Source organism: Juglans regia, chromosome 3 (assembly GCF_001411555.2).
Source record: "Juglans regia cultivar Chandler chromosome 3, Walnut 2.0, whole genome shotgun sequence".
Lineage (NCBI taxonomy): Eukaryota > Viridiplantae > Streptophyta > Magnoliopsida > Fagales > Juglandaceae > Juglans > Juglans regia.
Window position 1 is genome coordinate 23,185,295 of NC_049903.1, and position 72,089 is coordinate 23,257,383.

Sequence of the window (72,089 nt, forward strand, 5' to 3'; positions counted from 1 at the left end):
TTGCAAGTATGTCATATTAAGTTAAGTATGCCATCTGTTACATGTATTTCATGTCACGTAATATTCACGCTCACATGTTACACCATGTTAAGAAATGTTGGCTGTTATATGGTATGCCATGTTACAAAATGTTGCATGTTACATGTATGCCATGTTATGAAATGTACTCTGTCACATTTATGTCTTGAAGTATGTCATGTCTGTCATCTTACGTTCATGTCACGTTATGCTACGTCAGGACTTTTGTCTTTTATGTCACGTTCATGTTACGTCATGTTACGAAATGTCATGTATGCCAGTTAAGTTATTCATGTCAATCACGACCCTAAGCGCTAGGATGGGGTAATATCCTAGTGGAACTCCTTTGTTCACGCTGGAGTGTCTAAATAGGTGTGAAATTCCTGGGTTGACGAAGTACAGTCAATAGGTTGCAAATGGGGCCTAATTAGCTGGTCACCGAAGCGCGCCAGACACTAATGCCGATGGTGCCACACATTATGTTACGTGTGTCCACAGCAAGTGTGGCACAAACAAATAAGTCATGGGGCCATAACAACTGTGGATCATACACTACGTGAGACACAGCAATTGTGACACGTAGAATACGTGGGGCCACAACAATTGTGGAGTACGTATTAACGCACTCACAGCTGGTATAGACACTTGTGATGTGATGCGGTAATCGGTAGGGACACACGGCTCAAGGGGACCTGTGTAGCACCCATATGGTCACTTTAATGATTAAGTCTATTGAATAAGACTTCAAGTTCATGTATTTCACGTTCAAGCCATGTTTCAAGTTCACGTTATGTTATGTTCAAGTTTACGTTCACGCAATCATGGTAATCCCATGAGACAAGAATATGTTTCAAGTTCATGTTATGTTATGTTCACGTTTACGTTATGTTCCAAGTTCACATTTATATTATGTCATCCTCAAGTTCATGTTCAAATTATGCATGTTCACGTTCATGTTATGTTTCAAGTCCATGTTATATTTTAAGTTCACGTTCATGCTACGTTTCAAGTCCATGTTATGTTTCAAGTCACGTACATGCTAAGCTTCAGTTTCAGTTTAAGTTATGCCAGTTATGTTATGTTATATGTCAAGTTATGCTATGATTACTTATGATTTGATTATGCATTCATGCTTTTACTGTCATGCATGCATCATTAACCTGTGTGGAAGTTTTCTATTAACTTGCTGAGATTTGTAATCAAATCTCACTGTGGTAGTCTCAACTACCATTCCCCCCGAATGATAGATTTTGTTATAGGATCTAAAGGAGAACCGAGAATCGACCAACTGGAAACGATTGACTAAGCGACGGTGCGATGTAGATGGTAGTACAGTAGTTACCTCAAATTACTACTTGTATTTGTGGAGTTCAATCTCCAGCACTCTTTTGATCACAACCATATGAACTATTGTTGTGATCTTAGTTATTTAACATGTCATTAAGTATGAAGTATATTTTAAGTATTTGGGATATTTCAATTTGGTGCATAGTATTTCTAAAGAAAGAAAGAAATTTATTATCCGCTACGAATATTGCATAATGCTAGATGCATGTTAAGAACATTGCATCTTATATGTCATGAACGGGGGCAAGTAACCTCGTGTTGCATGTCCTGATGCTTCAGATGTCCGTCCGATCCCAAGCAGAATCTGGGGGTGTCACATTAACTGTATGAAGTAATGCTTATGAGTTATCGGCTCATTTTAATTTTTATGCATGCCCCTCCCCCAGAGAGATTGAATGAGCAGCACGCGTCAGGACGGACATGACCCAAGGGGAAGAGCACGGAAGTCTAGGCATTAGTGTTTCAATGTATGAGAGGCCTTTTATTGTTAAGATTGATGTTTTCCACTGAAAACCTCTTTTATTCTCAAAGCACATTTTATTTTATAACGGAGAGTCTTGCGCCCTGGGTATAGATAAAAAGTTGAATCGAACGGTAATTCCAGTCGTCCTTTTCTAAAGTCATATTATAAAAAGTCCCACTATCAAGGACAGGAGTTACATGGTGGTATCAGAGCAAAGCCCAGGTTATACTAGACTCTATAGCATTCTTTTCAAAATAAAAGAGAGAAAACTCTTTCCAATGGGAGAAAACTTTTTCCAAAGAAAGAAAACTTTTGAAAAGCGAACTGCAAGTGAAGGAAAAACCTAGACTGACGTCTTCCCAAGGCATGTCTCAACCTGCAGTAAGTATGAGAAAGTATTTTATTCTAATGCTATGATATTTTCAAAGTATGACCTAATGAACGCATGCATGTCAGACTGGCAACTAGAAAGAGGTAGTAATGCTAGGTGCATAGAATGTAAGAGGTATCAGAGACTGAACGTAGTCAAAGGATAAGGAATGGACGATGGAACGTTCGGACATGTAGCAATAGTTGCTTGCTAATTGAGGAACCGATTAGAAATGTTAGAAATATTGCAATAGTTAAGAAACGTATGAACAACTACGAGCTAGGCTAGGACCGAAACGGAAAACGAGATGGCAACTTCAAGCCTTGCTGGCAAGAATCTTATTATCGAAGGTATGAGTGCTACATGATGGATGGGCTCAAGTGCTTCAAACTGACTTTAAGCATGTCGATGGTGGAGTGACAAGACGTGAGGACAAAGTTTTGTACAAGAAGTGATTGAGATGCTGAACGTGAGCGAAGATGCGTGAAGACAACGAGAGGACTAGTATGAGCGGGCCCATAGTAAGGGTAAGCAAATTCTTAGAATACTGTGCAAATTCCAAGAACGCTAAGCAAAATCCCTAGAACATTAAGCAAATTCTGAGGATGGAATTTATTTAAGGTGGGGAGAATGTAACACCCTGCTCCTTTCGTCTGACGTAAGTAAGTTCTGAGGATGAAAATTATATAACAGTCTGCCCCTTTTCTCTAGCAACTGTGAGTCTCATTATGCGTGCCGAACCTCGATGGCGTGTTTCTAAACATATTATGTGAGTTCTAAAGTATGCCCAATGTTTTAAATGCACTGGAAATATTTATATGGGGCACCTCCAGCCATCATCGGCGATCGCCCTACCAAACCCAGCCCCTCACGGCATCCCTCCCCCTCTCTTCCCGAAATGGGTTTAGGCACATGGGTTCCTTACCCATCCAGCCACCGTGCGCGTCTACCCAGGCTAATGTACCTCCACCACCTCAAACCAGTGACCACCTCTCACAAACCCAGCCACCACGAACCTCCCTCTCCCTCTTCATCACACAAATGCACAACACCCATAAAAATGGGTTTCACACGGGTTAAGGCCACCCACAGCGCTAGCCGGTTTTAGCCCCACCAAGCACCTCCCCTGGCCACCGTGACTCCTCCTCGAGCTCCTCCAAGCCAAGCAAGCCCTCCACCTCTCTCAAGCCCTTTCTCTATCCAGCAGCTCCTCTCCACCTCACAGCTTAGATCTGCCGCCGTGTCGCCTCCACCTCACCACCATTGCTCCACCGTACCCTTCTCTAGCCACCTCTAGGGGCCAAAACAGCCACTAGACATGGGTTAGCCACCACGTACGACTCTTCCTATGTTCCACCTCGTCCCCACCACCACTAGGCCACCATGAGCCCTTCCAAGACCACACTTAGCTATTCAAACGCCCAAACAGCCATTGTACATGGGTTAGCCACCACGTACGACCCTTCCTATGTCATCGACTGTGACAATCAGCAAGCAATGCACGGGTTATCCCGTCGATGGCCTAACCATTTATCCCTTGTTATTTATGTTATTTGTTAGTTGATTAGGTTGTGGACTATGCTGTTAGTATTGTGGAGTTCGCTGTATTGTGATGTGCTGTGTAGTGAAGTGTTGGGCATAGTTGGGAAGTGTGCTGTGAAGTGTTGTGGATTGTGCTGTGTAGTGTGGTTGTGGAGTATGTGTTGTATTGGTGATGTGGCATGTGGAATGGGAAGAGTGCACGTGGAGTGTACTTTGTGTGGCGTAGCGTGAGTAAAGGGAGTACACATGGAATGTACTCCATATGGTGGACTGATGCACCATATGGCGGGTATGTTGTAGTGGTGATGTAGCGTAGCATGTGTGAAAGGAGTACACGTGGAGTGTACTCCATGGGGTGTAGCGATATACCGTGTAGCGTGTCGCAGAGATAAGGATGGTTGTGTGGTTGATGGGTGTGGAGCGTGGTGAGTAGTGTCAGGACCTGTGGAACAGTGTCCCGAAGTAGTTGTGATGTGTCCCGTAGTCTGAGGTGACAAATGTCACCGTAATTGACTTATGGCTCGGAATATGTGTGAAGTGGCAGAACAATTGTAAGAGTGAGCAGTGGGAGCATGACTGGGGAATGTATGGATGGGAATGAGAATTTAGTGTGAGCTCAGATGCATGAAGGTAGTGATGGGTGTATTGTCTAGGATTGAGATGTGTGAATCTGTCGGTCAGAATCATGCATCGGAATGTGGTCAACAGGAAGAGTAAGACAAAGGTCTTAGTGTCTAATCCTAAGGTGAATTATGGGTTCACCTTAGGGGATGAGCACTCGAAGTAGAACGTTGAGTTTGGAAGAGGTAGTGGCCGTAAATAGGTCCTGAAAGTTTTAGCATAATAAAGGGCACGTAAGAGCACGAGATAGAAGGAGAGTGTTCCAAGTGATGTGTAGCTCTATTTCTAGTTTAAGTTGCTTATGCATTAGATAGAGAATGACGTTAAGGTTATGTGTATGCATGTAGGTTGTCATCTGACACGCACATGACTGGACTGCATGATATGAAAGAAGCATGGAGTCCAGTTAAGTATTACATTCATACTCTTATAGAGTTTTCCAAAATACAAGAAATGAAAATGAAATGTTTTTCCTGTACAATGCCTTCTGAAACGGCACGAAAGATGTTTTACAAAAACATGATTTGTGTAAGTGTTCAAAGGTATACGTATGTACGGTCCTCCTTGGTTGCCCTTTTTTACGCACCCAAAAGTATTAATTGTAAGCATGTGAATGGATGACTATACGCAGTATCTATTGTATGTATTTTTCATGAAAAGAAATGTTGAGGCTTGTGCCTCGAGCTTTGACTGACGCGAAGAAAGAGTTTTCAAAAGTCCCTATGAACTGATGGTTTTAGAATGCCATGAACCGATGCTTTAAATGATGCCATGAAAGACGCTATTTAAGCCCATGCTTTTAAATGGCATTTTCCATGAACGAACTGTTAAATGAAAGATAGAGCTTAAATGAACTGAAAGAAAGGACTGAACATTTAATGCATGAAAATACGTAACGACCACATGAATGAATGAAAAGGGTACCAAATGAATAGGCAGATTGCAATGCCGGGTAAGTAGTACTAGTAGTGCATCCAGTGCTGCCCCCTAACTGAAAAGGGATTCCCAACCTATGGCCACGGGCTGAGTCTGGGTCCAAAGGAAGACTGCTAACTCCAACGCATGGGGTGTAACAGTGTGTACCAGCCAATGAAAGTGATAAGAAAGAATGTGACGCCCCCAGATTCCGCTTGGGATCGGACGGATATCCAAAACATCGGGACATGCAACACAAGGTTACCTACCCCCATTCATGACATATAAGATGCAATGTTCCTAACATGCATCTAGCATTATGCAATATTCACAGCGGATAATTTTTTTTTTTTTAGCAATATTATGCACAAAAATTATAATATTCCAAATAGTAAAAACATAAACCATGCATGCTTAAAACATCCACGATTACAGCATGGGTCTCAAAAGACTGTAATCATAAAACAATGGAGACCTGGCTCTTAATTACATTGCCAAAATACACTATTGGGCTAGTTCTTTGAGTAACTCGCGTAACTTTACTAACGATGCCAGAATACTATCCAAAGACCTAACTATGGAGGCTACAAGCTTCGTGATGCATCTACGGCGTCTAGTCAACCTTCTCCAGTCTACCAGTGTTTGCTCCCTGCTCTGATCCTGATACATCGCCTACCATTCGGGGGGAATGGTAGTCACGGTGAGATTTGATTACAAATCTCAGCAAGTTAATAGGAAACTTCCATATAAGTTAATAATGCATGCATGGCAGTAAAAGCATGAATGCATAATCAAAGTCATAAGTATAGCATAACTTGACTTACAGCATGGCATAAATGACATAACTTGAACTGAAACTGAAACTTAGCTTGACGTGACATGGCATGTACGTGAACTTAAAACATCACAAGGACTAGCAACATAGCATGAACGTGAACTTGAAACATAGCATGGGCTTGAAACATAGCATGAACGTGAACATACATAATTTGAATATGAACTTGAACATAACATGAACCTGAGCATGACATAACATAAATGTGAACTTGAAACATAACTTGAACATGAACTTGAAACATATTCTTGTCTCATGGAATCACTATGATTGAGTAATCTTATCTCATAGGGTTACCATGATTGACATGAACTTGAAACTTGACATGAACGTAAACTTGAACATAACATAACGTGAAACATGTTCTTTTTCAATAGACTTAATCATAAAGATGTCTAAACCAGCTGTGAGTACGTTAATACGTACTCCATAGTTGTTGTGGCTCCACATATTCTACTTGTCACAATTGCTATGTCTCGCGCGCTCCTGTGACCAGCAAGTTATGCCCCATTCGCAACCTGTTGACTGTATTTCATCAACCCAAGAAATTTCACACCTATTTAGACACTCCAGCATGAACAAAGGAGTTCCACTAGGATATTACCCCATCCTAGCACTTAGGGTCATGATTGACATGAGTAACTTAACTGGCATACATGACATTTCGCAACGTGGCGTAACATGAACGTGACATAAAAGACAGAAGTCCTGAAGTAGCGTAACATGACATGAACGTAAGATGACAAACATGACATACTTTGAGACATAAATGTAATAGAAAATATTTCATAACATGGTGTACAAGTAATAGACAATATTTAGTGACATGGCATAACATATAACAGAAAATATTTCGTAACATGACATAACATGTAACAGATGGCATATGTAATGTGACATACTTGTAACATATAGTAACATGTGATAGAATATATTATGTAACAGATAATATTTTTGTGATAGAATAATTCATGTAATAGATAAACATGTGATGGCATGGCATGGCATCTACAACAACATACGAACATAAACTGTAGTTCCCTTACCCATTACACATACACAGTAAACTGATAGTAAGTTAAGAGCTAACTTACCTCGATCGTTGTGTTTTACGAGAATAAGCGCGAAACACAAAGAACTGTAAGAGGATATTCTAAAGGTTAGAACTATAATTACTAATAATTAGAAATGTGAAAAAAAATAATTTAGAGTAAAATTACCATTTTGCCCTCTATATGTGGGAAAATGATTATTTTACTCCTAACTTAAGGATTTCACATCCTAACTCCAAAAATTACCAAAATTTACATTCTTCATGTAAATTTTGTCATAGACTCACATAACAACTCAGAAAAGTTTAAAACCAATCACAACTATGAAAAACTCACAATAGCCGAAACATTTATAGACCATTTCTCTTGATTTTGGTTTCAATTTCTTCCATCTTCAAAACCCATGATTAAACCAAAATCTTGTAACGAGGATCTTCCTATCCTAAGTTTAAAAATACACTTAAAATATCCATTAAGAAAACCTAATCATCAACATCAAACTTTTTGTAAAAAGACCCAAACTTTTTAACAAAAAGTAAACCCTTAAATCACAAGTTTTGACCTTAATAAAAACATCTCCAAGAATTCCAAAAAAATAAAATCTTACTTCTAACATATTCATAACATCATTCTAAGATCAAACATGCTTTAAATCATCAAACAAAAGCCACCAAAAATCACAAAACTTGGAGTTTTTAGTTTTAAACTAAGTCCAAAACATAAACTTTTCTCTCCACTAACTTTGATCAATCTCTTGATCCATGGCTTAAACACATGTGATCTTCAAACCAAAACATATCATGGTTTACAAATGTGTCCTAAAGAAGATCCAACCATCAAACTTAAAATCACATGGCTAAAACTCAATAAAACATGGATCTAACCCAAAAACATCAAATCTTAGGCCTAACCGAAATCCTCTTGTATAGAAAAATCATACATTTACAAATAATACTAAATATCTTCAAAATAACATCCTATCATGTATATAAGAGGCTTAGGATCATCATATAAAAATATCAAAGCCTTTGGAATAAGACCAAACCACAAAATATTCCAACTTTCACAAAACCAAAACTGTTTTTCAACTTCCAGTTTTCAAGTTTCTAAATCTAAGGAAATCTATCATCAAAAGCTTTATCCATGCTACAAAACCTCAATGAAAATTCATAAACACATGCTAACAACACTCCATATAATTTTCAGACCAAGATAAGTCCATTAGCGTGGTCAAAAATTCCAAAACATCTCATACTCTCCAGTTTCACACCCAGAATGACCTTTCCATGGTTAAAAATACTTTTTACCAACCAAATGAGCATGGAATAAGACTAATAAGATATTCACGAAAACTACACTCACTGATGAACAACTTATGTGAAGGAATCATCGTGCGAAAATACTTACAAAGGGTCAACAATGGCCACAGAAGAAGACCCAGAAATCTGCTTGAGAGAGCTCTTTTGGGTTTTCTCTCTAAGAATAGGGTGAAGAAGTGATACAATGGAATGAAATGTGCCTTGCACAACTTTATACTCCTGGAGGGGGAAGTTGTGGGTTTGAATGACCCATGATTGGAGTTGCCTATGTGACATAAAGTGGAGAATAGTGAGAGGAATGGACTGCCTGCAGCAGCTATGAGAGATGGAGGTTGATGGAGTGGATTTCTCCTTCACATCAAGGCACTATTCGGTGCAACCAATGGCAGTGGATGGTCTGCCATGTGGGGGAGAAAATTTCTCCAAGAACCTTTGCCAAGGTGGCCAATTTCGTGGGCCTTGGTGGGCCCTAACCAAGTGGGCCTCAGTTTGGGGTTTAAAGGGGGTTTGGTTACGGTTTGAGATGCTATCAAGCCCAAAACTAATTTTTATTGGCCCAATCAAGTTTCCAAGATTTAAAAGGTTGAATAATGATGTCATAACAAGGATTTGATTAATTAATAGCATGTGGAAGTGATTTAATCAAGTGATTAAACACAAAGCTAGAAATCGGGTTAGAAAAGGTTTGGAGGCCAACTTTAGGGTTTGGGGAAACCGTTTAGGATTTCGGTTTCAATCAAGCTTTTGGGGTTTCAATTGGATTCCCACCATTTAGGGTTTCACTAGAATTGAAACCTTCTTTGGTCTGACACAATTTGGTTGATCAAATGAAACAAAGCTTTGCTTAGGTGGCATGATCTCACACATTGACTTCCTTCACAAATCCATCTTATGGTTCCTCAAGGTGCCAAGTGTCTAATACTATTCACTATGTGTGGCTAAGATCTTGCCAAGTGTCCAAATAAAACTCCTCAAACCTAATTTGGACATTTCATAATGTGATTTTGAAAACTCTGCACTAGGTGCGTTTATCGAGGTTACTTTTCACTCAAAAAAAAAGCATAATAAACTTAATACTGAAAAATTCTAAATATTCATATTAACCTATAGTGAAAATCGTTTACCGATATTCAACCTCAAAGTGGTCCTAAAAATAATTTCATAATTTCCAACAGACGTTTCATCCGGAATTATGAAAATAGGCTATTGCGCCATAAAATCCTAAATAAACCATTGAGTCTAATGGCGTAAACCATAATGCATTCTGATACTTCTAATTACCTCAAATAATTAAACTCACATTTCTAGCATCAGAGTGAGTAATAACACTGACTATGTTGACAGTCTAAAACCTGTGCGATTAGTCAATTCGTAAAAACTTATGCGGTTTTCACGAGGTTCCTAAAGTCAATATAAATTTTACCAGTGAATTTCTAGTGGGCTGTTACAAAGAATGTATAAATGTATGAATCCATCGCATTCTTTAAGAAATGAAGGCACTGACGAAAGAAACGTTTTACAAAGAGAAAACCCATTTTTAAAGAAAAACCCCATCCAGTGAGGTTTTCAAACGAACGCACGTATGCATGTACATATAGTATGTATGGTATGATGAATGCATGAATGAAAACCTATGTTATTATATTTTAACTGTACGAAGTAATACTTACGAATAATCTACTCATTTTAATTTTTATGCATGCCCCTCCCCCCTAGAGGGATTGAATGAGCAGCACATGTCAAGACGGACATGGCCCAAGGGGAAGAGCACAGAAATCTAGGCATGAGTGTTTGAATGTGGGATTGTAATAGATCTTGCATGTATTTCTCATGGAGACACCATGAAAACAAGGCTAAAAATCATGGAGAAGTGGTGACGAAACTAACTGGCAAAGTAGAGGTACGTCGCAAAGAAAACGAGGAGCTCAGAAATCCCGAGCGAGAGCAAGATGGTGGGGAGGCCAGTGACAATGAGCACAGGGGTCTCAAAACATGTAAGTGGGACCCAAAAAGGAAGAGGAGCAGAAACACATTAAGGACGAACTATGTAGCCTCAAAGAGAAGTACAAGGAAATAGCGTGGAAAGTAGGTGATGTGCTTAATTTCTATACAAGTTTTGTCATACTTTTACTCTTAATTTTATGCTAGTTTGTGTTTAATTTTCTTATTTATTGGAGTTTTTATTTATTTTGTTTATTTTTGTTTAGGAATAAATAAATCAAAGGAGTAATGGAAATTGAAGGAGTCATCAAGAGAATAAGAAACGTTCATTTCTTGAATTCCTGAAGTACCCTTCAGTATTTGGAGGATAACTTTTTCCAAACAATGCCAATAAGGGAAATTTCAGTGTTTACAAAAATCCTAGAGCAAATCCTAGAACATGTGTTAAAGCCTTGGCCGAAAATGAACATCTAAATGCAGAAAGGGCGCATCAAGTCAAATGTTGCAAAACTGTCGAATTCCAGAAATACCCTTCAGTATTTGGATCGTAACTTCTTGTGGCAAACCTCAATAAGGGCAATCTCAGTGTCTATGGAAAGCTGCGATAAAAACCTACAACTTTTGTGTTTAAGCCAGAGCCGAAAACAAACAACTTCAGGGAGGAAACGGCATTTCAAGCAGGAGGTTGAAAATCTATAGAATTGGAGTTTATCAACAATAGAGATTCTTGATCTACATGGAGTTTCCTTCTTAACTCTTTAATATTCTCTTTGTATAATTCTCATTATGAATTTCAGAATTATTATGGTTTGTTTTGACTAGATTATGAACTAATCTCTATTACTAAGGCTACGATGTAGCCTCTCCATGACAAACCCGAATCTTATTTTTATGCAATCATAATTTTATCATTCCTTTTGAGTATATATCATTGAGTTTAATGCTTTCAATTATTTGGCCAATAGTTGAATGATTTGTTGTGCATATTAATTCGAGAGATGATGCATGTAGTTTAACTTCATATGATATATGCCATGAATTGAACGAAAGACAAAAATGTGCCAATGTGATTTGAGCAGCTTTTATGTGAAATATTATTAAGTTTAATGTGCTCAAATGGTTTTAAATTTGGATAGACATATCACAGATTATCGTATGTTGAGTAATTCTAATTCTACTCAAGAGAGGGTCTTAGATAAGTTAGAATTTTTCGCCGCCAAATAGGGTGATAATTGATTGATTGTATGGTTAGGATTTGGGATTGGATTGGTTAGGTGAGTCGGATGCCTTAGTGTTTTATTCTTGGGTGAAATCTTCTTCTTTTCAAGTGTTTGGTTAGTTCTTCATTTGTTGATTTAATTTAATTTGTTGCTGCTTTTCAAATTCAAAATCCACGACTTTTCTTGATTTTCAAATAACTTAGAATTAGAACAATTTCAATAGTTAATAGGTAAATAGTACTCATGGGTTCAACATCTTTCTTATCATTATATTACTTGATACGATTTCGTGCACTTGCGAAATTTCACAACATGTTTTTGGCGCCGTTGCCGGGAACTGCTTGTTTTCTATTATTTTTTATACCAACTAGTTCTAAGTTAATTTGAATTTTTTTTCTAAGTCTTGATTGTTAATTTTGTTTTTGTTTTTCTTTTCAAGATTCCCAAGTTGTGCATGAGATGTACTCGAAGCTTGAATTTAGTATCTTTTGACCTTGAAATTGGATGCATCCTTCATCATTTGAACAAGGAGAATGAGGATTTCACAACCAAGAACAAAACAATGGAAGATCAACTAGGAAATAGGACTTTGGGAGATTATGTTGTCCCTTTGGTCACCGGACTTCTAGCACTAGACGACCTACCATTCAAGCCAATAACTTTGAGATAAAGTCAGCTATTCTTCAAATGATCGCTTCAACAGTGCAATTCAGTGGCATGCCACATGATGATCCAAATGCTCACATAGCTAATTTTCTGGAGTTATGTGATACTTTTAAACATAACAGGGTTTTTGATAATGCTATTAGATTGAGACTCTTTCCATTCTCCCTCCGAGACAAGGCAAAGTCATGGTTAAACTCACTTCCACTGTTAACCATAACTACTTGGGACTATTTGGCTAAAACGAGTCTAGCAAAGTTCTTTCCCCCTGCCAAAACTGTGAAGATGCGAAATGATATCACCACTTTTGTCCAATTTGATATGGAGTCGCTTTATGAAGCTTGGGAGAGGTATAAAGAATTGCTTAGAAAGTGCCCACATGATGGACTTCCTATTTGGATTCAAGTGCAAACCTTCTACAATGGTTTGCAACCTACAACACGTAGAATGATTGATGCAGCCGCGGGAGGGACTTTGATGGAGAAATCACCAGAAGATGCATATGAGTTGGTGGAGGAGATGGCAACCAACAATTATCAATGGCCAGTGGATCGAGTGACAACAAAAAGAACTCAGGGAGTTCACGAAATTGATTCTTTCTCAGCTTTAGCTGCTCAAGTTGCAGCTTTATCTAAGAAATTAGACAATGTCAATGTGAGTTCCATTCAATCTACTAATGCAATTTGTGAATTTTGTGATATGGGGGTAGATTGTCAAGTGGGAAATCCATTCGCCAATAATAGTTTGGAGCATGTGAACTTTGTGTCGAATTACCAATGACAAACCAATCCTTATTCCAACACTTACAATCCAGGACGGAGAAGCCACCCAAATTTCTCATGGAGCAAATCCCAGAATGTTGTCAAGCCTCCACCGAGTTTTCAAAGTCAACAACAAGAATATGGAGGAGGTAATGGCACAATTTATGGCCAAGGTGGATGCTAAATTTCAAGAACATGACATTGCTTTAAAGAACAATGAGAACACCATGCAGAGCATTGAAAGGATGCACAGTCAATTGGCAACATTTATGTCTGAAAGGCCTCAAGGATTACTTCCAAGCACCACAGAAAACAACCTGAAAGAGCAAGTGAAGGCCATTACTTTAAGAAGTGGAAGGTAGCTTAATTTAGAAGAGAAAGAGAAAAATTCTGGAAAAGAGGAGATGACTGTGAGAGCCGCATTGCCAACCCCTGTTCCGAGCCCAACAATGAAAAACTCGATTAATCCTCCTGAGTCTTCTTCTCTTACTTCTCATTATGTTCCTCCTATACATTTTCCTCAAAGACTTCAGAAAAATAAGCTAGATAAACAATTTTCCAAGTTCCTTGATGTTTCTAAAAAGTTACATATTAAATTTCCTTTTGCAGATGCCTTGGAACAAATGCCTAGCTGTGTCAAGTTCATCGAGGAGATTCTATCAAGCAAGAGGAAATTAGGAGAGTATGAGACCGTGATGTTGATCGAAAAGTGCACTGCCATTTTGTAAAATAAGTTGCCACCAAAGCTTGAAGATCCAGGGGATTTTACTATTCCTTGTACTATTGGAAACTCTTATTTCGAAAAAGCTTTGTGTGATTTAGGTGCTAGCATAAATTTGATGCCCTTTTCTATTTTCAAGCAATTGGGGATAGGAGAGGTCAAGGCCATTACCGTTTTACTTCAATTGGCAGATCGATCCATTAAATGACCAAGAGGTATAGTAGAGGATGTTCTTGTTAAAGTTGACAAGTTTATTTTCTCTGCAGATTTTATTGTTTTAGATATGGAGGAAGATAGAGAAACCCCACTTATTCTTGGTCGACCGTTCTTAGCCACGGGAAGAACTATCATAGATGTGCAACAAGGAAAACTAATATTACGGGTGCAAGATGAACAATTTATATTCAATGAGTTTGAAGCAATGAAATATCTGTCAACAACTGATACATGCTTCAACATAGATGTGATTGATGAACTTGTGGTAGAAATGTTTGAAGAGAGTTATCCTAAGGAACCACTTGAGGCATGTCTTGTTCAATCCGGCTCTTCCAATTCTGAGAATTCCAAGATAAGCAATTGTGCACACTATTTGGAAACATCTCCACCTTACTTGCCTAAAGGGAAGTCAGAAAACATAACATTGGGCGAAAGCAATACTCCACAAAAGCCATCCATTATTGATGCCCCTTCTTTAGAACTCAAACCTCTTCCTTCTCATCTTAAAATGCTTATTTATATGATTTTTCTTTACTCGTAATAATTTCTTCATCTTTGACAGGTCTTGAAGAAGAGAAGTTATTTTGAGTTTTGAGAGCTCACAAGCAAGCTTTAGGATGGACTATAGCTGACGTTAAGGGAATGAGCCCTTCACTTTGCATGCACAAGATTTTAATGGAAGACAATTAAAAGCCTACGGTGTAGCCACAAAGGAAACTTAAATCCGAACTTAGAAGAAGTTGTAAAAAAGGAAGTTCTCAAATTGTTGGATGCCAGAATTATTTACCCTATTTCAGATAGCTCATAGGTAAGTCCGGTGCAAGTAGTGCCCAAGAAGGGAAGAGTGACGGTGGTAGATAATGAAAATAATGGACTCAGCCCAACAAGAATGGTCACGGGTTGGAGAGTGTGCATAGACTATCGCAAGCTCAATGATGCCAAACGAAAAGATCAATTTCCATTTCCTATCATTGATCAAACGTTGGAACGGCTTGCCGGTCATGCTTATTATTGTTTCCTTGATGGATACTCGGGATACAATTAAATCCAAATTTCACCAGAAGATCAAGAAAATGCCACTTTCACTTGCCGTATGGAACATTTGCCTACCGGAGGACGCCCTTTGGTTTGTGCAATGCTCCAACGACATTTCAACAATGCATGATGGCCATTTTTTCGGATATGGTGGAAAAGTTTATTGAAATTTTATGGATGATTTTTCTGTCTTTGGTTCTTCATTTGATAATTGATTAAATAATTTATCTTTAGTTCTACAAAGATGTGAAGAAACTAACCTTGTTCTTAACTGGGAAAAATGTCATTTTATGGTGCAGGAAGGAGTTGTAGTTGGGCATAAAGTTTCTTCCAAGTGCATTGAGGTAGATCGAGCCAAAGTAAAGGTCATCGAAAAATTACCTCCACCTAGCATGGTCAAGGGCGTGAGAAGTTTCTTGGGACATGCGGGGTTTTATTGTCGTTTTATTCAAGATTTTTCTAAGATTGTTAAACCCCTTTGTTCTCTTTTGGTCAAAGATACTCCATTTAACTTTTCCAATGATTGTTTGTAGGCATTTGCACTTTTGAAGAAGAAGTTAAGTTCAGCCCCAATAATATGTGCACCGGATTGGGCACTTCCATTTGAATCGATGTGTGATGCAAGTGATTACGCAATAGGAGCCGTGCTTGGACAAAGGAAGAACAAGGTTCTCCATGTTATCTATTATGCAAGTCGTACCTTGATGGATGCCCAATTAAATTATGCTACTATGGAAAAAGAATTGTTAGTCGTGGTCTTTGCTTTTGATAAATTTAGATCATATTTAATTGGGTCAAAAGTAATTGTTTACACTGATCATTCTGCTCTTAAATATTTATTAGCTAAAAAGGAAGCTAAACCAAGGTTACGTAGGTGGATTTTACTCCTACAAGAATTTGATTTGTAGATCAAAGATAGAAAGGGAACCGAGAATCAAGTAGCCGATCATCTCTCTATACTTGAGCACACAACAGAAGAGGCAGCCCCACTTTCTCCAATAAATGAGGTATTCTTGGATGAACAACTCTTTGTTGTATCTCTAACACAAGTTCCTTGGTATGTAGATTATGTAAACTACTTGGTAAGCAATGTGATCAATCCAGAGTTTACATACCAACAAAGGAAGAAATTCTTTTCAGAGGTCAAGCACTACTATTGGGAGAAACCTTTCCTCTACAAGCATTGTAGTGATCAAGTGATTAGGAGATGTGTACCCGAGGAAGAGATAGAGTTGATCCTAAGACATTGCCATTCATTAGAGGTTGGTGGGCACCATGGAGTGAACAAAACAGTAGCTAAAGTGCTCCAATCAGGTTTTTATTGGCCCACCATTTTTAAAGATACTTATGCTTTTGTTTCTTCTTGTGATAAATGTCAAAGAAGTGGTAATATTTCCTGAAAAAAAAATTAAATGTCATTAAATAATATACTTGTTGTTGAGCTATTTGATATTTGGGGCATAAATTTCATGGGGCCATTCCCTCCTTTTTCTAATCAATACATTTTAGTAGCTGTGGATTTTCTAAATGGGTAGAGGCCGTGGCCTTTCCTACAAATGATTCTAAAGTTGTGATGAATTTTTTGAGAAAGCAGATATTCATTTGGCTTGGAACTCCAAGAGTAATAATTAGTGATGGGGGAAAACATTTTTGCAACCGGCAATTTGAGGCACTCTTGAGAAAATATGGTGTTACACACAAGGTTGCCACTCCATACCATCCTCAGACTAGTGGACAAGTAGAAATTTCTAACCTAGAGTTGAAACGAATATTGGGGAAAATTGTGAGCAACTCAAGGAAAAATTGGTCCAAAAAGTTAGACGATGCACTATGGGCATACCGGTCATCCTTCAAAACTCCAATTGGTATGTCCCCCTATCGTCTAGTTTACGGGAAGGCATGTCACTTATCGGTGGAGTTGGAACATAGAGCTTATTGGGCTATCAAGACTCTTAATTTTGACATAGAGGCAGCAGGTGAGAAGAGGATATTAAAACTCAACAAGATGGATGAGTTTCGGCACGCATCCTATGAGAATGCTCTCATATATAAGGAGAGAACTAAGAGATGGCATGATAGACACACTCTCAAGAGAAACTTTGAAGTTGGCCAAAGAGTTCTACTTCATAATTCCAGACTTCGCCTCTTCCCCGAAACATTACGATCCCGATGGTCTAGACCATTCACGGTAACAGGAGTTTTCCCGTATGGTGCCGTTGAGGTTTCTAACGACTCAAAACACACATTCAAAGTTAATGGTCAACATTTAAAGCCCTACTTCAGGGGAGATTTCAACAAGCAAAAAGTATCCATTGATTTGATTGATCAGTGATTCAAAGAAGGAAACATCAAGCTAAAGACTATAACCAAGCGTTTTTTGGGAGGCAACCCAAATTACTTTCCATTATTTTATTTCTTTTTTGTTTTTGTTTTTTTTTCTTTCTGATTATTCCACTTTTATTTTGTTTTTCATGCTCTCACTTTGCAAATTGTTATTTTTCTTCTAAAAAAAATAAAAACAGGGCAGCTCTGTGTCCCTTGCTAGAAGAGCCTTCCACAACACTCCTTTAAAACACACCAGACCTACCATTGCACTCAAGCAACATTTTCAGGAAAGTTTACTTTGATCCTTTCAATTTTGCATCTCTTTTGATTCTTCACATTGGGGACAATGTATTCTTTAAGTTTTGGGGTAGGTGTCATTTATTTTGGATTATCTATTTATTTTCACAAAAAAAATTGAAGAAATTTGAAAATCACAAAAATATTTTGTTTTCCTTTTGTTTTGCTTTTGGGTTGATGATCACAAGCCTATGATATTACCTCATTGAAATTGAGTTGGATTTTTGGAAAATGCTAAATTTGTCTTGTTTGTGCTTAATTCTTGTGTTAACTTGGGTTATTTGAATTCCTTTGAACACTTTTGCACAATACCATGATCAATAAGTTGTTTTGTTGGCTTAGTGCATACTTACGTGAATTAGATATTTTCTAAGATCTCACTAAACTCTAGAACCTATTTGATAATATCTCGAGGTGAAATCCTAGGCAGCACACCACTAGAGAAATGATCTAGGCCATCAAGAAAATTTGTTACTTGCTTCGTCATTGGAGAAGAGAAAAAGTTTATTAAAGAGTTAATAGAGCAAGAGCAAATTTTGTTATTCTTTAAAAAAATTAATACAAATAATACAACCCGTCAAATAGGATGATAATTGATTGATTGTATAGTTAGGATTTGGGATTTGATTGGTTAGGTGAGTTGGATGCCTTAGTGTTTTCTTCTTGGGTGAAATATTCTTCTTTTTAAGTGTTTGGTCAATTCTTCATTTGTTGATTTAATTTAATTTGTTGCTGTTTTTCAAATTCAGAATCCACCACTTTTCTTGATTTTCAAATAACTTAGAATTAGAACAATTTCAATAGTTAATAGGTAAATAGTCCTCGTGGGTTCGACATCATTATATTACTTGGTACGATTTCGTACACTTGTGAAATTTCACAACAATAAGTACATCGTCAACGGTGAACCAGTTGCTCATGAGCTTGGGTCTACCCTATACTGAGGAAGTGATGGTGGTTCCTTTGCCATCGATGTTCAAAGTTTCCGCTATAGAGATGTATGATGGAGGAAGGGACTCTCTGAGCACCAGAGACTTTCAGGACTCACATGATACTACATGGCTTCCTTGGGGAAATAGCTTGGGCATTCCCACTAACTTTGAAGGGGGTCAGCACGTGTATGGTTTGGGTCACTAGCACCTAACTCAGTGGACAGCTTCAACGAGCTAGTCAGACTGTTCCTAACCCAATTCATGTCCAGTCAGAGGAGGCAGTGTCTGGCTTCGTACCTCCTCACTATCAAACAAACGGAGGATGAAAGCATGAAGTCCTTCTTGGCCAAGTTCAACAGAGAGCGCATGACTACCGACGACCAAGACTAGAAGATAACCTCGGTGGCGCTCCTGGGAGGGGTGGTAGGACCCCGTGTTTTGTGGTCCATGGCCAAGCCATGTAATACCCTGCTCCTTCTTCTTACGTACGCTTCTCCTTTCTGTCGTACGTTTCGTCTTTATGACGTAAGCAAATCCCAAAGGCAGAGATTATGTGATCATCAGCCCTTCTCATTAGCGACTGCGAGTCACGTTATGCGTGTCGAACCATGATGACATGTCTCGAAAGATATCGTGTGACTTCTAGGCCACGCCCAATGTTTTAAATATGCTGAAAATATTTATAAGGAGTATTTTCATTGTTATTGAATTAAGATTTGATCTTAAATATGACAATCATAATATTCTTGAAGAGCTCCAAAAATATTATAATTTTTGGAAATTATTTTAATATTATTATTAAAATGATTTCAATTATTTAAGATATTATGAGATTTAAATTATGTTGAGAACTTTTATTAATTAAATGGTTTAATCCTTCTAAATATTTTAAGTGAGACTTCATCATTTTATTAATGATGAAGAATATTATTTTATAAACTAAATAATATTCTACCTTAATTCCTCTAAGCGCTTTTAATTAAGTTAACGTTTACTCATTTTCAAATCAGTATTTGAGATCCATCGTTAGATCGTTACGTGGATCCCTAGATGAAGGGATTGGGATAAATACCTAGACCCCCTCACTTTTCCCTCAGCTCCCTCTCTCTCCTCCCTCTCCCCAGCGTACAACGTACACATTCCACCCCACGCCCGAACGGCTCCAAGCCTCAGCCCGGCGCCGCCGTGCGTCACCAACTCTCACCGCCGGCACCATCGGCTGCACCTCCCTCCGGCGAGCTCAACCATGCCAGCCTCTCTCTCCCACGCTCCCTCTCTCTCTCCGCTGGCCATGTACAGCTCAAATGGGCTTGGTGCGCGTAGCGCCGTCGTGCGCCGTCCTCCGGCGCCACCACTCCCACAACAGCTTCCTATACCACCGGCCAACCTCCTCCAGCAAGTAGCCGAAATGGGTCTTTGACCCATTTCCCCACCATGTGCTGCCGTACGCGGCCACCCACGACCACCATGCGACGCCATGGACCTCCTCTCCCCTTCCCCTTCCTCCTCCACGTGACCCGAGGCCAGAAGCTCTCCCTCCACCTCATGACTTCTCCTTCTCTCCACGCATGGGTTGCACACTGTGCACCGCCACCCACGACAGTTGACCACCACCTCCAGCCTCCTCAGGCCGCCACCAAGCCAAGCCAACCACCCACGACCCCGATCTGCCACCCACGAAAGCACACTCTCCCTCACTCTCTCACTGGTTTTCCTCCCCCTTACACGGCCACTCCTCCCTCCTTTGCCAAGAGCTACCATGGCACCACCCCAGTGCCACCACAAGCTCCACCAGCAACCCCTCAGCCCAATCTTAGGTCCAAACCACTACTTTATGTGGTGGGTAACCACTGCACGTGATGGACAGTCACTGCGCGTGATTGACCGCCACTGCACACAGCTAGATCCGCCGTGTTATGCTCCTTGCCATCATCACGAGCCATTCCAAGACTACACCTAGCTATCCAAATGCCTAAACAGTTAACGTACGTGGGTTAGCCGCCACGTACGACTCTTCCGACATCATCGACTATGACGATCAATGAGCAACGCACGGGTTATCCCGTCGATGGTATAACCCTCTATCTCTCGTTAATTATGTTAGATATTGATTAGTTATGTTAGGTTGTGGACTGTGCTGTTGGTATTGTGATGTGGTGTTGTGTGATGAAATGTTGGGCATATATGAGTTGGATGGAGATGTATTCTGCCATGTTGTGTGCTGTGAAGTGTTTGGTGTAATTGGAAAGTACGCTATGTAGTGTTATGGATTGTGTTGTAATGGTGGCGTGGTATATGTGGAATGGGAACAGTACAAGCTGAGTGTACTCTGTGTGTGTGGCGTAGTGTGAGATAAGGAGAGTATATGTAAAATATACCCTCTTGACGTAGTGTGGAACGAGATAAGTACAAGTGGAGTGTACTTTGTGGCATAGTGCGTGTGAATGGAGTACATGTGGAGTGTACTCCATGTGGTGGAATGATGCACCATATGGCGGGTACGCCATAATGGTGATGTGGCATGTTGTATATGTGGGGAGTACATGTGGAATGTACTCTATGTGGTGGAGTGATACACCATATGGCGGGGATGCCATAATGGTGATGTGTCGTAGTGTGTATGAAGGGAGTATAGGATGAGTGTACTCCATGAGGTGCAGTGATACACCATGTGGCGGATATACCATAATGGTGGTGTAGCGTATGTAAAAGGAGTACATGTGGAGTATACTCCATGTGATGGAGTGATGCACCATATGGCGGGTATGCCATAGTGGTGATGTGGCATGTATGAAGGGAGTATACATGGAGTGTACCCCCTGAGGTGCAACGATATGCCGTGTGGCGTGTCGTAGAGATAAGGATGGTTATGTGATTGATGGGCGTGGAACGTGATGGATATTGTCGGGAATTGTGGAACAGTGTTCCGAAGTAGTTATGGCATAGCCTGTAGTTTGAGGTGGCAAATGTCACCGTGATGGACTTATGGCTAAGAGTATGCGTGAAGTAGCAGAACAAGTATAAGAGTGCCCAGCAGAAGCATGACTGAGAAATGTCACGAGGTGACATGACTACTAACAGTCATGCTTGTGATGGGCAAAGTAGTGGAACAAGTGTAAGAGTACGCAACGGAAGCATGACTGGGCAACGTCACGAAGTGACGTGATTATTGGAAGTCATGCTTAGAATGGGTGAAATGTTAGAGTGTAGGAATGGCGTAACGGGATCGTGACGAAATGTCACGATGTGACTGGAGTACGGGAGGAACCGTACTCATGATGAGTTAAGAGTTGACGTAGCAGAATGTTTAGTAACACGACAAGGTCATGATGTAGCTTGGGAGCAATCTCGGGCTATGTGACGTGACATAAGGCGTAGCTGTGAATGGAGTCTTATCGTGTTAAGTGTTTGAATGAATTGTCAAAAGGGACGGGTAGCATGAAGAGTCATGCTAGCCGGGTTAAGAGAAGATTGGTATCGGAGTATGGCTCTTGTCCCTACGAGCAGGTGATCAACATGTTATATGTTGATCTTAAGTGATAAAGGGGTAAGGCGCATGTGTAACATGGTGAGACACATGTGTCGGACGGATTCATCATATGTAATGGGTAATCTATCATGAGTACAGTTACACAGTGCTTGAGCCTCCGAGTTGGCTTAGAGCCGTGTGGCTTGTATGGATGGGAATGAGAATTTAGTGTGGGTTAAGATGCATGAAGGTAGTGATGGGCGTATTATCTAGGATTGGGATGCGTGATTCCATCGGTCAGAATCATGCGTTGAAATGTGGTTGTAAGAAGAGTAAGATGAATGTCTTAGTGTCTTAATCCTAAGGTGAATAATGGGTTCACTTTAGTGGATGAGCACTCGAGACAAGACTTTGAGTTGGAAGATGTGGTGACCGTAAGTGGTCCCCGAAGGGTTTAACATAGTAAAGGGCACATAAGTGCATGGGATAGAAGGAGAGTGTTCCAAGTATAGTGTAGTTCTATTTGTAGTTCAAGTTGCTTATGCATTAGATAGAGAATGACGCTAAGGTATGTGTATGCATGTAGGTTGCCATCGGACAAGCACATGAATGGACTGAATGACAAGCAAGTAGCATGGAGTCCAAGTAAGTGTTACGTTCATACTCTTCTAGAGTCTTTATAAGATAAAAGAAAACGAAAAATGAAAGATTTTCCCTTTATGACGCTTTAAGAAAGAAAATGCTAAGTGTCCAAATGTATAAGTATGTAAGGCCCCTCCTTGGCAGCCCCTATTTACGCAACCAAAGTATTAATTGTACGCATGTGAATGGATGACTATACACTGTATCTATTGTATGTATTTTCTGAGAAAATCCATAAACTGATGAAGATGCATGAAGGGCATGACAACGGATGCTTAAGGATGCCACGGGGTGACGCTCGTGGACGCCATGATTGACGACGTTCAAGGTGACGCTTAAGGATGCCATGAAACCTGACGTTTAAGCCCATGTATGTTCTTAAATGAAGTTTTCCATGAACGAACTGTTAAAGAAAGGATAAGACTAAAATGAACTGAAAAATGAAAAAACCATTTTCGGGCTTACGCCCCAAACGATATTTTCTCACGAAAAGAAATGTTTTCTCATAAAAGAAAGGACTGTTAAATGAATGAAGGAAATGAATGAAAGCTCCAGCTCTTTCGAGCTGACATGAATGAATGAATGAAAGCAAGAAAGAAAGAAATAAAAGCATGAATGTATGAAGATACGTAACGGCCACATGAATGAATGAAAGGGTACCAATGAATGGGCAGATTGCAATACCGGGTAAGTAGTACTGGAAGTGCACCCAGTGCTGCCCCTATGAAAGGGATTCCCAACCCGTGGCCACGGGCGAAATCCGGGTCCAAAGGAAGACTGCTAACCCCAACACACGGGGCGTAATAGTGTGTACTGGCCTATGAAAGTGATAAGAACGAATGGATGTATGCATGTATGTACAAATGCACGAACGCACGAACTTTAAGAAATGAAGGCACTGATGGGAGACACATTTTAAAGAAAGGAAAGCCTTTTAAAAGGAAAACCCCGTCCAGTGAAGTTTTCAAAAGAACGCACGTATGCACGTAAACATGCACGAACTCTTGAAGAAATGAAGGCACTGACGGGAGAAATGTTTTACGAAAAGGATGCCCATGTTTAAAAGAGAAAAATCCCGTCCAGTGACGTTTTTAAACGAACGCACGTACGACACGTATGCATGCAAATAATAGTATGTACGAATGATGAATGCATGAATGAAAACCTATGTTGCTATATTTTAACTGTATGAAGTAATACTTACGAGTCTTCGACTCATTTTAGTTTTTTATGCATGTCCCTCCCCCACAGGAACTGCATGATCAGGACGGACAAGGCCCATGGGGAAGAGCACGGAAGTCTAGGCACGAGTTTTAAACGTACGAGAGGCCTTTTTATTATAAGATTTACGTTTTTTGTTGTAAACTTCTTTTATTGTCAAAGCACATTTTAAATTATAAACGTGGAGTCTCGCACCTTGGGTATGCAAGTGAAAAGTTTTAAATGGGACGGTAATTTCCATCGTCCCACCATAAGGACGGGCGTTACAAGCCACTAGCCATGTTAGCCATATGCCAACAGCCTTGCCAGCAATGTCAACCGTGCCCATGGCCCATGCCATGGGCCAGCCTAGCCCATGCATTGGCTCATGCATGACATGGGTCAACTTGAACATTGCCAACTATGTTATTGCTTATTGCTTATTGTTTATTTTAATTTAATTATTTATTTTCCAAGGGACCTATTAGGGGCTTCTAAATTGTAATCCTTATAAATAGGACTCTTAGTCTTTGCATTGGGATCTTTTGGCAAATTTCCTAGACGAGGATTATTTTGTTTAGGAGATCAATAATCAGTGCTAGGCACTTGGGCTTTTTGGGTGTAATTCATGAATCCCAAAGAGAGGCTCACACCTTGCAATTCGTGAATAGGTGTGATTCATTTATCTTGTTCTTGCAACTTGGTGCAATTTGTGAATCCAATTTGTTGTTATCCTTGTTTTTATCAAGTTATCAATTCATGAGGTTTATTTCCACTATTGTACAATCCGTGAATCATTAGTTGATTTGTTACCTTTTGTTCATTCAAGTTCTTAAGTATTTTAATTTGTTCTTGAGTGTTCATCATTTTTTTCTTGGTGTTCATTCTTTCATTGCTCATTTGATCCTTCCATACCCTCATTCTCAACCACTAAAGTGTTTGCCACTTTCCATAAATTCTTCCCATCATCCAACTTGCCCTAGCCGAAACACTTGCTTCCATATCCATAAAACCCTAGCCATAATTCCCACTTATCATTCTCGACCACTAGTGTTGCCTAACTTTCCATAAGTGAAACATTTCCATAATTGCCTTTCATACTTCACAAACCTTGACTTAACCTAAACCCTAATTGCCTCTCATCTTTCCATTCCTTCACTTACTATATTTAGCCACCATAAGTCTATCCTCCATCAAAACCTAGCCACCCACCTCAAGCCCTATAAGGTAACTCATTCCTTTTAAAAGTCTTGACTTACTCACATTCAAATTCAAATCCCATTACAAATCCCTTAATTTAAGGAATTGACAATCACATTCAATCCCTTAAATCACTCTTTCTAAAATCTCTCTAGTCAACTATTGACTTGCCATCCTAATTCAAATTTGAATTCCCCTCTTCCCTCAAGATTTCCTCCATCTTGCAAACCTTCCATATCAATTTCCAAATCTAGTCAACCTTCCAAAGACCAAGTCAACCCTAATCCTACCATACCCATTTCGGTAACCCTAGTTGCCTTACACCCAAAACCCTAATTTCCCACTCTTCCACCTCATTCCCAAACCCTAGTATCATCCTAAACTCTAACCCTAAGCCAACTCTTTCCAATCTCGAAATCAACCCTAGCCACCCCACAAAACCGTAGCTACACTTCACTATACCAACCCTAATTACCATCCAAGTGGCCCAAACATCAATGGCACCCTTCAAGCAGTCTACATTGCCTCAAACACTCATAATCATCACTTAGATCATCCAAAACCCTAACCTCACCTCACTCATCCAACCCTAGCCCATCATCTTGGCGCCACACTCAAGGACAAGTCCCAAGCCGCCCACATTGATTTGCCCTCCCTAAACACTTAGCCTACCCAAGTTCATCATTATCTTCATCATTCCATCACCCAAACACCAACCCTTTGTGGAAGGCCAAGCAAGTTGGCAAGGTCACTCGGTCATCTTCCTCACCAAAGCAAGCTCGTGGTCCTTAGTGTTAGGGACAAGAACAGAGTCCCTAATAAGGGGTCTAGCCTCGCTCTCAGTTCATGGCAAAACTAGCCAGATGGACTCATAGACGTTGCGAGAATTCATGGACAAGGTCGACAACTTCATCAAGGTGGAAGGCACTCTCTAGGTATTGACAGAGCTGCCATGGAAGGAAATGGAGAGCAAGAAGAGGAAGGAGAAGGCCACAACCAAGGCCAAGCCACATGAGAAAGGGGAAAAGGACTCCAAGGAGAAGCAGCGAGAGGAAGTCTCGGCAAAGGGACTCAGACCACAGTACGACTAGCCCAAATTCATCATTCAAAAGGAGGATGATCAGGGAGCAATGTGCCGCTACTGCACGTACCATCAGTCCACCTCACACAACAGCGAAGATTATTTTTCCCCTAGGGGAAAGAAGGAATATGTGGAACAGAAGAGGCACCAGAAGACAAGAGCAAGAGCCAAGGGGAAGATCGAGGGAAAGGAGCCGAGACCAAGGTGACTGACACAGACGAACGAACAGCCCTCAACAATAGGGGGCCACCGCCAGGTTGCCCCCATTCGCCACCAAGGCAACAGCCCCCCTAGGGGAGATTTGAACCATAGCTGGAGGGTTCGCGAGAGGGGCATCATCTCATCGGGAAGGAAAGCACATGTTAGGCGAGCCCGATACTACGAGGTATACTCAACTGAGTATCATCTTGCCAAACAACAAATGGGTGGCCCCACTCCGGTAATCTCGTTCATGGAGGCTAATGAAGAAGGGGTTATGTACCCCCACGACAATTCTGTATTCTGATTAAGTTCGAATCTGATGTTCTATTCGATTTCCGTTACGGCCCAGCTACGGATGATAATAGTGGCATACAGCCCAACCATGGGTTATAATAGTAGATACGACCTAACCATGGGTTATAATAATGGATACGACCTAACCACGGGTGATAATAGTATATATGGCCCAACCACAGGTTATAATAGTGGATACGACCCAACCACGGATTATAATAGTGGATATGGCCTTCCAAGGATTAGAATTGTGGTTTATAACCCTACCACAGGGATTAAATATGCTATCTATCCCGATGTGATACTCTGATATGATGAAGATGAGGTCTAAGATTTTGATATGCCAAATGATTTTTGAATAAGAATGTTTTTCTGAAATTTTTGCTCTGGATATTTTTGATAACATACTTTGATTTTGCATTCTGAAAGCAAATGTTTCTGATACTGTATTATGAAAATAAATGTTTTTTTATGCATTCTAAATTCTGAAAATGCTCATGTTTACATACTATTATATGTTCTCTACTTACTGAATTGTTGATAACTCACCCTTTATCTCCATAATATATTTCAGATAATTTTGATGTCTCAGCTGGAAGTCAAGAGTAGGAAGTGCTAACAAGGTTTGATGATCATAAAGGAATAAGTGCCAGAGGATACAAGTTTTTATTGGAGAGTCTTATTTAGTAAGTTAATGAGTGTATGTTATTTAGTATTTGGAGTCATGGATATTTTTGAATCCTTGTGAATTTATTAAATTATTACACTGAAATACTTTTTTGGTGTTCTGGTGGAGGAATATATATACTAGGTTTGAATAAATGGATTTGTATTTTGATGGAGAATTTGGAGTATATAAATATGTTATGAGATCATTTTTTATATACGGATTTCCAGTTCTGCCCTTTTTCTCTCTAAGTAAGAATTAGTGTTGTTGTTGCCGTTTGCTTCTCTTGCATGAGCCTCCACGGCTGGCTGCATGGCAGCCACCGAAGGTGCTGGACGGTGAAGTGTAATTTCAGTTTTCACGTGAGGAGATCACCAAGTCAGCGGAACCCTTTCGTTACTCGGTGATTTTGAAGTTTCTGAAGCAGCGTCCGTCGCTAGATGCCATGCGATTGTTTATACATAATCGTTGGGGACTTTCTTCCACTCCGCTTGTTTCCTCAATGAGACGGCCCAAGAACGTTTTTGTACGAATGAATAGCAAGGCAGATTCCATGAAGGTATTGTCAAGGGATGTATGCGAGATCAATGGTGTTTTTTATCAGGCGTTTAGATGGACGCCAGAATTCACAGAGGATGATGAACCTTCTCGGGTACCAGTATGGATCTCTCTTCCGGGACTCCCTCCTAACTTTTATACTGAAGCTTTTTTGAGTATCCTTATGGCTCCTATCGGCACTTTCATCCGTCGGGATAATCCGACACGTTGTGCCACATGAACGGATGGGGCGAGGCTGTGTGTTGAGGTTGATGCTGCCAAAGAACCTCTATCTCATTTTTGGATTGGAGCTCCTGGTCTGCCATCTAGTAGGAAACAAGAAATTTTTTTGAAACACTTCCTGCATACTGCTGTAAGTGCTGAATGCAAGGCCACACAACTTACAGACCTGTCAAGTTGATCATCCTAAGTTGGGGAAGGCACGGGTAGGAAAGAAAGGGCAGAAAGATTCAGATGGGAAGGGGGGATAATAATGTGAGTCCTGAGCCGGTACCGAATGCAATTGCGAGTCTGAGTGCAATTGTGGTTTTGAGTGATACTGTGGTTACGAGTGTAGTTGTGTGTCCAACGACAACTTTGGTTCCATGTGATACTGTAGCCCCTAGTCCAATTGGGGATGTTTTTGTTATTGACCTAGAGGGGGATACTTCAAAGAAATATGGAGAAATGGCGCCTATCTTCACAATGGTGCAGGTAGCTGCTATTCTGATAGCTCCTACTTCTGATACGATTTTGGATACTGCTAGGACTTCGAGGCCTAGTGGGGCATATGTTGTTGCCTCACGAGATATTGACACTGCTATGTTTTAGGATACTGTTGTTTGTGCTTCAGTTGAGAGGGAGGATATGACTGTTGACCCGCTTGTAGTCCAGGAGATTGAGGTGGATACCGTGGCACTAGAAGATGGACCAGATGAGGAGCAAACATTTGTGGACGACACTGTTTTTGAACCAGAACTAGATTTACACCCAGAAGTTTTCCCTCAAGATAAGGATTACTTGACAGAATCTGAGATCAAGGAAGGTAAAAGAAAATATAAGAAAAAGAGTTTTGTTAAATTGTGAAGTTCTTATCGGGTTCTTGCTTGTTTCTCTAATCCCTTTCAATGATTGATCTCATTCTTGAATGGAATATTAGGGGAGTTGGGACCTCGAAAGATAGATTAAAAAAGTTGATTCGTAAGTTGAGACCGAAAATTGTTGCTTTGTTGGAACCTTTTCAAAATCTTGATGTTGCTAGGAGATTGGGTCGTGTTTTGAAATTCGATAAGTTTATTTCAAATGTGGTTGATGGGGGTAAAATTTTGATTTTTTGAGATAGTATCTTGGAGGTGAGTTTGGTTCGTATGGGGGGGGTGGAGGGGAGACAATATATCTCTCTCAAGGTGGGCGAAGGTGCTGATAAATTTTTGCTCGTGGTCATTTACGCAAAATGTACCATGGTTGAGCAGCGCATTTTGTGGGATGCTCTTCGTATACTGAATATGGGCTCTGATCAGTGTATTTTTGCTGGTGATTTTAATATTATCTGGAATGATTCAGAGAGACAAAGAGGTTGGACCTCTTACAGCTATGGAAGATTTTAACAACTGGATTCAATAGCGAGGTTTGCTTAAAATGGCATCAAAGGGGAGTGTTTTTTCTTGGTGTAATGGGAATATATGGCCTTGCTCGTTCTTGGGCATGGTTGGACTGTGTTCTGATGGATGTCAATTTTCTTTCTGTATTTCCTAATGCTATTTGTTCTTATCTTCCACGTTCTACTTCGGATCATGCACCTATGTTTATTGAGTTCAAGCAGGATCCTTTCTCTTATGGTCCAACCCCTTTTCGTTTCCATCAAATGTGGGTGAACACCATAAATTTTTGGATTGTGTTCGGCAAGTTTGGTCATCTAGAGAGGGTGGTTCAGCCATTCAAAATTTGGTTATGAAGTTAAAACATACTAAGGTTGCCTTGCAGGATTGGAATAAAAGGGTCTTCGGTCATACTTTGGGTTGGATTTCTGATCTTGAAAAGCAAGTTGAGGAGCTTGAACTCCAATCTCAATCAAACTTGGATGACAATTTAGATAGAGAGTTGCAGGTGGCAAATGCGGACTTGGCTACTTGGCGGCGTCAGGAAGAAATTCGTCTAAATCAAATGGCAAAGCTAAAGTGGGCAGTGGCTGGTGATTCGAACTCCAACTTTTTTCATGCCTGCCTAGCCATGAAACAGCATAAGCAGGTACTAAATATGTGTTCAAATGATGTGATGTTTGAGTCTCTAGAGAGCATTCACAAGGTGCAGTTGATTATTTTTCTTCTTTTCTCCAAGGTGAGCCTCCGGTTGAGCAACCTAACTTTGATGGTCTTATTGATCTAATTATTTCTGTGGAGGAAAATGCCTTCCTTGTTAGTGCTCCCTCATTGGAGGAAGTATTTGTTGTTTTGTCCTCTATTCCGATTAACAGTGCTCTTGGCCCTGATGGCTTTGGCTCCGGTTTTTATAAGAGTTGCTAGGAGGTGGTTAAAAGTGATTTGTGGAAGGCAATGTTGGAATTCTTCACATCTAAGTCTCTTCCCAAGTTTTTTACAGCTTCTTATTTAGTGCTGATTCCAAAGGTGGACTTTCCAACAGGTTTTGACAAGTTTCGTCCCATCAGTCTTTGCTCAGTTTTTTATGAACTTTGTTCCAAGATTATTGTGAATCGATTAACTAGCCTTTTGTATCGACTGGTCTTGTTGGAGCAAGGAGCCTTTATTCCAGGTAGAAGTATCTTTGAAAATATAAGCCTCACGTAGGAAATGGTTCATTCTATTAATAAGAAGAATCATGGCGGCAACATTATGCTAAAAGTTGATATGGCTACAGCATATGACCACGTGGATTGGAACTTTCTGATAAAGGTCATGTCTAGCCCTAGTATTCGGTTATGATGAATGGAACAATCAAATATTTTTTCCCAGGTGGTTGTGGCTTCGGCAAGGTGATCCCTTATCCCCTTACATATTTATTATCCAACAGGAGATTCTTTCCTGGATGATTCACAGGAGTGTGGCTGAGAATAGATTCGACATTTCCATCAGGCCCAAGATACACCTATTATTTCTTATTTAATGTATGCTAATGATGTGGTTATTTTCTTTAATGGGAGCCAGAGATCGGTTCAGGTGCTTCTAAGTATTCTGGGCCAATATGAGAGATGGTCGGGACAAGCTATTAATAAACAAAAATCTGCTTTGTGTTGCTCGAGTAAAATCTCCACTACTCGTAAAAGGCATATTTTTCGTAGCATTGGCTTCGTGGAGGGGCACTTCCCATTCCAATATCTCGGATTGCCCATTATTCTTGGTCGTCTGAAGCAAGTACATCTTGAAGGCATGGTGAATAAAGTGAGGCATAAACTCAAGTGGCTAGAAAATGCGACTTCTGTCTTCTGGAGGGAAACTGGTTTTGTTATGTCATGTTATTTCGAGTATGGCCCTTCATATATTTGCTGTTTTACAGGTCCCTTAAGCTGTAATTCATAAGATCCATCAGCTAATGATCTCATTCTTTTGGGGTGAGTCAAATGGAAAAGATAAGAAGAAATGGGTTGCTTGGAAGCACATTTGTATGATGATTAATGGTCTTAGTCAATATTCAAAACTTAATTTGGGTACTTAGAATATGATTTAGGCTTTAGGACACCAATGATATGATTTATTGGGCTTTTGGTCTTAAATGGTGAAATAAACCCAAACATGGCTTTGGGCCTTGTGGGCTTTAAAAAGGCCAAGTGTGTGGGTTCATAGCTAATGGGCTCTTGGGCATGAATGAGAAGGGCCTCATTTTCGGATGTTTAGGGTTGAAAAGAAACCTCAAGATCTACTAAAATGGTCTTAAAAGGGTTTGACTTGACCTAATTGAGCCATAGGTCCATTCTACACCAAGTTTGGCTCAAAGGCCTTATGCCTTCTTTAAGCTTGGGTCAAGGCTAGTTACCAAGTCTTGAATTCCCTATGGGCTTGGTTCAAGGCTTCTTGGGCTTGGCCCATGAGTTCTCTAAGGTCCTAAAAGTCTCACCAAAATCACTAATGTGTTTGCTTCTCTAATCTTTAGTTTAATGGTACTTAGTGCCAAAATTAAGGCTAACCTCACTATCAACCTTAATGTAAGTAATAACTCAAAAATTAAAATCCTAATCTAAAGTGTTTAATGGTTAATTAAGCAGGGTGTTATATTTGACAAGTGGCAATTCTTCTAGGGTAGGCGTGCAAGACATCTCTTGGCTTTCTTACACTTCTCTCTCCCCCTTGGTCCATTATTATGACTAGAGTCATAGTGCAACACATGTATGACACATGACACTAGTGACTTGTTTGGGTCATGAGCTTAGGGCCATTGGGCTTGGGTTTTTCCATAGGGCCGAAATTTATACAAGGCATTCTAGGGTTCATCCTTACTTGGGCTCAAGTTGTTCAATCAAAGATCCTAAAGCCTTTCATTTAACTAAGAAAAAACACTAAGCCGCTTTTTTTTATTTTTTATTTAAGAGCCGGTAGCCACATGTACACTAGTGATCCCGTCCCAAGTTAATTAATAAACCTTCACTTGTGGCGGAGAAATATCGTAGTTACAAGCCAGGCATCTGGGAGATAAAAAATAAGACCAGAAAAATCCTCCCAAATGCAAACCATCAAAATCAAAACAGAGAAATACAAACCAACAAACCCAAAACAAGAAAAACCAGTGTAAACACCTTCATTTACGAAGGTAAGGAATACCCATCCTCTCAACACGTACAATCCCTTTAAGACACCGTGGTAAACCAAGATGCCCTTCATAAATATGACTCTTTCCCATTTCTCATTCTCTAGCTAGAAAATCAGCCACACCGTTACCTTCCCTATATCGATGGACCACCACATAATTCACTCCCTCAAGCTCCACCTTTACATCATCCCAATAGTCCCAAAGATACCATAAGGAACATCTTCCTTTCCGGAACCATTCTACCACCACACTCGAATCACTCTCAATAATAACATTATAAAAATAAAATTGTTTACAAAGCCGAATGCCTTCCAAAACAGCCTTTAGTTTGGCCCCGTTGTTCGTTCCAATTCCAAAGTGAGTTGAAAACGCTACTTTAACCATGCTGTTATTATCCCGGATAATTCCACCACCACCCAAGTTACCCAGATTTTCACAAAAGCTCCCATCACAATTAAGTTTTACCCAATCTGCAGGGGGTCTAGACCAAGATACAATTTTTATAGGTTTCTCCCCACTACCTGGATGCTCAACCTGAAATTCTTCTAGGATTTTAATGTCCTAGGTGGATAATTTCTGGATAGAGCTTAGATTACCAGCCAATGACTTTACCCAATACCAAACATCTCCCCAAACTTTTGCTGCATTTTCCTGCACGCCTTCCATTCTAGCCTTACACCTCCTTCTCCATAAACACTAAGTAATTACACAAGGGATTAAACCAACTAACATACCTTTGATGGAGGATTTTTTTCCATAATAAAACCATATACTAACTCTAGTCTTCCAAGGCCAATGTTTCATAAATGGCATTCCCATCACAGCACTTGCCCGAGACCAAACAGTCGAGGCCATATCTCCTGAAGATAAAACATGATCCGTTGTTTCGGTTGCTTTCCTTGTGCAACAATCACATGATGAAGCCAGATAAATATCTTTACTTTGCACTCTGTCATCCACGGCTAAACAATTATACCAAACTTTCCACATACAAATAGAGATTCTTTTCGGCAACACACTATGCCAAAACCATTCATAATACAAAGCGTTCGGACCTTTGGTTCTCACCACCTCCCACGCCGATCCGGTAGTAAAACTATCGTCAGTATTAGGTTTCCACACGAAAATATCTCTTCCATTTTTACTAGCCACCACATTATTTAAAATCTCCTCTATTATTTCGGCACCAACTAATTCCATTAACTGATCAGTGTTCCATGAACCATTAAGCCAACAATCCTTAATACACAAATTTGAATTCAACACAGCCTCCATTCTTACTGATAGTGCGCCCGAAGCAAGCCATTTGTCAAACCAGAATGAAGCATTTCCACCTCTCACTAGTACCTTAACATTCTCCATTACTTCTGGAAGACATAACATAACTGACTTCCAAAAACGAGAGTCTATAGGCCTCTCAACATAGGCCGAAACATGTGTATTTTCTGAAGTATTTTGCTCGAAAAAACTCAGTCCATAAATTATTAGCAGTTAATAACCAATAAGCAAATTTTATATGAAGTGATTTTTGTATATCTTTGAGCTCTCTCAAGGCCATTCCCCCTTCTGATATAGGTTTACAAATTTTCCCCCAAGCTTTCCAATGAAACTTTGTTTTACCATTCGCCTCCCCTCATAGAAAATTAGACAAAAAAGTGTTAATAAGAGACACGATCACCAAGGGAATATTTATCACAGACATTAAGTGAATTGGTTTGCTTGATAAAACATGTCTCAGTAAAATTAATCTTCCTCCTTGCGAAAGAAGCTTACCTTTCTATCCTACTATTTTCTTCCTTATTTTTTCAATAAACGGTTCCACGATCCTAGTCGTCAATCTTCCTGATACCAAAGGTGCCCCCAAATATGTAACAGGAAATTTTCCTTCTTTAAAACCTAGAAGTCTCAACAAACCCCTTTAACGGGTTGACAAAATATGCTTTGACATAAACAGAGCCGATTTTTCTTTGCTAATAATTTGACCCAACCACTTCTCATAAGTCTCAAGAGTATGAACAAGGTTTTTCATAGATCTCTTGCCCCCATTTGCAAAAATAAGAGTATCATCTACATAGAGCAAAAGAGATACCAATGGGGCACCCACCGAATGATGAAATCTTCCAATATGCCCCAACTCAAATTTTGTTCTAAGTAACCTCGTCAGTACTTCCTCCATAATAATAAATAACAAAGGTGAAAGAGGGTCCCCTTGATGCAAACCCCGAGTAGATTGAAAATAACCAATGAAAGTCTCATTCATCATAACAGAAAACCACGGGGACTCCACACAATTATGAATTAATCTACAAAAACTATTAGATAAACCAAAGGCCCTAAAGACTTTCAAAAGGAAACCCCAGCTTACCTTGTCATAAGCCTTGGCCATGTCAAGTTTTACCATAACATTTCCACCAACACTTTTCTTATGTAAAGAATGCATCATTTCATGTGCAAACATGATATTTTCAAAAATACATCGCCCAAGAATGAATGCCCCTTGTTCATGAGAGATTAATTTCTCTACAATCACTGTTAGCCTTGAAACAATAATTTTAGAAAAAAACTTATATGCCACAGAACATAAACTAATCGGTCTAAATTTATCAAAACTTGAAGGATCAGGCACTTTCGAGATTAAAACAATGAAAGATGAAGAATAGAACCTGGTTAGGGGTGCACCCCTGAAAAATTCTCAAGTTGCCTCAATAACGTCATACTTAACCGCAAGGCATGTAGAACTCAGACCCAAACCCATCCAGACCCGGACTACTCTCCTTAGGAATTGAAAAAACCACTTGTTTTAGTTCTTCATCTGATGGCTCTGCGCAGAGAGTTACATTTTCTTCCTCACTAATAATTCCCTGGATCAAATCATAGAGGACACACTCCTCAACACCCGAGTTCAGAGAGGACATACTCTTCCATTAGCAAGCACCATCCGAGATATCTGCCCCTTTTTCCGCCTGTGATTAATAACCGAGTGGAAGAAACTCGTATTTTGATCCCCCTCCGTCATCCATCATTTTTTAGCAATCTGACCCAAGCGATTATTTTCCCTTTTTTTCCCACAGCTGGAGTTCAATTTTAGTAACAAGGAAATCAGTCTCAACTTCCTCGGAGAAGCCTACCTGTAATTGATTTTCCAGAAATTCCATTCGTTCCTAAAGAACTCTTAAATTGTCTTCCACCCTTCCGAAAACGTTTTTATTCCAAGCACGTAGAGCCACTTTGGTTCTTTTAAGTCTAATAGCAAGTTAGAGAAGACCCGAGGTGGAGTCTTGCTTATTCCATGCATCTTTAACACATGACAAGAAAAACTCGTGCAAACACCGCATATTAAGAAAACGAAATGGCGAAGGGCCATAAGATGAAAAAGGCACTTCTGGATAGACCACCATCAGGCAATGGTCAGAAGATTTCTGCATTAAATATTCAAAATGAGCCGACGCAAAATGTCGCAAGAAGTTATCATTAATAAGCACTCTATCCAGCTTCGCCCAGCTTCTAGACACCCCTTCATGGCCATTACACCATGACATACATTGACCAGAATTTAATAAATCAACTAAACCACAATGATCTAAACAATCATTAAATTCTGACATAGAAATAAGCAGTCTTGGGTCTCCACCAATCCTTTCTGAATCCGTGCGTATCACATTAAAATCACCCAACACCATCCATGGTATGTCTACCACTTGTGTCCCTTCTAATTGGTGCCATAATTCCCTTCTTTCAACATAAGAGCATTTGGCATAAACAAAGGTAATCACAATTTTATGACCAGCCAAGACCAACCATCCAGAGACCATTTGAGATGTACAAGAAATTACCTCAAATTCATTCATATTTTGCCAAAACAACCACAACCTACCACCCTGACCTTCATTCGAGATAAAGTAACTATATTGTAAGAATTCCCAAGAACAGGCATTCGATTCTCAGTTACAAAAGGTTCCACGATGGCACATAATTTCACATGAAATTTTGTAAGAAGCTTCTTCAAAATAGATGAATAAACCTGATTGACCACATATTAAACTTTTATATGGTGTGGGATATCAAACCGGTTGAGAATATATATTCTAAAAGAAAGGTGCTACTATGTGGCCTAAGTAGTATCGTTCAGATTTACTGCTAGTTGTTTTCGTAATTTGTTTTATTTATATTTTTTTAATATATTTAAATATTTTTAAAAAAATAAAAATATATTAATATATTTAAAATTATTTTTTTAATTATTCAATAAAAAAATTACAAAAGAATATATTTGAGTGGTACATTTGAAAAGGTAAAATAGATTTTCTCATTCTAAAAGGAAAAAGAAGAAATGGTAGTTTTAGAAAGCCACGGCTCCCGATGGTTGTTTTTTTCAAAGTAGCAGGGACTTTGAAGTTTGAAGGCGGCGAGAAAAGCAAGCCCAGGCCCCACCCGGAGTCGGCATCCCTCTTTTCTTTATCCTTTTTAGTTTTTCCGAGTAGAAGGCCCCACTCAGGCGCAACCTTTTTACTTTTGTCCTTCTTACGTCATCCGACTCCGTGGCACGTGGCACTTCCCCGTAACCTATTATGCTTTTTTATAGGTAATAAAATTGGCAAGAAAGCATTTCTAATACACAAGCAAAAATCTTTGGAAAAAAAAAAATACTACTAAAAAAGATCTAAAGAGTGAAAGAAAAGAAAAAAATTACTTTTGACTATTAAGTTGTATCGTTATACTTGACTGTTTGGAATTTTTTTTTATTTAGTTCTTAAGAAAATAATTTTAAATATATTAGTATATTTTTTTTATTTTTAAAAATTATTTAAATATATTAAAAAAATATAAATTACAAAATTAAAAAAAAAAATTACAAAACCAACTAACGGTCACGATGAGGGGCCCGACTCGAAAGAAAAAGGCAGCAAAAAATAGATAGAAAAGATAAGAGTTTGGAAAAGAAGTACTTGCTTTGGTGATGCTTCACGCTGTTTGTCTTTTTTAGTGGGACTTTTTCTTTAGAGACCAGAGGGTTTTGTGAGTCTTGCAGAGAGAGAGAGAGAGAGAGAGAGTCTGAAAAGTGATTTTTGCGGTGCAGGGTAAAAGGTCTCTTTTTATGCAGTATTTATGTGTTTTTGGAGTTGGGAGTTAAGGCTTCAGAGTTCTTTGCACTTTGCAACTGGCAACAAATCTTTTGAAAGTTTCAGAACACAAAAAATGACTAGTTCTGGAGCCATGTCCTCTGAGGCGACGACTGAGGATCCTGGCATTAAGCTCTTTGGCAGAAAGATTCATTTGCCGCAATGTTCGATTCCGGCCAGGCCGGATGTCATGGTACTGGTTGTTGTAACACGTTCTTTTCTTTATTTTCTGCTTTCGTTCTTTCTCTTGAAATGATATTTGCCATTTTGCTATTTCCGTTTCATCTAATGGTACTTGATGAATCATATTTTCTGGGTTTTCCCCTGTTTGGTGTGCTATCTCTTTCGCTTTTGTGTTTATTTTTGCTTTTTTTTTTTTTTTTTCTTATTGCTGCTATCTGATGTTATTTTATTTGTTGAAATGAAAGCATTTTCGTGAAAAAAAAAAAAGAAAAAAAAAAAAGAGAAAAGCATTTTCATGTGGCTCCTCTTTATATTGCTATAAGAGTATAAAGCTATAATCGAGTCGAGTTCAAACGAGTTGTGACTGTTCGAGTTTGACTCGATTATACTCGAACCAAGCTGAAATATAGCTTGTGACTCGACTAAAAGTTGAGCCATTTAATATCCAATTCTTTAGAAATAAAAAAGGCGAAAATACATTTTGAGAAAACCAAAATAAAATTAAAAAAATTAAAAATAAATAATATTAAATATTCAAAATATAAAATAAATTATACAGAATTTACGAATAAAAATAAAAATTTGTTTTTCATAAAACTATAAAATTATAATGAATGAACCTTATTATCTAGGAAATAGACATAAACTCTAATCAACTGACAAACCTTCAATTTTTGAAGGAGTAAACTTTTTTATACACATTGAAAAATATTACGATATATTATCTAGCATTCAATTTAATTAAATTATTAGTGTTGGCATATTAACTATATAATTAGTTTGTTAATACTTGCACACTACAATCTTATGCATGTATAAGGTATTGGTATTTATGCTTATATATTTATATGTTATAAGCAATATCTATCATATACATATATATAATATGGCATTGTTGATAGGATTAAGTCCTAAAATGGTTCTTTTGGCTTGCCTTTTGGATAGATTGGTCCGTATATTTCAATTTTGATACCTAGCAAATGAAATATTAATTTTTAACTTTTGCTTCACATTCTTTCAACTTTGATCATTTTAAGCATTACGTAATAAATCATTTACGAAATGTTAAAAAAAGTCACATTAGGATGAATGACTGGACAACTATTGTGAAATTGATTAATTATATTATATTAACCATTACAATAATTTTAGAGAACTTGATATCGAGTTTGTGTCTAACTTTTACCATTTCCATTAACATATTAACATGTAGATACACAAGCACACGCATGATTGTGTATACGTGCACGAACGCACAATCATATTATAAAACTTAATAGGAGTGAAGTTATATGTGCTTAAACAGGGTCAAGCTTATACGAGTTTAATTGCTTAAATAAACTAGCCTATGTTTTTTTTTCAAGTTCTATTCATTCATGAAGCGAAATTAATTTAGCATGGATTTGAGTTATTCATGAACAATTCAGTTTGTTTATATATCTACAGACAAACCTAATATTTCTTTTTCTTTCAAATCTCATAAAATTTTGTTATGTGCTAACATAAAATAAATGAAAAGAAAAATATATTTTTAGTTATAAAAAAAGGAGAAATATATTTTTATTTGTAAAAAAGGTTATATTCCTGACGTTCTTGTCAGGCCAGTTTGTCATAATGACAAGGTTCAAGTCCCATATTTCAGGTTGAGATTGACTCTGGTACCATTTGTAATACCCACAAAGGCCTAAGCCACATTTGGGCCTATACTATTAGTCAATGATACAAGTGGAACCCCATTGGAACCATTATAAAGAGCAATAATACTTCTCCTTTTCAAGCAATGTGAGATCTCATACACTACCTACTCCTTATCACTCAGTATGGGGTATCACATATATACCCTCCTACCCGCGCTTAATCGATATATTAATGTTTATATAATTATTTTCATTTGACACCATGCAAGTTGCAGGATAATCAACGAATGTAGAACAAAGCATCAGTATACACCAAGGAAACCAAACAGCAGAACAAACACAAAATAATATCAATCCAAAGGAAGCCACAAACATGTTTAAACCAATAATTAAGCACATATCAAACCAATATTCCAGTACACACCCTATCTTGAAACTTGTCGGCATCGCTGTAAATCACAAGATATCAAGAGCTCAAAGGAGTAGAACTCAAAATAAAGAAGCCGAAGAGTAAACTGAATAGTAGGTATGAATGAAGAAGAGAGTGACAAATAGTTGTTTGGACAAAACCTCACTATTTGTACCAAAATAGATAGTGTGTTCTCAGGAGATGAATCCTGTCATCAGAATCTGACAACACTAACCTTAGCTCTCAGATAGAAAATGAGGAATGATAGCTTGCATACTTTTTTGAATTTTGCAGAAAGTTTGCGAACGAGTTTCTCTGGTTTCGTTGCTTGGGAAAAAACTTGTCTGAAGTTCTGATTCTGAATTTGGATTTATGCAGTATGAAACAATAGAGAGGAGTCTTTGTAATGGGCATGAACAAGGGATTGATAAAAGTTTCAACTTTCAAGGATACACTGGAATAGACAAACAATTAACTTCACCAAGATAGCTCGCATGGTTTGATACCATAAAATTTATAATATGTTCAAAGGAAGAACAAAGAAGGGAAAGAAGACTAGGAATTAAGTTAGGCCTAGAAGTCTACAGCTGTAACTTAAAAGAGTCCAATGGACTACCTCTTTCTTACTAACTTGTTATGTGTTTGTGTGCATTACAAGAAGGGTTATAAGCAATATAAGGTACTAGAGAAAGAGGAATATAAGGTACTCTATTCTGCAGTACAGCAGCCCGGGCCCTGATGGTTTCGGATCCTCGTTCTATATTTCTTTTTGGCATATTGTGAAAGAGGATGTGGTGGAGGTGGCTAGGGATTTTTTTTCTGGTGTTTCGCTTCCCAAGTTTTATGGTTCTTCATACATTGTGCTTATCCCTAAAGTCCCTGATCCGAAAAGCTTTGATAAATATAGGCCTATTAGCCTTTGTTCAGTGACGTATAAGATTTTTTCGAAGATCTTAGTGTCCCGCTTGACTGCTATTTTGCCGAGATTGATTTCTTCGGAACAAGGGGCCTTCATCCCAGGCCGTAGTATTTTTTAGAATATTTCTCTCGCTCAAGAGATGGTCCATGGTATGAATAAAAAAATTTTAGGAGGGAACGTTATGGTGAAAATTGACATGACGAAAGCTTATGATAAGGTCCATTGGGAGTTCTTGCTGAAAGTTCTTAGTGGCTTTGGTTTTTGTCGACAATTATGTAATCTGGTAAAGGAGTGTGTAACTTCTCCTTGGTTTTCAGTGATGATGCATGAGTCGTATAAAGGGTTTTTTTCCAACCTTCTCGGGGCCTTCGGCAAGGGGATCCTTTATTGCCGTATCTGTTTATATTGATGCAGGAAATTCTTTTGAGGCTTTTGCGGAAACAATTTGAGGAGGGTCGTATTGGCAAGTTTTATCATCCTATGGGGCCCCCTATGGTTTCACATTTGTTATATGCTAATGATATCCTGATTTTCCTTAATGGAGAGAAGCGATCTTTGCGTCGACTTGGCTCTACGTTGGCCTGTTATGAACGTTGGTCTGGGCAGTGCATTAGTAGAGAAAAATCTGCCATTTTTACTTCGGCCACTATTAGTATTGCTCAGAGGCAAGGATTGATACATTTAACTGGTTTTGCGGAAGGAAAATTTCCTACGACGTACCTGGGGGTGCCGTTGGTGCAAGGTTGCCTTAAAGCTTGTCACCTTAATCAGCTGCTAGTAAAAATACTGGCAAATGTTACGGGTTGGAAAGCCAAGTTGTTGTCACAAGGGGGGCGCTTGATCTTGCTTCAACATGTCCTAACTAGTATGCCGCCTCACCTTATGGCTGTGTTGGATGTTCCGCAAATTGTGGTAAAAAAAATAAATTCCATTTTCTCTACTCTCTTTTGGGGGGAGAAGAATGGAAAAGCTAAGGCTAAGTGTTGTGCTTGGTCTAGGATTAGTAAGCCTACCCAAGAGGGCGGTTTGGGTTTTGAGATATTTCTCGGAGCTTCAACGAGCGCTGCATATGAAGATGGCTTGGTGTCTTCTGTCAACGGAGTCTTTGTGGTCTTGCTTTCTGCTATCAAATTATGGTAGAGGGCAACATGTGTCTCTGTTGGAGGTGCAAAGGAACAGCTCAAGACTTTGGAAGTCCATTATGTCTGTCCTACCTGATGTGTGTGCGACATCTAAAATGAGAGTAAAGAATGGTTTGACCTCCTTTTGGTTTGACCGATGGTTTGCGAATGAACCGTTGTCTCACATGGTAGATAGGGTCCCGATGCTGTCCCTGTTAATCAAGGATGTGTGGGTTGGAGATAGCTGGAACTATGAGATGCTGGAACAATTAGTTGGTGCGGAATTAACATAGGCAGTGATTAGAACGGTTTTTGTTGGTAGGTCTGGGCAAGATGTACTGGTGTGGAAACCTGCTCAAGACGGTACGTTCACTACAGCAACAACTGCATGGGATTTTATTCGTGTGAGAGGGGACCATTTCGCATGGATGGACTAGATCTGGAACAACCTTCTGCCGAAGAGGATCTCGATTTGTATGTGGTGAGCTCGATTTAAATGCCTTTCAGTTGATGACAAGGTGCAGGCCCGTGGAATTGAAATGGCATCCAAATGTGACTGTTGTTCTTCACCTAAGAAGGAAACGATGGATCATGTGCTGGTGACGGGTCAGATTCCGGAGAAAGTATGACGTCTTGCTTCCTTGGCGCTGGGAATCTCTTGTATGCATGCTAACAGTTGGTGGCACCGAGTGGAGGTATGGTTTAATTGTGCAAAGAAAGGCACCAAACGGGGCGTGTTGATTGGTCTTCTACCCATTATAATTAGGTGGTGCTTATGGAGAAGGCGTTGCAAAGCCCGGATGGAAGGCATCCAAGAAAATCCCATAGGTGTTTTGGCTAGGCACTTTGGTGAATGACTTGACTGACTTAAAGATATCTCATGTTGATTACCAGATGTTGAGTGCAATGGACATCCCGATTCATGTTCGTGTAGTGTAGAAAATTCAGACGGTTGTGTGGTTGAAACCTCCTTGTGGTTGGTGCAAACTAAATGTGGACGTTAGTTGTCGTGGGAATCCAGGAAACTGTGGTGGGGGTGGAGTGCTACGGGATCACAAGGGAGATATTAAGGCTGGTTTCTCTGCACCATATGGTTTCGGAACCAACAATGAGGCTGAGTTACGAGCATTGTCGCAAGGAGTTAGATTGTGTAAATCTATGGCCTGTGTACGCACGTTATAATGGAATGTGACTCTAAGATCGTGGTCGATTGGTTGAAAACGAGATATTGTAGTTTGTGGTATCTTTGGGATTACTGGGATGATCTTATCCAGGAATTAGATGGCTTGCACTATTAGGTGATTCATCAATTCAGAGAAGGGAATCAAGCGGCTGAGTACCTAGCACGGAAAGGTGAAGAGGGGCTTACTAAGAGCTTCTATCCAAGTGGTGGTCTCCCAAGAGAGCTGAGGGGTATTCTTAGATTGGATACACTGGGTTTACCGTCAATAAGGAAGTCTAGATGTTGAGAGCTCGTGTTGCTACGGAGCTTTTCGATGGGTTGTTAGTTTGGTTTGCTGGGTTTTATTTCTTCTTTGGTTTTAGGTGATTCATAGGTTTTTTCTTGTTTGTTGGAGTTGTCTTGTTGTTTGGGATGTCTTATATATTCCACGTGTCCCACAGTGTTCCTCCGCCAGAAGTGGGAGATTTTAATAAAATTGGGAAGGGGTCGTCACTCTTGGACATGTGACCCTGTAAGGTACTAGAGAAATACAAGTACAATATGGATGGTATGATTGCTATATGGGGGAGGATACAAACGAATGATAGTTGACTGAGAGTCTACAAGCTACAGATCAAAAATGACAAGTCAAGGATTTGTGAAAAAAAAAGAAATCAATTACTTAATTAGGGCAATTAATAAAGCCTATTGGCTTATTCTTAATTAGCTGTCTTTATTCTTATTACCGATAAAAATCAAAAGTAGTCTTTATTCTCATTAATTAACTGTGTGCTCATGATTTGTAAACAAAACTCCCAAAAGTAATTAAAAAAGGTTGGGAGTTAGTTTGTTCATTTTTCCGAGTCTTTCACTCTACGATTACCTCTGTTAAACAAAGGGTGTTTTGGATTTGCAGGAATCTTGCTGTGATACAACAAAAGTAGAAGTACGTAACTCTTATGCAGACAACTTATGGAAGGCACAGAAGCCATCTGCTTCGGGTGATAAGAATGAAGAGCCCCATACTCCTGTACCCGTTGAGGCGCCAGTAGATCATATGCCCAAGGAACTGCAGGTGGAGTCTAATACTGCAGAAGAAGATAAAGTTTTTAAGAAGCCAGACAAACTACTTCAATGTCCAAGATGCAATAGTTTTGACACAAAATTTTGCTACTTCAACAACTACAACGTCAAACAACCCAGGCATTTCTGTAAGAACTGCCAGAGATATTGGACAGCTGGTGGAACAATGAGAAATGTTCCAGTGGGTGCTGGGAGACGAAAGAACATGCACTTAGCTTCTCAGCACCGTCAAGTAATGGTATCCTATAATGGAGTAGCAACGATGAGGTCAGAAGCCCCGGATCAGATGGGAAATGGGACATTTCTAAAATTTGGTCCTGAAGCACCTCTTTCTGAATCGATAAAGACTTTTCCTCACTTAAGAAAACAGAAACTATGTGTTGAGATGGGTTCTGGAAATGTTGGAGAAAATAAAGAGCGACCTTCATGCAGATTGTCCATGACAGCTTGCAGTAATCAGGGAAATCAATCAAGTGAAAATATTGTACAAATGGAGAGAGTTGGTTCATGGGATCATGTAACAATGCATCCTTTGGATTGTTACCCTGTTCCTCAATGGGGTTTCCCTTGGACTGCAGGTTTGCATAATGCTGCCTCTGTGGCAACAGAAGAACATGCTTCTGAGTGCATCACCATACCAAATGGCGGTGATCCAAATCCAGTTCAGTGTTACCCCACACCAAGGCTTGCAGTTCCAGGTTTTCACCCTCCAAGCATTCCGTTACAGTTTCTACCGGCATCATATTGGGGTTGTACACCAGTTTGGCCTGCCGGAGCAGGGAGCGTGTCAATGACTGGATCTAGTGTTTGCCTATCCCCATGCCCCTCTATCAGTTGCTACCCTAGCAGTGACAACAATTTTAGGCAAGCATTCCAGAGATGTAAAGATTATGAGTGAAGAGAGATCAGAGACGTGTATCTTGGCTCCAAAGACCTAAGAATTGATGATCCTCTTGAGGCTTCAAAGATTCTCATATGGACATTAACAATTAAGCTGACATTAAGGAATCAATGCCAAAGGCATAAGGATCTTGCTAGCAAACCCAGCACAGCCCTTCATCGCTCTCATTCATTTCAAGAGAGCACCAAACAGGCTCTGAGTTCTGATTTGTTGGTTAAGACAGATGATCTTGGCATATTGCTGGACTCTTCTTCTGGGTAGAATGTAGCAATGGATAAATAATGCAGAATTACTTTGATATGAAACCATCATTTACTTTAAGTCTGTTTTGAGCAATGAACTCTTAGATAGGTGATTTATTATATATATGAAAAAAATTACGAATCAACAGGGAGGCATATATGTCGTTTTCTGCTAGGAGTCAATATTGTAAATGATAGATAAGAGTTGGAAGTTTTATGTTCTGCAGCCTATTTAATGAAAGACTTTGGAATGTTTTGGAATTTGGCTAGATGCATTTTTGTTTTTATTCATAAAGCATTTATAGATGTACAGTACAGTGTTCGCTTTACATCAGGTCTACCTCAGTATCAAATTAGAGAATTTGAGTCTTAGACTAATATATTACATTTGAAATACATGATAATAGTAACTAATGTTATCTAAACTCTGCTTAAGTTGTCAATACAGCTGGCATTGTTTGCTGCCAGATGCTTTGGAGATTATCCGGCTAACAGCCATCAAGCAAAGGGGAATGGATTGAACATGAAACTTGCAGAGTTGAAGAAAAACCTTGAAAGAAAACATCTGCAATTTGATCAGATGGGTTTCCCAATGAAATGGTAATCAACTTCAGCATGCCTACTACTTAGGCGTGGTATCTTTATTTATCACTGTCTTCCTAATGAAATGGTAATTAACTTCAGCATGCCTGGTACTTGTATGGAACCCGAGGTTGGAAGCTAAACCGAGAGCACTAACGTTGTTGCACCAAACGATAGGATGAAGTGGAAGTTTAATTTCAAGGTCCTTGAATTGCATACGTGTATACGGAGCCAATACAGTTCAACTGTAACAACTGCTAGTGTTCGGTACTCGGCTTCTTATATAGCACTTGATGAAATCAAGCTCTCACAAAGACTGCAAACCCACAAGCAGACTTGTGACCACTTGGGGATGTTTGGTAATATTTTTCATTTCATCTCATCTCGTGTCATTTTATTTTCAAATATTACTCAAGTACAAATACTTTCAAACTAATCATTATACTTTTTCAAACAAATCATTATAATTTTTCTAAACTTTAAAACAAAATACAAAAAATAATTCAATTTTTTCAAATCTCAAAACAAATATAATATTAACAAATTATATTTTAACAATATTTTAACTTTATAATATTTTTATTCAATTCTTTCTCTCATTTTTCAAAATTCTATAAAACATCATAAGTCAAACTATTTTACTACTATTAACAGATTTCTCATCTCATTTTATTCCCCAAGCATCCCGTAACCAGAGTGTTCAAGCATTACACACAGCACATGCAAGCCTTGCAAATGATGATGCATAGCCATCGACTAATACATACTCTGCTCAAGCATTTCACACCTCTCATGCAACCATGCAGCACAAGGTGTACAACCATTGTTCAATACAGATTCTGCTCAAGCCATGCAGCAGCGCTCAACGGCATCTTTTAGAAGATATTCATCCTCTAGAATACTCTCAACAAATCATCTGTTATAGCAGCATGTCTTTTGTTTTATTAGCTGTGTTTTTCTGTTACAAGGAATATTCGTTTTCTGCACTTTTGTACGATTATATATTCATAGGTTCTGCCTCATTGTAAAGTAGTGAGAAATATACAAGAAATTCTTTTATCCTAGCATGGTATTAGAGCATACCAAGGACTAATCGTCCAATATGTCTGACTCTTCCGGCACACTTTCTTCCTTCTCTCCCTCCTCTCTTCCCTCCCTTCCCTTGCCCCAACTTTTCCCACATCCTTTTAATAAAACTCACTCCAGAAAATCACCTCTTATGGAAAGTCCAACTTGTCCCCTACCTCTGAGGCCAAAGATTATTCAAGTATGTTGATGGGTCTTGCCCAACCCTTCCTGCCCAACCCTTCCTGCTCAACTTCCCAATACCTCACCCAACCTAGAATATGAGATTTGGTTCTAGCAAGATCAGCTGGTTATGTCTGTTTTAATCTCCTCTATCTGAGTCCACCATTGCCCAAGTAGTCAGTTGTGCCTCTTCACGTGACGCCTGGCAGTCATTAGAATCCACCTATGCTTCTTCTCAAGCCCACCTTGTCCAAACATAGCTTCAGCTTGCTTCCCTTAAGAAAGGTACTGACTCTATTTCAATTTATTTTCGATGTGCAAAAACTCTTGCTGACATGATGGTTATTGCTAGATATCCACTGCCTTCCACCGAGTTTGTGCCATACTTATTGGCTGGACTAGGCCCCGATTATGATGCCTTGGTGTCCTCGGTCACCACTAGACTTGATCCCATCTCAATGTAGACACTTTTGGGCCATCTTCTTGCCCACGAAGCTCGACTGCAACATCACATTGCTACTATCTCCATTTTCTCATAATCTTTAGCAAATTTATCTCGCAGTCCATCGTCTAGTCGCGGTTGTGGTTCTCTTTCTCGTGGCTGAAAGAACTTTGCTCGCAATCGTGGAGGTCGTTCAAACAATTGCAGTCATGGTTCTCTTAGTTTCATAGGTATTCTTTCCACTGGACCTTTTTCTTCTTCGACTAACTCTCGTCCAGTTGGTCACACAGCCCTTACATGCATCTATGACTTTAATCAGGCATACACCACAGTTGCTCCTGCCTCAGCCCATTACAGTGCCTCTACTTATGCCACCGATGGTGCTTGGTATCCTGACATGACTACGAATCACATAACCAGCAAGCTTGCCAACCTAAATCTTCAATTTGCAGACTATCAAGGCCCTGATCAACTACATGTTGGTGATGGGTTCTGTGATGCCCCCAACCTCTGCTCGAGAAGGAATGGAGACTTAGAGCGTCGAGACATGCAACACAAGGTTACATACCCTCGTACATGACAATTAATATGCAATGTATCCTAATATGCAACTAGCAGTATGCAATAATCGCAACGGAAATAAAAGTGAAAGTATAACTTATGCCAGAATAATTAAAAACATCTCAATTTCATTAATAAACATCAAGTTCAAAATACCAATGTAGCATAGACTTAGTACAACTAAGAGTTAAAGTCAAATCATTCTCTTCATGCATCTAAAGCATGAAGGACTTGGATTATAAACATCAGGATTAAATCTAATCTCCTCTCAAGGTCTGGCTCCTCCTTAATTAGTTGGATCCAACGCTCTATCTAGCTTGATCTCCTCAAGACCTGGCACAACTTCTACCATTCTAAGTGGAATGGTAGTAGTCCTACAAGGGTTGAGATTTACTCAAAATCTCAGTAAGTTAAACAATCAATGTGCACAAAAATAAATTAAGCATGAAGAATAATAAATATGCAATGCATGAAATGCAAAAAAAATCAGTATACATGTCTCCCATCCAGACTCCTCAACATTTTAGAAAAACGGAGACACGTGTTTTCATTCAATGAACATTTTTACTTCCATTTTTGAAAACATAATTTCATCAAAACTTTCATCATTATCCTTCATCATTATTAGCAATTCGTAATTATAACATGTAGTAACGTCATAGTTTCTCATATGCACTGTGAGTACCTACTAGTGACCGTAGTACAACTCACGTTGAAAGTACGTTGTCTATAGATGCGTTCTCAATGCATTGGTAATATAACATAACATCATAAAAATCATAAAGTGTACATCCACTAGCGTTAGCTATCATAACATATTGACCTCACTCCGGCGTTCTTCAAAAAGAACCCATCTGAAACCTATTGATTGTTCTTTATCAACTCAGATGTTACAACTCCATTATTAAACACTCAAGAGGATAGATGAGTTTCACTAGGATAATTCCTCATCCTAGCCTTTGGGGTCATGACAAAAATTATTTTCATGCTATGCTTGAAAAATGTTTTTCATGACACGTGCATATATGGCAAGCTTTCATGCAAAAAAAAAAAAAAAAATTACATTTATATATGCAATATGCAAAAATGGAGAAAAATATCACATGTCATGTAAGTATGCACTCAATGTATTATATAACATGATATTTTATGCTCAAAATGATAATTAAAATATGAATGAAACATTTATCAATAATTCCTAAATAATCTATCAAGTGTAAGTTAGAGACCAACTTACAAACTTCTTTAGTAATTCAAAAAAATTCATAGTAGCTGAAATCAAGTGTGTACTAAGTTAGAATTAATACTTCTATGGTTGAGGTTCAAAATGAAAGGTTTCAAAAATGGGTATTTAAAAAATATCCATAGACTTTCAAAAATTACCGTTAAGGCCCTAAACTTTCATCAATTGTAAACAAACTCCAAATTTAACCAAAATTTATGGACTTCATATTTTTGGCATTCTAAAATCATCTATGCCCTTGGATTTTCAAAAATCAAAGTGAAACTTGCTCAAACAATCCCAACCCGTGGCATGCACTCTAATTGATGCCTAAGTGTGTTTTCAACTATTGTGAATGCATGCATATGAAATTTTCTTTAATCACAAATGATCACGAACATTTTTAGTGACATAATGAAGGCTATTCCTTGGGTAATAAAGTTCATCCCAACACTTAAATCATGGTTAAAATATCCTTAGTCTCCAATTTATTCAAAATCGATTCATACTTGATGATCAAAACAAGATAGATTTAAAACCTATCATGACATGCTTTTAATCACAATTCAAACCTTGCATAATCATTCTAATACATTAAGAAATCATATCAAATCATGCTTAATACATGCCATAGCTAAAGTTTCACTTAAAAACATTTTTAAACATTCAAACCACCCTTTAATGACCCGGTTTTGAATTAAGCACGATAACCTTCTCAAAACTCAATCAAATTTCATACCAACACTCAGAAACAAAGCTTGACATGCTAAGTAAGATCAAGAGCAAGAAAACTTACAAATTTTGTGGCCTTCCAAGAACACAAGGCAGCCTTGCTCAAGAATACGTAAGAACTCACCAAAACTCACTTGGTTTCACTCTATTGCTCACTAAGGGGGAGAGATGCTCTCAAGACTCAAGAGGAAACTTGGAGCTGAGGTGTGGAGGAAATGAGAAAGTAAGGGAGGTATTTATAGGGTTCAGGAGAGGAGGGGACGTTGGCCTTGGTGCTTGGTGCTTGGTGATTGAGTGAAGTGGGAGGTGCACAAGTCTGAAATTTTTCCAGCTTGCTTCCAAGGTTTTGAGTCACCTTGTGCAAGGGGAATAGTGGCCTGAAACCACCATGATTTCCTCCCCCCTGTAGCCATCATGGCCTTATGAAGGTGTCCAGATCTAGGGGCATGGTTTAGGTGACAAGAAGACAGTCAAACCACCCTTGAAAATTGGCGGGTTTAGGTGGTTTTGGTTGGCAAATTTTGGACTTCAGTTTTGGATGATTTTGGGTGAGAAACATTGAGTCAAATTCTTCATGATGGTCATGGGACCTCTTGAGTATTAGGTGATGAAGGAGGTGCGTGGGGTGGTGGGTCAACCATGGCAGATGGTTGGTTAACTAACCCAACCGATTCTCACTCAAACTAGACTAAGGTGCACTTGATTTGATCAATTGAATTGGTTTGTGTAAACAATTTCATCCAAGGCTCAAAATGGATTTGAAGGGGTTTAAAGAGGTGTTTAAGGACCATATTACCCTTGAGTTCAAGCCACAAAATATTGGACCTAAGGGCAAAACAGTCCAAGTATTCAAAGAATAATGCACATAGTTGATTGATGCAAAGTTTGGGGTTTGACATGTCATTTTCCTTAATTACATGTGGGGAGGTTTAGCTAAGGTATTAGTAATGTCTAAGTATGATGAAATGAAATAATTAATCAAGAAAATTTTGAATTAGAAGGTTAAGAAAAGATTAAACAAAATTAAGTTTCAAAGCAGGGCTTAAAGTTCACTAACCTCAAGCATGATGGTTAATGGTCTTACTCAACATTCAAAACTTAATTTGGGCACTAAGGGTATGATTTGGGTTTTAGGAAACTAATGGTGTGGCGTATTGAGCTTTTGGTCTTGATGGTGAAATAAACTCAAACATGGTTTTGCCTTGAGGGCTTTAAAAGGGCCAAGTGTGTGGGTTCATGGCTTATGGGCTCTTGGGCTTGAATAAGCAGGCCTCATTTCTAGATTTTTAGAGTTGAAAAGAAATCTCAGGATCCACTAAGATGCGCTAATTGGGCCATGGGTCCATTCTATACCAAGTTTGGCCCAAAGACCTTATGCCTTCCTTAACCTTGGGCCAAGGCTAGCTACCAAGGCTAGCTACCAAGGCTTGAATTCCCTATAGGCTTGGTTCAAGACTTCTTGGGCTAGGCCCATGAATGCTCTAAGGTCCTAAAAGCCTCACCAAATTCACTAATAGGTTTGATTCTCTAATCCTTAGTTTAATAGTACTTAGTGCCAAGCTTAAGGCTAACCTCACTATCAACCTTAATGTAAGTAATAATCCAAAATTAAATACCTAATCTAAAGTGCTTAAGGGTTAATCCTAATGGTTAGTTAGGCGGGGTGTTACAGGTCCTTTATTCCAATATCTCACATTGGTTCAACTTTATTCCCTTCCACTTCATCTCAATTTCTTTTAACAAAACTGCTTTGTGTTCCCATCTTTCACCAAAAATCTTATTTCTATTAGACAATTTTGTTCAGATAATAACGTTTACTTCCAATTTTTCTCTGATCATTTTTGTGTAAAGGGACTACACCACGGGGACCCTTCTGCTCAAAGGGACAACAAATAATGGCCTCTACACTTTCTCCTCATAGTCTCCTCAGGCCCATTCCAGCCCATTCTCCTTTGTTCCACTATGACACTCATGCCTTGGACACCCCTCATTCAAGATTGTTCATGCAAGACTTCTTCTGCACGACCTTGTTAATGGACAGCTTTGCTTAGGCTTCTTTCCTAATCAATAACATTATTACAAGCAAAATACTTAATAGAAGAAACTGGATAAAGTGCTAGAACAGGTAAAAATAGTGGAAACGAGTGCCCCACTTTAGGTCCCTTCGTGATCGGCTTCGCCGTTACTTGGTCCTGCACAACACAACTATCACCAGAAAAATGAACACAATTGTATCAACTAATTGACCAACAGAAATAAGATTCTTGGAAAGCTGAGGAGCAAGAAACACATTAGTTAATTTAGAAGAGGCATCTTCGACAGCAACTATGGGCAAAGAACTACCATTGTCAGTCTGAATGGCAGATTGAACAGCATAGGGCCGAACATGACACATAGCGGTGGGAGTATTCATCATGTGATTAGTAGCCCCCGAGTCTACATACCAGAGTTTAGTAGAAGTTTTTACCTTGAAACCCCATTGCAGATAATGCCAAAATTAGCATCTGTTGCACCATTTCTAGTGTGCAGTAATTTGCTGCAGGAGGTGCAAGATCAGATGAAGCACCTGAGGAAGAGCCATGTGCTATAGAAGTTGCTGCAGGAGGAACGATAACAGAAGTCTAAAATGCTTGGGCCTAACGATTCTAGGAGCGAATACGACATTCTTTGATAATGTGACCCTTCTTGTAATACGAACAATATTTCTTAGGACAATTGGCAGCAATATGCCCATATTCATTGCAGCAGAAACATTACAAATTTTTAGAATTCATAGGTGATCCTCGTCCTTGGGTAGCATAAGCCATAGTTGTCGTCCTAGAATTGCCATGAGATTGCTCCTGAATAGCTTGAGTACTAAGATGTTCTTCTTCACAAAGTAACACACCAAAACCAATATCATGAGAAGGAACAGGAGGTCTGTTCAGTAGAGAGGAGTGAATAGATTCATATTACATGCGTAGTTTCATAAGAAACTGATCACGCTGGCTAGTCTCGTGAAGAGTCTGAATAGTCGAAAGAGCGGCAACAAGAACATTTGCTATAACCAAATATGTTTATTCATGCCAAAGAGTCAGAAATGCCAAGTACTAGTCTTGGATGGAAAGACTACCATGTTGAAACATGGTAGTTGCATGTTCTAACTGAACATGCTGAGCATCATTAGCTTGATGATAAACCTTCTTCAAGTAATTCCACATGGATTGAGCAGAGCGATGAGCTTGCAAGTTGGCAACAATATGTGACTCCACCGAACCAAGAAGCCAAGACATAATCCGAGCATAAAGTACAGCCCATGAAGGAGAAGCCTCGAGAGCTTTGGATTTATCAGTAGTGGACGTTTGGGCGACATTCATGCCACCAATATGACCCCAAAGATCTTTTCCCTTGAGAAAAAGTTCAAACTGAAATGCCCAAGTAGAGTAATATGCCCGTAAACTTGACACACACAGCTGCTGAGTCCATCTCAAATAAATAAATTCTGACACAAAGCAAATTAACCAAAAAAATTCAAAGGAGGCACACTGGTTAGCAATAGAAACCGAGAGACACATAGAGAATTGTCGAGATTACCATGAAGACAAATAAAATTGCCAAAAAAAATTACTAGTGCCAAAAATTACCGAGGCCAATAAAATACGTCTGCAGTGATATGAAGGCACGACCCAGAAAACCGAGGAGAAGAGAAAAAGAAAAATCACGCGGGTGAGACAGTACAGACGATGTCGAAATATGAGTCTTAGAGAAAAAAAATCAAGTGGCTCTTGATACCATGTCAAAGTAAGTCAAAAGATTTTGTGAATAGCCGAATGAATGGCCTTTGAGTGATCTGTATATTATATATGAACTTTACAAGAGAACTATACATGGAAAGAAACTAATTGCCGAGTGATTCTAGCATTCTAGTCTTATATGGAAACTATATATTCTGTCAATATGCTAACTGTACAAGCCTAAGTAAATGAAGTAAATGTAAAATAAGGAAAGAAGAATAGAAGGAAAGAAGATTGATTATGGACAACAAAGCTGCCCACTGACAGGCCTACCTTTTGATGACCTCTCTTCTATGCATTCCTATAATGCTTGTGCAACGGCAAAACACCATCGCATGCCAGCACCCACTAGGAAAACCAAGTCTGTTGCACCCTTTCATCTTGTTTTTAGTGACTTATGGGACCCATTACCTCATGTCTGTGAGGATGGATTTCTGTTTTATATTTCATTTGTAAATGATTATTCCAAATTTACATGGATTTTTTCCCTAAAACTAAATCCCAGGCTTTGTCTACCTCTATCAAATTTAAAGCTTATGTTGAATTGCAATTCAATACTAAAATTAAACAACTCCAAATAGATTAGGGAGCGGAGTTCTAGCCCTTCACTGAACTCCTTTCCACCTCTAGAATTATACACTGAATCACATGTCCTCATACACATACACAAAACGGTATAGTAGAGCGAAAACATAGGCACATTGTGGACTCTGGACTCGCCTTACTTGCACATGCCTCCATCACTTTAACCTTTTGGCCATATGCTTTCCAACATGTTGTACGATTAATTAACATGTTTCCTTTGTCTTCACTAAATTACTCGTCCCCATTCTTCAACCTTCATAAAAATGAACTTGACTTCAAATCCATTTGTCTTTGGATCGGCCTGCTGGCCACTCACATGACCCTATAATCACCACAAGTTTGATTATAGGGCCGCCCTTCAATGCATCTACTTCGGTATTAGCCCAGCCCATCAAGGATCCATATGATATCACATCACCTCCAAATGCATCTACATTTCTAAAGATATCAAACATGATGAAGCCACTTATTTACACAAACTACCAAACCTCACTCTAAGCCCACGTCTGAGCCCAAGACAGTTTCTCTTCCAATTTTTAACTCTGTTCCAGCCTATACACATCAAGCCCAGTCCATCCTTGGCCCAATCCCAGCCCCTTCTTCTTTCTCACGCCCTCCTACTCAGTCGCAGATACCTATTGTCGCACAACCATCACGATCAATGGTAACTCGCTCACAAACTGATTCTTCCCGCCCTCATCTGTTCACCAATGGCACCATACGGTGGCCACCTCCACAGGCACATTTCTCCCTTCCTTTGCATATTCCAGAACACCATCTTGCTTCTTTGTTGCGCAGAAATTCCTAGAGTGGAGAGAAGCCATGTCCAAGGAGTTCAATGCACTCCTAGCCAATGACACTTGGACTTTTGTTCTTGCATCTGAAGCTCCTAATATTGTGTCATGTAAGTGGGTATTTTGAACAAAGAAGCTTGTCGATGGAACCATTGAATGACGGAAAGTTCGTTTGGTGGCAAAGGGTTTTCTTCAACAATCGAGCCTTGACTACGATCAAACATTCAGTCTCATTGTGAAAGCCACCACTATTCGACTTGTTCTAGCTCTTGTCATGACCAAAGGTTAGCCTGTTCAACAGTATGACGTGCAAAATGCATTCCTACACGGCCATCTATTTGAGACAGTCTTCATGGCACAACCATCAGGCTTTGCTCATCCTCAGTACCCTATGCATGTCTGCAAGCTTCGCAAGGCCATTTATGGTTTGAAACAATCACCAAGGGCTTGGTACTCTCGCCTAAGTCAAAAGCTTATTGACCTTGGTTTTCATATTTCATCTGTATATTCCTATTTATTTGTTCGAATTCATGGTGCTTCTGCTCTCTATGTGTTGGTCTATGTAGATAACTTGCTTGTTATAAGATCAAGAATGGCTTGTATTACTGATCTGCTTCATGCTTTACGCTCAGATTTTTCCATCACAGATCTCTGTCAGCTCCACTTCTTCTTAGGTATTGAAGCAACCTTTACTAATGATGGTCTTATTCTCACCCAAAAGAAGTATATTGCTGATTTACTTCAAAAGACCAACATGGCTTTAGCCAAACCTGTCAAAGCACCCATGACAACCTCGAAAAAACTCAATCTTCACTGTGGAAGCATGTTTGAAGATCCATCTATTTACTGAAGTACTATTGGATCCCTTCAATACCTCTCACTTACAAGACCAGATTTGCAATAAGCAAAGTTTGCCAGTACATGCATTCTCTGAGGGTCCCTCATTGGCAAGCTGTAAAAAGGATACTAAAGGATATTAAGATATCTCAAGCACGCCTCACACCTCGGTCTACACTTCTCCATATCTCCATCAATGAACATCACTGCATTCTCGGATGCAGATTGGGTTGGCTACCCAGATGATAGGAAATCAACTAGTGCTTATTGCCTTTTCTTTGGTTCAAATTTAATCTTTCGGTCATCCACTGAAGCAGAGTTCAAGTTAGTAGCTAATGCTACTGCAAAACTTATATAGGTTCAACACCTATGTAGAGACCTTGGGATTAATCTTACTACTACACCGATCCAGTATTGTGACAACTTGGGGGGCTACATACTTGTCTTCTAACCTCATTTTCCAAGCAAGAACCAAGCATGTGGAAATAGACTTCCATTTTGTGCGTAATAGGGTCCTTAATAAATAACTATATGTGGCCTTTATTTTAGGAAAAGATCAACTGGTAGATGCACTAACCAAGCCTTTGTCAGCTACAAGGTTTCAAACACTCTGTTCTAGAATGCGCTTACGTGCACTACTGCTTGACTTGAGGGGGCCTGTTCAAGCATTACACATCACATGCAAGCCATGAAAATGATGATGCACAACCATCAACTAATACAGACTCTACTCAAGCATTTCATGCCACTCATGCAAACCATGCAGCACAAGGTGTACAACCTATAGAGAAACAGGTATTGCAGTGATTTTCAATGAATAGATTTCCCCACACTTTTCATTGATAGAAGATCTACAATATATACAAAGTGATTGAGAAGCTAAATTAGGAAATATGTAATTGTAAGGCTAGAATCAAGCTATTATTACAATGTACAGCTAAGGAAATTTAAAAAATGAAATCATCTCTTAATACATAATTGATGACAGAATATTGGACATGATTTTAGGCTAGACATGCTCTGTTTTGGTTTGCATGGAATCCACGCATGCTTCCCTTATACGCCCCCGCAAGATTGTGCTTCCATCGGCAAGACCAATCTTGTTACGTAATAATTCCGTGCGCTGTTTTGACAATGGCTTTGTTAACAGATCAGCCAATTGATCTTGAGTATGAACATGTTTAACTTGGAGACTTCCTTTTTGCACTAAGTCACGCACAAAGTGAAGATCAATTTGAATATGTTTCATGCGCGAGTGATTGACTAGGTTAAAGCTGAGATGGGTGGCTCCAAGATTATCACATAGCAGCTGGGGAGATTCATTGACTGGAAATGCTAGTTCCTTGAAAAGAGTGGACAGCCACATTGTCTCGGAAGCCGCATTAGCTAGTGCCCGGTATTCAGCCTCTGTTGTGGATCGTGCCATAGCTCTTTGTTTCTTTGAGCTCCAAGAAATAGGATTAGAGCCTAAAAAACTAATATATGCGGAGGTGGACGTGCGGTCATCCACATTTCCAGCCCAATCGGCATCGGAGTATGTCCTTAATACAGGAGTTCCAACTTTGTGAATTTGAATACCATAAAAAATGGTTTGTTTTAAGTAGCAAAGAAGTCTCTTGGTTGCTGTCCAGTGATTTGTAGTCAGCTTGTGCATAAATTGAGAAAGTTTGTTGACTGCAAATGAGATGTCTGGACGTGTCAAGGAGAGGTATTGAAGGCTGCCAATAATTCGACGAAACTCTGAGCTATCCATAGCAGCGGTACCATCGACCAATTGAAGGGATTGAGTTGTAGAGATAGGTGTTGAGACATCCTTTGCACCACTCATACTGGTATTGGCTAAAAGCTCACGAACATATTTATGTTGTGAGAGAAATAACCCAACCCGAGTAGGAATTACTTCAATCCCCAAGAAAAAATGAAGAGAACCCATATCCTTGAGAGAAAACATATCACCCAGCTGTTTAATAATGTTGGCCACAAGGATTGAATTATTTCCGGTAATAACAAGATCATCAACATAAACTAGGAAATAACAAATATTTGAGCCTTGGTTGTAAATGAAGAGAGTGGAGTCAGCTTTGGAATTGTGAAAACCCAGCTGAAGAATGGCACTTTTTAGTGCTGTGTACCAGGCCCGTGGGGCTTGTTTAAGTCCATAAATTGCCTTTTTCAACCTGCAAACATGGTGAGGTTTGGACAAATCATTGAACCCTAGGGGTTGGGCCATAAAAATAGTTTCAGTTAAGTCACCATTTAGAAAGGCATTGTTAACATCCATTTGTCTCAAATCCCATCCATTCATGACTGCAATAGATAACACAGCTCTAATAGTTGCTAGTTTAACTATAGGGCTAAAGGTTTCTCTGTAATCAACACCAGGACGTTGATTATAACCCTTAGCAATGAGACGAGCCTTGAATCTGTCCACTGACCCATCAGCTTTCCTTTTTACTCGGAAGACCCACTTACAGCCCACGGGTTTACAGTTCAAAGGTGGTAAAACAAGATCCCAAGTCCCATGTTTCATTAGAGCAGTGAGTTCATTTGACATGGCCTCACGCCCGTGAGGTTGAGAAATGACTTGGATCACACTCGTTGGTTCTATGGTCTGGGGAAGAGGATATTTGGACATTGTATGGATCTGTTTGGGTTTGAAAATTTGGTTCATTAATCTTGTGGTCATGGTATGAGTGCGTTGGGGAGGATTATTGGGTTGAGGAGGGTCTGTGACATTCGAGTTTGAGAAATGAGGATTTGGACCTAGAATGGAGTCCACGCATGCTTCAGCAGATTGTGGCGGCAGATTTATTGGAGATACAGTCCTATTGTCATCTAAGGGAGGATTCAGATGAGTGGTAGTGTGATGTAGGTTTTGCAAGGAATTATGAAATGAAGAACTAGAGGATCCGAAATTACCTGATGGCAGGTGGACCTTCCGGAAGTGACGAGGATGATGGTGCGCTGGACACCATTGATGGAGTGACTTCAATTTGCTGGGCACCGAAAAGAAGAGGTAGAGATTTGTGATGTTCTGGATGTTTTTGGGTTGACACGGAAGACGCGGGTTGATAGAAGGTGGAGTGTTGTTGATTTTTATCAAACAGCACGTGTCGTGAGAAAAAAAAAATTTTGTTTGAGGTTCAAAACACTTGTATGCGTTTTGGGTTGATGAATTGCCGAGAAAAAGACAGGCTTTTGATTTGGGCTGCATTTTATTTGAGTTATAGGCCCGTGTGAGAGGATAGCAAATACAACCAAATTTCTTTAATTTCAAATAATTTGGTGTTTGACCAAAAAGAACTTCAAAAGGTGATTTTTCTTGAAGGAGGGGCGTGGGTTGTCTATTTATGAGGTAACAAGCTGTTTGAAAGGCATAAGGCCAATAAGAAAAATCAAGATTTACATCATGAAGAAGTGTAAGGCTCGTTTCAACGAGATGACGGTGACGAAGTTCAGAGACACCATTTTGTTGTGGGGTGTGGGGAGCAGTGGTGTAGTGAGTTATGCCATGAAGCGAGAGATATGATTTTAAAGCGATAAACTCACCACCATTGCCGGAGTATAATATTTTGATTGAGTTTTGAAAACGGGTTTCAAAAAATTTTTTGAAGAGCGGAAAAATATTAGAAACACCGGATTTAGTGGCCATTGGATAAAACCATATATATTTTGTATAATGATCAACAAAAATAAGGTAATATCTTGATCCATCAATTCCAGTATAATTAGCGAGACCCCATACATCGGTGTAGATAAGTTCAAGTGGCTCATGACTTTGGAGACTATTGACACGGAAAGGTTGTTGATGGGCTTTATTAATAGAACATGAAGGACATAGTGAAGACAAATTTTTATTGGATGAAATAGGAAGAGAAAAATTCTTAACAAGATGGTTGACAATTTTAAGAGAAGGATGCCCAAGACGCTTTTGCCATCCATCAATAGAAGTCCGTTCATGCACATTAGCAAATTTTTTTTACGGCACCATTGATTCCTAGAAGGTGTAGATGCCATTGTTACATGCTCCTTTTAGTAGAATCACCCCCGTGATCTTGTCCTTCACAAGAAAATAAAAAGGGTGAAATTCAACAAAAGCATTATTTTATTTGGTGAGATGATGAACATAAATTAAATTTTTGCAAAGATTAGGAACACAAAGGGTATCACGCAATGTAAAAGTTCGGTGAGGAGAGTGCAAGGCCAAAGAACCAATGTGTAAGACTGCCAAATCTAAACCATCACCGAGAATGATGACTTCGTCAGTTCCATCATATTCGGAATGAAGAGATAAATTAGAGAGATCACCCGTGATATTATGAGAAGCGGCCGAATCAAGCAACCAATTTTTATCCTTTCCATTAGAAGTTGTGGCACAATTTATGGAAGCATTCTGTGAATTAAATTGAGGACAAGACTTGGCAATATGGCCGAACTGATCACAGAGTTGGCATTTGGGCTGGTAGCGCCGATTGGAATTATTGGGCCTTCCAGAGTTGTTGTTGGAGCGACGTCCATCATGCTGGGCTCCATTAGAATTATCACCTGGGCTGGATCCTCGAGGCCCACGAGGAGGATCATTTTTCTTGAAGGACCACGATGGACTCCCCCCTTGCGCAGACGTCTTCATCTTCATGAAGTTTGCGGAAGCAACTAAGTGCTGCGTTGCAGCTTCCAAGTGTCTCAGATACGCTTCATGTCCAACCAGAAGATCGTGCAACTCTTCAAAGGCCAGTGATGATTCTCGTGCTCAGATAGGCGCTGCGATCTCCCGAAAATCTGGACCTAAACCATTTAATACATAAAGGGTTAGGTCATCATCCGAAATTGGATGATCAATAATGGCTATTTCATCAGCCAAGGCCTTCACAGCATGGAGATATTCCGTGATGGACCGATTTCCACGCTGGATTAAGGTGAGTTCCTCCTTTAACTGCATAGCACGAGTTCGTGATCGGCTAGCATATAAATTATTGAGCTTTTTCCAAGCTTCATGGGAGGTCTTTGCCGTAGCAATGAGTGGGGTGATCGACGAAGATGTAGAGGCTAAAAGAGCACTCAGGATAAGCTTATCTTGTCGGATCCAGTGGGTCTTGCGCAGCTCATTAGCGGCGGTACTAGCTGAAGTGGGGCACCGAAGGATGCCTGGAGTGCTTCAAATTGAGCACGCCATTGAGGAAAGGTGGAGGGAGTTAACTTTTCATTGATTTGGGCAGTGATGTCGAGGGCAATGAGTGGTTTTTCTGCGGCAGAAGGAGGTTGGGTGTTGAGATTGAAGTTTGGGTTTTGATCAGAGGAGGAAGACATGGTGGTAACTCGGATCGGTGACTCGTTAGATATTGGCTCTTCTGATACCATATAGAGAAACAGGTATTGCAATGATTTTCAATGAATAGATTTTCCCACACTTTTCATTGATAGAAGATATACAATATATACAAAGTGATTGAGAAACTAAATTAGGAAATATGTAACAGTAAGGCACAGTAAGGCTAGAATCAAGTTACTGTTACAACGTACAGCTAAGAAAATTTAAAAAATGAAATCATCTCTTAATACATAATTGATGACAGAATATTGGACATGATTTTAGGCTAGACATGCTCTGTTTTGGTTTGAATGGAATCCACACATGCTTCCCTTATACAACCATCGTTCAATACAGATTCTGCTCAAGCCATGCAGCAGCCTCAACAACATCTTCTAGAAGATATTCATCCTCTAGAATACTCTCAACAAATCATCTGTTATAGCAACATGTCTTTCGTTTTATTAGTTGTATTTTTCTGTTATAAGGAATATTCATTTTCTACACATTTGTACGTGTGTATATATTCAGAGGCTCTACCTCATTGTAAAGTAGTGTGAAATATACAAGAAATTCTTTTATCCTAATAGAGAGCCAGACCAATCCTTGACACGATAAGCATGCAATTGTAGATAAGATTTTGAACAGGTCTTTCTATTCACAAGCTAGTGTGAGAATACACTATCTGTGTCATTGATGTAGCATGATTTCATTTGCAAAATTTCAATTTATATATTTTTTTAAAAATTAAATCTTGCCACAACAGTAATATGGAATGTGTCATGTGTGTCCTATACAACAGCTTATAAATAAACTTTTTGTTTTAAACAGTGATGACCATTGTTCAGTAAGTCCTTAGCATAACTCAACCCACGTTGTGCCACTGTCAAGTGCTTATCAATCGGTGAGTGCATGAAATGGCAAAGTCGATTAATTGAGAATGCACTCCATTGAACTATGTTCATCAACATCACAAGACAAGACTCGATCTCCAAGTCTATCTTTACAACCTCTTGATTTGAAAGAATAGAGTTTAAACCCAAGTCCACATCTCCCTCCAAAACAAGATAAAGATAAAGATTGCACTGAAAATAAAGTCCAACAACAATGGAGTCCTAGTCCACACTAGATGAAGCTTAGTAATGATTAGAGTCCTTAATGGTATCTATGTAAAATCTATAGTTATCATATTGTACGTAAATGATTTATAAATACAACACAAGCACACATGAATTTGCATGGTGCATTTTATCAAAATTGTTGGAACTTGTCTCTTTGGATGGTCTTATGGCCATTTGTTGACCCATGAGACAAGACTAGAGCAGCACGCGCCCACCCCTGATTAAGGCCTTACCACTGCCAATTTTGCTACTCGCACCTCCAACACTAAAGGTCGTGCCTCCTGAAACAACAATGCATTCCGCTCAAGATACAATGGTCATGGCAAAGGTCATGGCCGTTGAAGAGGGTGTTCAGGTATCACATCAAACCCCTTAACCAACTCGTCCCGACCCTCCTATCAGATATGTCTCAAGCCTGGACACTCTGCCTCCACATGTTGGCATAGGTTTGATTAGAACTTTTAACTAGAACCTACAACTCAAACCCAAGCCTATGCCTTCACTAGCTTCATCTCTCAACAACCTTATCCCAAATGGTACCCAAATACAGATGCCAACCATATTACCTCTGACCTTAGCCACCTCAACCTACATGTCGAGGACTACACTAGACAAGATCAAGTGTGCATCAGTAATGGACAAGGTCTGATCATTCACCATATTGACTCAGTTATTCTATGTTCATCTTCCAAGTCATTTTTTCTAAAGAATGTTCTTCATGCTCCATATATTAAAAAGAACTTATTCTCTTATTGCCAATTTGCAAAGGACAATAATGTTTTCTTTGAATTTCACTTCTCGTTATTTTGTGTAAAGGATCTATCCTCAGGCATCACCCTTCTTAGTGGCAAGAGTAGCAATGGCCTCTACCCTCTCTATCTCCTCTGTAATCATGTCTCTTCTTCTATTGTGCACTTTGGTGAAAGAACCACTCTTGATCAATGGCATTCAAGACTTGGTCACCCATCTCTACTTATTGTCCATGAAGTTGTGTCTAGGAACAATTTAGCTTTGTTAAACAATAAAGTGTCATATGTAGTATGTCATGCTTGCCAACCTGGCAAGAGCCATCGTCTCCCCTTTCATTTATCAAAGTTTGTGTCGAAAGGTCCTTTGGCTTTTTTATCCTTAGATGTATGGCGTCTTGCCCGTCACTTATCTATCAATGGAAACCGTTGTTATGTATGTTTTAAAGATGATTTTTTCCAAATATGTGTAGTTGTTTCCTGCTTCCTCTAAATATGATTTTTATAATGTCATTGTCAAATTCCAATCTCAAGTTGAACGTCTCTTTGATCGTAAAATCAAGAGCATTCAATCTGATAGGGGTGGGAAGTACCGCAAGTTACACACTCTTTTCTCCTTCTTAGGGATTTCTTATCGAGTGACTTGCCTTGTACACACACACAAAATGGATTATTTGAACAAAAACATTATCATTTGGTTGATACTGGTCTCACTCTTCTTGCTTTGGCCTACATTCCACTATAATATTGGGATGAAGCCTATATCCTTGCCTCTTATTTGATCAACGGCCTTCCATCCCCAGTCACAAAAACTAAGTCCCCATTTGAGTTAGTTTATAATTGCATGCCAGACTATAACTTTCTCAAAGTATATGGTTGTTCATGTTGCTACACTTGAGGACTTTCAATACTCACAAGTTTGATTTCAGGTCCAAGCTTTGTGTCTCCATTGCCTATAGTTAGCATCACATCGGCTATGGCTGCTTAGATCCCACTACTGGTTGGGTTTACATTGCTCGTAATGTTATATTTGATGATTCTTGTTTTTATTTACTCACACTTCTTCTCATGTTCCACAAGTCTCATCCCCTAATGCAATGCTTCATGCAAATATACAACTTCAGCAACACTGTTCACTTGCCCTATTATTTTCTCAGTCCACCATGTTTTAACCATCCAGTCCTCCTCACCCATCCCTACGTGGTCCAACTTCACCAGTGCACGCTAATTATAGTCCAGTGGTAGCTCCTAAACCTCGACACCCAATGCAAACTTGATCCCCGTAACCACATCTTCAAGCCTAAGCCTCTCCTTATTGATATGATCGCATTCCCTAATGCCCATATAGCTCATAGCACGCCCTTAACCATGAGCAGCCATCCTTTTCAACGGTTGTTAAGTATCTTGAATGGCACCAAGTTATGAATGAAGAGTTCATGGCTCTTATGCATAATTGTACTTGGACTCTTGTTCCATCCAAGCCCAACATGAATCTTATTGGTAGTAAATGGATCTTTGGTATTAAACGTCATGCCAATGGGTCCATTGAACTATACAAAGCCCGTCTTGTGGCCCAGAGCTTTCACCAACAACATGGCATCGACTTTGATGAAACATTTAGCTTGATTGTCAAACCTATTACTATGAGTAGTTTTTTTCTCTAGCATTTTCATTTAATTGGAGCATTTGGAAATTTGACGTGAAAAATTCTTTTTTGCGTGGACTTAATTATGAAGACATTCTTATGACTCAACCTACTGCCTTTGCTCATCCTTCATATCTAGAGCTCGAAAAAATAGAAAACAGTTTCGTGATCCAGCATAAAGGCCAAGTACGAGGCCATTACTCATACTACTGTCGAGCTCAACTAGATATGTTCCTTGGTGAGTTTAATATTTCGCTGCCAATGCCAACGGTTCTATGGTGTGATAACATTGTTGCTACATACTTAACTTCAAATCTAGTTTTCACGCTAGGATAGAACCATCGAGATTGACTTTCACTAATTTGTATGTGAACAAGTGCAATCCCGAACTCTTGAGGTTAGGTTCATATCTTCAAAAGAACAACGTGCAGATACATTCACCAAGCCACTGCCAACTACGCATTTTAATTTGTTAAGAGGCAATCTCAATGTCCAGGAACTCCCCTTGAGATTGAGGGGGCGTATTTGACATTGTTCCTCAACAGCACAAGACAAGATTCCAACTCCAAGTCTATCTCTACAACTTCTTGATATACAGTAAAAAATTTTAAATCCAAGTCCACGTCTCCCTCCAAACTAAGATAAAGATAAAGATTGCAATGAACATAAAAGTCTAATGGCAATGGAGTCCTAGTCCAACACCAGATGAAGTTTAGTAATGATTAGAGTCCTTAATGGTATCTATATAAAATCTATAGTATCATATTGTATGTAAATGGTTTATAAATACAACACAAGCACACTTGATTTTTGCATGGTGCATTTTATCAAAACAGTGGATACTTTGATACACTCATGTGCCAAGTTAAAGTACATTACTATAAGATGCCGGCAGCATGACTGCGATACCTGAAGGGGTCTTTTAAGGTAGTACCATCCAATTGTGATAATTTAAAACTAGAGGCACAAAGAGAGGAACACGGTTTGGCACCCACCATATTAGACAAATATAATAAATCAACAATATATTTGGACAAATGTAAGTAGAGCCCTCCAAAGTGGAGAGTCACATGAATCCCCTAGATATAACGAAGAGGACCTAAAACCTTTTAAGGCAAACTCGTAATGCAAATGGAAAACATATAAGATGTAACGCCTCGGTCCCGCAGGGATCGAAGAGTTACTCCTTATAACTTAAAACTCACAATTCATCAATATATTTATAGACTCCAAAATATAATGTCATCAGAATACTACAAAATCTCTTAATAAAATCCGCCACTTCTCAGAAATCTTCTATGAGTAATCCACTATGCTTAAATAATCATCTCACCGATGCTCCATAATCCTGATCTTTAGCTGGACTATTCAAAAATCATCTAAAAAATAATTGGAGATAAGGGGTGAGTTATCAACAACTTAGTAAGCAAAGGACATATACTAGTGTGTAAACATGAGCATTTTCATAGAGTTTAGAATGTAGAAACAAAACATTTCAGTATCAATATGCAAATCTCAAGAATACAGATTATCAGAAAATTAGAGCGACTTTTCAAACATTTCATACTCAGAAACCAACTTTTCATATTCAAAGACTCCTTTGGCACAACATGATTGAACATTTTCGTCTTATCATATCATATTAGAGCATCATATCAGAACAGAAACCATGTTTAACCCTCGTGGTAGGGTTGTGCATCTTACGGAAAGTCAAGCAGAACATAAATCACTAGGTTACCAAAGCGATTGCACTCAGAACAGAAAACTACTATTATATCCCGTGGCGGGCCAGAGGTCACTATCATTAGGGGTGTAAATTCAAACAGAAAAACTGGTCTGGACCGAACCGATTTTACCGGTTTTGAATCGGTCCGGTCTGGAACCGGTTCTTAGAATGTGAAAATCGGCCAGTTCCGGTTCGGTTCGGATTTTAGGATTTTTCGAACCGGACCGGTTGATAAAATATATATATATAAAATAAAATTTGTATTATTGTATATATAACTTTTATACAAAATATTATATATATATATATTAATATATATAAGTTTTATATATTATGTATAATTATAAATTTTTATGTGAAATTTTTATATATAATTATATATATTCATATATGAAATAATTTCTTATTATAATTTATAAATTATTACATAAAATGTTAATACTAAATCACTAAAAGTTTATAACTAATATTAATAGTCAAATATAGACTAATAACTATAGTTATACTTATAATTAATACTACAAGTTTTTACTAAAAGTTTATAACTAATACTAATATTAAATATATAGTTTATAACTAATACTAATATATAACTTAGAACTATAGCAATAGTCTAATATTAATACTATTATATAGTCTAATATATTAATAAAAGTATAAAACAATTTTTTTTAAATCAATTTTTTTTTTATAAACAAATTTTTAATGACAAATTGTGAAACTTAAATTTTAAAAAAACCGAAAAACCGGACCGGACCGGACCGAAAACCGGTAAAACCAGAAGTGCCGGTTTAGGAGGGTAACCATTGCGTAATCGGTTTTGGAAAATACAAAACCGATACATATCGGTTCGGTCCTAGATTTTGTCCAAAACCGGACCGAACCGAACTGATTACACCCCTAACTATTATATCCCGTGACAGGGCCAGAAGTCACTATTGTATTCAGTGACAGGGCCAGATGTCACTATTGTATCCCGTGACAGGGCCAGAGTTCACTATTATATCTCTTGACAAGGCCACATATCAGAGCAAAACAGAATCAGAATCACCATATCAGAATGAAAATCAGAGTTAGAACAGAATCAGAATATTATGCCAAAGGTTTTTCAAGTGCCACATCTTATCAACACAGAGTACTGAACAGAATCAGATCACAAAAACGTAACTTATACACAAAATTTCATATTCGCTCTCTTTTTCAAAGTTCAGAAACAAAATGTCAAAAATAAGCTCATGCCTACACCAGTCATGACAGAAACTACTTAATTCTTAAACAGAATCTCATGAGTAATGCAAAACAAATATCTGAGGTTGTTTTCAGATTTCTTTTTATAGCAAAGCATGCACATTTTCCAAAAAGGACCTCAGTTTATTTTATTTTATGCAAAGTCTAGCATAGAAACCCACTTACCTAGACTTAGCTTTTTCGAAATTTCCTTCAAAATGTCGAACAATAATTAATCGTCACCTATAAAAGTAATCACGTAACTCTCGTAAATTTTCAATTAATCTCATATTTTCTTATTTAATCCTAAACTTCTAAAATAACCTATTTACTTCCTCAAAACCTAAAATTACAAATCATCACTTTCTAAAATCATTACTGTTGATTTAATAACTATGACTAAACATTTAAAAGTCAGACCTATTTATTATTGAAAACCAACTATAAAGTTTAATACTGGATAATATAATTATCCCAAAATATTTTAAAATAAACAATAACTATTTTTCAAATAGTCTAAACTATATCTAAAGTGTAAAAATAACATTACACCAATATTGTTTACTCTAAAAATAAAACTTTACTTAATAACATGTTAAAATACTTAAGTGGTTTTCTATAATCATAATTAGAATGTTCAAAATAAAATTTCACACATACTGTAAAAATAATATGCTACCAATAGTACAATTTGAAAACCGTATTTATTTTATGTAAAATTTCTTATACATCTCATATAAACCATGTAAAAACAAAATTTAATATAAACAAAATCTCAATTGAAACCATCTAATAATAAGGGCAAAACTGTAATTCCATATCTAAATAATATGTTGTACTAAGTTTACGTAGACTCTAAAGAGTAAACGTTTTATGCGTTTTTGGTGCAACAGTCGGCGACAGTGACACGAGGTACTCACCGAGAGTAAATGGCAACAGTCAATAGGAGTGGCACTGGGATGAAGACGGCTTCCAGTTGGCCGTGGTCTTCGTTGCGTGGTGGTGGGGCTGCGGGGTGCGAGTGAGAGAAACTTGACGTGAGGGCAAAAGGAGCAGAGAAAAAAAAAGAGTGGGTTTACGTGACCAAGGCGAAGGAGTGTTCTGCAGTGGCTATCTTACAGTGTTGGTGGTTTATGGTGGGGATTTACGGTGGCATAGTTGATGAGCATAGAGTCGGGAACGCGAAGAGGCAGTGAACAAGAAAGAGTTATGCGTGGGTTGTGTCAGTTTCGCATGGGGGCAGTGAGAGTTCTGGGCGGTGCACGATGGAGGCTTTGGGCCCTTGGTGATGGTCGTGTATGGTGGAGGGATGGGCATCAGACAAGGAGAGGCTGAGGAAACAAATATGGTTGGCGGCAGCGAACGTAACAGAGCAGTTTCTCTAAGCATGGCTAATGTGTGCGTATAAATATGATGCGAAAACCCTAGAGATATGAGGGAGATGTGTATGATCATGCATGCTGTGAAAGACTTTGGGGTGAAAAGAAGATGAAAAAAATAAAAATAAATAAACTAAAACAAAATAAATTAATAAATAAATAAATAATTGAGCTTGACTAGGTCCGGGCGTTACATAAGAAATATGGGCACCTGATTTTCATCTCATGTTTGGTATCCCATGAGATTTCCTCTACTTCATGGTAGCACCATAACAACTTGACAAGATGTATGTTCGTCATTCTTAAGACCTGCTCCTTTGGATCTAGTATTTGTATGGATACTTTCTCGTATGTCAAGTCCATTTGAGCTTGTTGGGGCCGAAGATGATCTAGACAGGGTCGTGCAAGTACTTCCTCAATGTTGATTCATGGAATATATCATGGGTTTCCACCAAACTTAGTGGAGAATTGACCTTGTAAGCTACCAATTTTACCCATTTTACTATAACAAAGGCCCCATTGTACTTTGAGTTCAACTTTCACTTCTTCCAGAATCTCATCACTCCCTTCGATTGTAAAAGTTTTAGGAACACTGTCTTTTTTCGTCTTTTTTTTTTTTTTTTGAAACACAACTCCAAACATTGTCAGCCTATGTAGTTCTTTTGTTTGCTCTAAGTTGTTAGCATTCAATGTGAATGAGAGTGATGCTATCCTTGGTGTCCTAAATAATATCTTGTTCGATTAGTATTTTATATGCCATCATTTCGATTTTCACTTGATAACTATTGTTCTATCCGAATTCCACCAAGTTGGGCAATACTAGGTCCATCAGTATGTGCTAAGTAAACTGTCCTGAAGTTTAGCTTAACCGCCTATAGCATTTTTGCGTACTTGTTCAAAATATGAACATGAAAGATAACAATCTTAATGTTTGTATGCTGCTTAAATTTTGTCCTCATCACTAACTAGACAACGACTAGCTTGAAGAATGTCTAGAAGGTTTGAAAACTTCTCTCTTTATATGTGATATATAGTTGAAATTTTCAATTTTTGAGAAAACAATTCGATTATGATTAGACTAATCGGTCGGTAGTCACTTTCTATGTCCTGAACTCATGTTCTCTAGTTGTGAAATTGTGTTAATTTTGTAGATAAAATGGATGAAACTTTCAAGGAAGAAGAATAAGAAGATCGACGATGATTTTTAGAATGTTAGCCCCAAGCCCATATTAGTTCTAATTAAGTCTGACCTTAATCCAATCACTTAGCTTTAAAGGCAAACTTTTTAAAGAATGTCGCATGTCAATGAAGCTTTTACATTAAAACTTTGGCGGTAACTACAGATATTGTCTTGTCTCTTAGATAGGAAAATTTAGAAGTTTTTCTTCACAACCAATTATTCTTAAAGCTTGTAGTAGCTAAGGGTGTTCAACCGGACTGGTTTTTTTCAGGATTTGGTCTGAAACCCGGGTGCATCCAAGCGGTTATTCGCCCGGAATACACCCGGGCGGTTAAAAAGCTTCTGGATCCGATTAAGGATCCGCTTATGTGACCCGGTTATCCGTAACTAGGTCCTTTAAAATGAAAAAATCCGCATCTCTCTCGTTCTTGAATCCGCTTCTCCTCGTTCTCGAGAATCCGCTTCTCCTCGTTCTCGAATCCACTTCTCTCTTACTTAGGGTTTGCAGCTTTCTCGTCTTCTCCAAGCTTTGAAGTGCTTTGAGCATCTGAGTGAGACACGCGGAGGCTACCATCGAACGCTTAAGGTACCTTTCTTTGTACTTAGGGTTTTCTTTGGACTCTCCGGCCAATTACAACTCAAACTCTTCATCACATGTATTAGGTTTTTTGCCTCTTTCTTTCATTTTGTTGAGGTTGTGTGGTTTTGTTTTGATTCGGGATGACTATCCTCGTTCAGCAGCTTGAGTTTGGTAAATGTTTTTTACTCCTTTCCTTTGTTTTTTCTCGTTCATTTTTTGTTTATCTTTTCTATACATCTTTATATATATATATATATATATATATATATATATATATTATATAAAATTAATCTCTAAATATGACCATCTGATCATTTTTTTTTTTTGTATTTTTGTTTATTAATCTGGATGACTATATATCCTCATCGAGCAACTTGAGTTTTTACTCTTTTTCCTTTTCTTAAATTGTTATAATTTCTTATCTGTGTTCATCATATAATGAGGTCAAGCCGCTTTCAGTAGGGTCTTTATTGGTTAAGAACCTCATTCTGAGACTACCCAGATTTTTTTAATAGTTTGTTTGTTTGTCGGATGTGATTGAACCAATAGTACCCGAGTTTAATATTTTGGATTGGTGGAAGAAGAACTCATTTAGATATCCCATCCTTGCGGAGATCACACGTGATGTATTGAGCATCCCTATTTCCACCGTTGCATCCGAGTCTGCAATCAGCACCAGTGGACATGTAATAGATCCATACCAAAGCTCATTAGCGCTGGAGACTGTCCAAGCACTAATTTGCATGTAAAATTGGTTGACTTGTGAACCACTTAGTTCTTGGGAGGTGGAGGATCATGTAGAACGCATTGACATCGAAGGTAAACACTTTTATTTGTTAAATTTGATTTTTTATTATTAATTTATCCATTTTAACTTAACCTCTACATTTTTTTCTACTTAAGGTAACCCTCTTCCTTCAACTCCAGCAACTTAAGCAACTCCAACTTCAGTTTAATATGCTTGTGATGTTGGAAGTCAGAG

General features: G+C 38.9%; 2 protein-coding genes, 1 long non-coding RNA gene and 1 pseudogene across 3 annotated transcripts; 3 read left to right on the forward strand and 1 right to left on the reverse strand.

Moving 5' to 3' along the window:
• The first annotated feature begins 16,612 nt into the window (after positions 1-16,612).
• Positions 16,613-17,371, forward strand: LOC118348012. The gene has a single exon (XM_035688737.1). The coding sequence runs from the start codon at positions 16,613-16,615 to the stop codon at positions 17,369-17,371; it is 759 nt and encodes a 252-aa protein (XP_035544630.1).
• Positions 17,372-37,655: 20,284 nt separating this feature from the next.
• LOC109000832 lies at positions 37,656-45,672 on the forward strand (annotated as a pseudogene).
• A 149-nt stretch (positions 45,673-45,821) lies between these two features.
• Positions 45,822-47,051, forward strand: LOC109000848. Its single transcript, XR_001997781.2, has 3 exons — positions 45,822-46,019; positions 46,104-46,360; positions 46,683-47,051. It is a non-coding gene; the product is annotated as an uncharacterized LOC109000848 (long non-coding RNA).
• A 13,894-nt stretch (positions 47,052-60,945) lies between these two features.
• LOC118348013 lies at positions 60,946-61,553 on the reverse strand. Its single transcript, XM_035688738.1, has 2 exons — positions 61,331-61,553; positions 60,946-61,241 (listed from the first exon to the last, which is right to left on the reverse strand). Exons 1-2 carry the CDS (start codon positions 61,551-61,553, stop codon positions 60,946-60,948), a joined length of 519 nt encoding a protein of 172 aa, XP_035544631.1.
• Positions 61,554-72,089: the final 10,536 nt, after the last annotated feature.

Excerpts from the sequence above, each read along its gene's own strand:
- LOC118348013 (XM_035688738.1), bottom strand. The coding sequence starts at position 61,553 with ATGGTATCAGAAGAGCCAATATCTAACGAGTCACCGATCCGAGTTACC. Across the intron at positions 61,242-61,330 it reads AGCACTCCAGGCATCCTTCG|CCTCTACATCTTCGTCGATC; the intron begins GTGCCCCACTTC and ends GTGCTCTTTTAG.
- LOC118348012 (XM_035688737.1), top strand. The coding sequence starts at position 16,613 with ATGAATTTTTTGAGAAAGCAGATATTCATTTGGCTTGGAACTCCAAGA.